This window comes from Anopheles coustani, chromosome 2 (genome assembly GCF_943734705.1).
Source record: "Anopheles coustani chromosome 2, idAnoCousDA_361_x.2, whole genome shotgun sequence".
NCBI classification, from domain to species: Eukaryota; Metazoa; Arthropoda; class Insecta; order Diptera; family Culicidae; genus Anopheles; species Anopheles coustani.
Genome location: NC_071289.1, coordinates 70,300,251 through 70,369,657, shown reverse-complemented (window position 1 = coordinate 70,369,657; position 69,407 = coordinate 70,300,251). Strand labels below are relative to the sequence as shown.

The window sequence follows — 69,407 nt, the reverse complement described above, 5'->3', positions numbered from 1 at the left end:
CGCGCACTGTCGCGTTGATTATTATTATTATTACTATCGGTATCATTTTCGCCGTTTATCAGCTCGCAGGGCACAGCGAAGGGGACGACATCGACGGAAGAGTGCCGGCAGTGTGTGCTTTCACTGCTTTTTCCGGTGGCGATTGTTCGGTTTGCGTTTCGGAATAATTGTGCCCAATATTATCGTACGCCTTGGGGGACTCGATCAGATTCTCCATCGTAAACCATCGGGATGCGGATGCTTCCTGGTCCGTAGCATGTCTGTCAGTTCGAACGGTGATCTGATGATTCGCAAAACGTGCTAACAGTTGGAGTCAATTCTTTACAACGGCATGGTAATGTAAAATGCATCCCCCTGGGGGTGAACATGATCAGTTCGACATGATCACGTGTCGCGCACGCACAGAAAATTCCGTCAAGAAAAGGTCCATAAAAGGTGTTTATGTGTGTGATCAAGCTGCTAAGCGTTCGTGCGCCGAACTCATCGGCCCCGAATTTAGCTGCCGGTTAAAAGCTGGCCAAAAAGCATTCGATGAAATTTACCAACTCATCGCTTCGTGAGACACACACACACACAGGGAACTATTTATCGGGGAAGAAATTAAATCGCTCCTCTAAATTGAATAATTCTTTCAGCGCTACTTTAAAATAAACCACCAAAACCTACTTCATGTGCCACGGGGGAGAACGGTTACATTTCCCAACTGACTCTTTTAGTTTCCCCCACCTGAGGTCAAACCACACGCTCGCTTTATTTGTTCTTTGTGTCTGTTTTGAATTTGAATTTCCTCAATTACTTTACACCCTAGCGCTGAGTCCTCGGGACCACCCTTCGACAACCTTCTTGTGGTTGGATGATTGGTACTTTTTGTAAAATTTTCCCTAGTTTTTTTTTCAAAATTGTATTTTTCCCACATGGTAGCAAAACCCTAATTGGGGGCGAGCGAACATTAAATTCGCCGTAGGTATACGCAATATAACAACTACGTACTTGGGGGCATGTCCGAAAATGCTACCGTCGTGCAAATTGTAGCATTTGGTGTCTCCTTATGTTTATTAGCTATGTTTTTTGTTATCTGTTTAGTTCGAAAAGGTTACCCTGTTAAAAATAAAATATTAAAAAGAATAAATTGATTTTAAGTTATTGCGTCAAAGGCACATTTCAAAGACAAATCTAGCAGGAAATATTTTGGTGCACAATGTTTACAAAGTTAAAAGGTATAAAAATCCATGTTTTGTTGTTTTTATGTAGTTCAGGACTTTGCCAAATCTACCGCCGGGAAATCAAATGAGAATGCCTGCCTATGAAAGTCCTTGACAGTCGCGACGAGCTTCTCCTACACCTTTCACCTCGTTGCAAACAATTTATCCACAAAGTACTTTCGTTATTCACGATTAATAAATTACTTCCAACCTGATAAGACACCCGCCTTTATACAACGATCCTAATTGAATGTTCCATACGAAGCTCCAAATGGCACCTTCGAGCGGTTTCGTTTCATCCCTCTTTCAACGGCAAGTTTGTCGTACGTTTGTCGTCCTCCATCGCAATATCAGCACCTTCGGTATATCAAGATATCGTTCAAGAATCGGGCACGAAAGTGTTCGCCTTAAAAAGAAATACTTACCGCACGCCCCATGCCGTTTATTAGCTGGCGGCACGGTAAGCGCACTATCGGCTACCATCGGAGTGCCGAACGAAATGGAGAGGACGACTCTGACGCATCACTTAACCTCAACACTCGATCTGCCATCTTGCGTGATCATTACCGGTTGGCGTTCCGTGCTCTTCGCTGCCAATCATCGATTCTGGAGCAATTTTTGTCCACCGCTCAGATGTTATCTCGGTCCGGCTGCGGGCAGCTGAAATACCTGGCTTACGAAATCCATGTTGTGCAAAGTCGGCTTCGCCACAGTCTTTCCCCTTTTTTTTCCGCGTGTCGCTCGGTGACGAACGAAACTTCCTGGTGGGTGTTAGTGGAAGTTTTCGGTAACCCCGAGTGGTGTCTTGAGGTTTGCCCAATGCCAGTGCAACGGATGGTCAAAAGCTGCACTTTCAGCGCTGTCGTACCCGTCCGAAAAAGGAAAAGTAAGAAAAGTGGAAATTAATGAGCATTGAGAGTTGCGTTCGGGCGTTTCGGTTTTTCCCGACACCAAACTGGCAGCCTCCTTCCTTCGCGGCTCAAGAACACGGTGGACCAAGATGCTGACTGACGTGGTGATCAAGAAAAAATACGAAATACAACACACAGACAACCACATGCACTTTTTGGCGCGCTTTGGACCCCTCTCCCGGGCATCGCATTTGGTCTGTCGATTTGATCCTCGAACGGAGGACCTTCAGCAGACTTCAAACCAACCGAGGGAGGGCATCGAACCGAGGGAGGGTTTGGAAGCCCGGAGATCGGGCTGAATTCGCTGGCACTGTACCTTTGAACTCACGACAACCGTTCGGCCAGCCGTCGCCGGTCCCGGGCGATCGACGCAATCGGAACCACGAACGGACCTGACCGCACCGACGCGCGGTTCGACAAAAAAGTGAAGTTCAGAAATGAAAATTATAAACAAAATTGGTATAAATTATAGAAAATTGCCCAGGCTACCCTTCCCGATCCTGCCTAGTTCGCCGTCCGTCGAAATCCGTCGGACGATGGGTGTTGGCGACGTTAGTGGTTTCGAGTTGTTGCGGTTTTTTTAGGAGTTCGTGAGTCAGTTGCACCTCGGGACGCATGATGCGGATAGAGTTGAAGTTCGTTGCCGACGGGTGATCGCGGCACGGTGTTGTTTCTCGGGCACCAGATCATGGAGCCGAAACCGAAAAGGATCTCACTGCCGTCGGCAGAAACTGGCACGGTAGTATTCACAAATTCAAGAGAAAACTAATAGAGCGCTTCAAGTCCTATAAGATATAAATATCACATAAAGTCACCAACGCACGTAAAAAAGTTATGTTATTATTGCAAAATTATGTATTTAATTGACATGTGAACTTGACAATAGTGTTATAATCAATTACTCAATTCAAGAAATATTAAATTCACAAAACAAATAGTTCAAAAAAATGTGCTTCCCACCTTTTCAGAAAGCTTTAATTATGAAGTTGGAAAAGTGCTAACTAGATACATTCATTAATATTCGCAAGGTGTAACAAGCATGCTGTAATTGGTTAAAAGCTTTGTTTGCTAAATGAATTGATGGGTTTGACACGCTTGTTATTTATTGTCCTATTCGTGCTTGGTGTACGGTGTAAAATGCCCCATGTTCATGCTTTCATGTTAATCGCTTTCATCGTGCTGTTACGTAATGAAACTCATTACTTACAAAAATTGGCGAATGATATTACAAGGCGGATTGTTCTTCATGCGTCGGCATTTCACCCAAAAATTAAAAATGAAATTTCTTCTAACGTTTGGAATTTATTTAAATCGATAATCAAATTCATAAAACAAATGTATTCGAAAAACTAAAGAATTTCGAGTCAAACAATGTTTTTTTAATGTAGCAAAAAATAAAACTAAGCTATCACGAGTTTAATTCGTAACGGAAACAAGTGAAAACTTTATCGTACGGATCGATACAAATTTATAAAAGTTTACTTTATTGTTCAACTGATTCACGGGGAAATAAGCATAGCAGTACCATCTTTCCATTTTAAGAAAAAAAAAGTGAAATTATTAGAACGGTGCCGTTGCTGAAAGGATGCTAAAAGTTTTGGCAAATAATTTGAATCCGCTGCAAAGAAAGATAGCCACCCGCCTGCTGATGCTAGACGATCTTCTTCCGCGTGCATCCTCGATTCAACAACATCCTGCAGCGCTGCACTCGCCCATGCGCCGTTCTAATGCGAGTGATGAAAATCATAAAACGGCACTACACCTAATTGCCGAACCGTTTATCGTAATCATTTCCTTTCCGCGGGCCGGCCGGTGGTCGGTGCAATTTTCGGCCCGGGCTTATTTTCGGGAAAACATCTTGGATTTCTTTTCCGTTCCCACGGTGTTCCGCGTGATAACGGCGCATCGCCCCGGTAGAGTTCGATGCGGCTTAAACATCGCAGCCCGTACGAAATTTCATTTCGATTTTTCCGTTTACCACACACCGGGGAGGCTGAGGGTGGGCAAGGGGAGGCAGGCAAACCGATTTTGGGCCTCAACAAAAATGGGTGGAAAATGTCGATTGGAAAAATATATAACATAAACCGGAAAGCAGACGCGAGGTCCGTGATTCACTATTTGTGTGTTTGAGGGTGTCTGTGTGTGTGTGTGTTTGCAACAGGTAAGCCACCGTCAGGCAGAAGCAAACAACGCGTCAACGATAATTTTCCGCTTCCTTCCAAAAACCCAATCGATCAAACCCGGATTCGATCGCGCACACGGTTCCCCCTTTGCTGCGTCAGCGTTGATCGGAAAAGCCAGCTTTAGGTTGCTTTGTTTTTTTTCCCAACCATCGAAATTGGTGTGTTTAGTACGATAAACCGTCCAATTATGCGCGCTGCAATCTGAATGATTAAATGATCAGGGAGGCTCGTACAAGAAACCAGTGTAACGCGAACGTAGGAAGAAAATCACCTGCTTCTTTCGGTGTTCGTCCCTTCTTGCCAATCATCTTTCTCTCGCTCACGACGCGCAGGGAGGTTCGTCTCATCATCATTAGCATCATGAAGAGCAGCAGCCATACCATAAGGTCCCAGAAGTGCCAGAAAACACGGCCAGCTCCAAGAACTTGGGGAATCGAAAAGCTCCTGCTGCAAGGAAAAGTGAAAACGGAACTAGACGATTATTTGTCTTGCTTCGATCGTGGTCGTAACGCTACCCACCCAACCCTGCGGTTTCCTTCCCTAGCGCCCTCATAACCGAGGAATGAATCGATTTGAAAGCTCCACCAAAACCATGTCCTTTTCGATTACTCGTGATCGTCATGCACCTTCCATCGAAACTCGTCAAAGCCGCATCGTGTCCTTGCTGATGTTCTGAGAACCTCTCCCCCGAAGAACGGTTGGCTAATCAAATTTTCACCCTTTCCCAAAACCATCTCCGATCACCGCCATGCCAATGGTCGGAATAATAATCGCTACAGTACGACTGGTGCCAGCCGGGCTCCGAGCTGGCCAAGAGTCTAATTTGATAAACGGACCCATGCGGGCCGAAACTTCCTCAAGAATCTCCTTCGAAGGCTCCGTGAATGGGCATTAATCGATTGGTGAAATCAAAACATATGTTTACGTTATGATTGGACTCATTATATGCTAATTTCTCGCAGCGAATCTCCGCCAGAAGTCTAGCGCCAAACCTCTGAGCAAAGCGAGCAGGGGGGAAGCGAGCAGGGGGGAAGCGAGCGTTTGATCAACGGCTCACGTTCGATGCCCTTGTCCGCCCGTCTGGTCCATTTTTAGTCCGGAAAACAATTTTCATTATTGAAAATGAAGGAAATCAAAATCTGCACAGGTTTTGTTTGGTTCTCGATTTGTTGGTTTCGGATCGGGGGGGTTTGGATTAGAATAACCGTTTGGTGCCAATGTCTGCCCGTTACACAAGGATAATGAGTTTGCTAAATATTCACCTGTTTCCTCGAAACCGTTTTTAGAGTATTTTTAGAAGAAATAAGAACGCAACAATACCATGCATTTTAATTGTAGATTAACACATGCATCAATTGCAATTTCATGAAGCGTCTCTAAAAACTCGTCTATTAAAAATTTAATTCACAACAATTTCATCCTCAATGGGCATCATTTTAACTTCTGCCAAAAGTCAGCCTGTGCTAAAGGATTTTCATTCGTAAAATTGAAATCTATGATTTCATTAATTAAAGAAATTGAAAGTGCAGAACAGAAATTGGACGCTCATTTAAAATAAAAGTATTATAGGAATTACTTGTTACTCGCAACCCTAGACTATTTGTCTTAGAAGGTTTATTTTCAATAGAATCATTCCTATTGACTCCAGGAACAATTAATAATGTCTCTGCTTGCACTTAAATTAAGGACCACACTTTTCTCTATTGAAAAACATATTTGAAATTTTAAGGTAGTTTGTTGTGCTACAAAACATCTGCACTAGAAAGAGTTGAAACAACTTTAAAGAAATATGTAAAAATCACTATTGATAAGTGAAAGCTGTATGCCGCCTCGTTGCATCTTAAAGGAGGCCAACTACTAAGATATAAAAGGGTTCAACATTCGCAGCAGCAAGAGATCTAAACGATCTAGGAAAACGATGGTCAGTAAGAATATACATATTAGAGCATCTTTTCATTGAGCGTATCCCCACCCTATTTTTTGTATGATCATGGGTGATTTTTTTTTCGAAAAATAAAATTTCCGGTTTGTTTCGATGACACACTTTAAAACTTTTGCCCCAAATATCGAACGCATGTGCCGGCATGTGTTGCTTAAACGATCACAATCGAGAACACACATTGCGGGCATGCTCTACAATGTAGGGCTCTTTAAAACGGCTGAATTGATCCCGTTAGGAGCCCTTCGAAACAGAACCGCGTATTCCTTTTCGCCCCAATCTTTGTTTTTTTTTTTTTTAGTGGCAGCATTATTAAACTATCAGGCACCGGTAGAAGGATCATGTCGATGATGACTAGCCAGTCATTAATCTTCATTAATAATATCCTTGCGATAGTCGGTCCGGCGGTTCGGGTTTTCGGTAGGACTTTGACATTGCCATTCTGGCATCCTTTTCCGAAATCCGCCGAAATCCGTCAGCACGCCCAGCTCGGATCGCTTCGAGCGTTTGTGTCCTTCTCGAAAGTCGGGGGCCACTGGAAACAGCGGGACCGAAAAATCCCTCCCCGGGAGACCTTGAGCGGGAATCGAAATAAGGAAAATAAGGTCTCTAAAGGCCGCTGGCGCAACATGGCGAAAAAGTCGCGCTCAAGTAGTCGCCGTGAAGTACAAAGGCGTTGGGGAAGGAAAAGGCTCCCCAAAAAAAAAAAAAGGTAGCTACATGCAACCGAAACAAATCCCCAGAAAGCTATCCGGGAACGCCTCATGTTTCAAGAATCTTCTTCCATGCAGCAGTCCGAGATCGAGATCTTCTGCCCTCAGGGGGAGGAGTGTGATCGCGATTGTGCACAACTGCGTGTGTGTGTGTGTCTTTGCTCCTTCGAACGGCGTTGTGAAGGAAGCACGGACTGAAGCAGGCACAAATTAGCATTTCAAATCAAACCTGGTCCGCGTTGTCCATTTCTTGCGCTCAAGTGTGTTTTATTTATGCCGTTGCCGGACGGTGTTGAGGCGCGAAGGTTATCTGTTTTTCGGAAGGTCCCTTCGAACCCTTGTCTGCCCTACCGTTGACTTCTGTAACCTTGTTTTTTTTTCGACATATATTTTATTCTCCGGTTGAATAGGCACACAAATTCGGTGCAAACCGCAATCGCCCGGTGGCAACGGACCAAGGACTTGACGGGGATGAGATGATATCTTGTCAGGGGATGTTCGGTAGTTTGAATTTGCAAACATTAGGTCGGCGAGCGGGGGTACGAGTTGTGGGAAGCACAACCAGAAGCAGATTATATCGGCCCGTTTGCCTACGAGGCAAAGGTATTTGTTGGCCCGGCGTGCCGTGTAAACCGTCGAAAGGGAAAAGAACCAAAACCCACCCGTCCGGAAGGATGTACTTGCGACGTGCGATCGGGAGATTATACTCCGCGTGTCTTAGCGCGCAGAAGTTTCGTGATAGCGACTCGGGCCGCCGAGTCGTGTCAAATACAGTAGCTTGGTTTGTAAATGGCAGAACTAATTACAGCTTTACGCATGATCGTTTGAATGCTGGACGCGCTGTGTACGTTTGCTATCAAATCCTGATACCGGTAGCAACCGAAGGATATCCTCGGGGCGCTGTACATATTATTGTTCGGAAATTTGCACACAATTTACGCTGCATTAGATGCCGGCGAAAGAAAGGGACAAGAAAGATACAGGAAGAATATTACAAACTGTTGGTGAAGATGGAACCTGTGGTTTTGTTTGTCTAGAAGCGCCCCCAGAAAACCGTAACAAGTCGAAGCTACCCATGCAATGTGTCATTTACCTTATGGAACCCTCGAACACAATACGTCCGTTCAGAGTATGTTGCACTAGGAGCAAACTTGGCATGACGTCTATTGCGACTATAACTATTAGTAGTTTATACTAACCCAGACCCGAAAAAGTATAATAAACCCTTAAAGTAGGTAGTGGTAAGTATATAGTTGTGCTATCATTTTTGTATAGCTTTTCAGCATACAACAATATTTAAGTTCGTTATTTTCTGTTAATACAAATATGCTTATCTAAAGAGTTACTGTTGTAAACACAAGAAGTCACTTGGAAGAACAATGTTTCGTGAGTCGAAAAACTAGCTTGGAAGCCCAAAAAAACTACCATGCTATGCCATACGGACACACAGTAGCGGGTCTACACTCATGGGGGCCCTAAGCGCTAAAATGATCGGGGCCCCTATGCAATACCGTAAAATATGATGAATTTTCTTCTAATTTGTATACTTTTCATCAAACCATCGTTACCAATTACTTTTTTGCTTTTCTTCGAAGTCCTCGACGGTTGGTTTTATTAATTTTGTTCAACAATTCTTATTCAATTAATAGTATGTTGAAAAGTTTTGCTATTATACTTTCTCATTCAAGAATCGCTTAAAGTACTCCTTTAAACACGCACCTCTTTTTGTAGAAGGTTTTTCACTTGGAATGGTGAGCAGTGTTTTGATATGAATGCACCATCCAAAAGGATATGTAAAAAACTCATTTGCGCGTAAATCCAACATCCAAAAGGATATGTAAAAAACTCATTTGCGCGTAATCAAATAAATGAAACCATTTAAGTTTTTCAACGCATTATTTTAGTCCTATACTTGATATATTCGAAAACCATGTTGTTTTGATACAAACACATGCCTTTTTTCAATTGATTTGCTATACAAAATTTTTCCTTCGTTATACTTCAACTTTGATTATTTACTGGACTATCGTTACATCATTTCCTTATGATTCTAAGCATTAATTTCTATAGAATACAATAAAATTTCCCTTTATTGTAAGATTGATCACATTTCAACCTGTGGATCATAAACTAATGTTGATGAGCTCTATAGAATGTTTTTCTAAGCATAATTCTTGCGAACTTGACCCTTGGAGGTTCGGGGCGCCTTGCTAGCTCGGGGCCCTCCGCGGCCGCTCAGTCCGCACACCGTTAAATCCTCCACTGCGGACACATGTCTTGCGAAGCATGTTGGTGATTAAATGCCTATGCTAGTCTTGGAGGAAGTGTGAAGAAGATCGACCAACAATCATCAGATTAGGCCGGTGTGCTGTAATGTCCCAGACCAGACTAGATGAATAAATAATCAAAAGTGTTAAAAAAATGACTCATTCCATGGAACTTGAGCTGTCATTCAATTGACCTTGCCAAAACGAACGATAATGATGCCGTAAACCTCAGCAGGTTCTTGATACGGTTATTCTAGTTTTTGCGTCCGTTCGCGAAGCCTGGGTGTAATGGTCACATTGAACGGTTCAGACGTATTAGTTCCGATCTGGCAGCGAGTAGAAGCAGATCGTTTTGTGTGAAAATGGGCTTTGCAAGAGCAAGGTAGTTTTGCGGATTGAATAAGCTATGCTTAGAAGTGAATTTTGAATTAAATAGTGAACATGTTTTCTGTTTTCCTTCCCTTTTCTTTAGCACACTGATAGCTGTTCTACTGTTCTTTTACGTTACGATAAGTTTTGCAAAACCTTTGTACGAGTGTTCTGGTAATGACTGCCGCTTTGAGCTAAAACGAGAAGAAGTCATCACGCATGGAAAATCTACAACATTTTTACTGACTGCGGAAGATGGGCCAATCAGTGTGGAGTTTTATGAATCGAGTTTGCCTACAATTCCGACGTCACTTTTCGATGGTGAAAATGGGAACAGAATAAACGAATTGAGCGCATCTGGAGCGGGTGTGTTAGCCATACATCCAGATACATTTGCCCAGGCGCATGCGTTGCAAACGCTCATCTTGGATGACAACCTCATCAAGGAACTGGACCGTAATTCGTTTGTCAATGCAAAAAACTTGACAACTATCCAAATTCGGAGCAATCAGATCGCCACTATCGGCGAGTTCACCTTCCAAGGATTGTCGAGGTTGGAAGATATTGATTTGGATAAAAACAACATACGAAAACTTCCCCCCAAGCTTTTTGCTGGCCTAAGAAATCTGCAACGGATATCTTTAATTGAAAACCGCATCAGGGAACTGGAGGATCATCTGTTCGACGATCTGCTTTCGTTGGAGGTGCTGTACCTGGATAAAAACGATATCGAAAATCTCAACAGCAATGTCTTCGTTGGTACGCCGCAGCTTAGAACGCTCGATTTGCAAGGCAATCGGATCGCCTCGATCGACCCAGACGTTTTCAAGCCATTGGTAAAGTTGGATTATATGAATTTGAACTCGAACAATCTGAAGACTCTCTCACCGGCAACATTCTCATCGCTCAGTCTGCTCGCTTATCTAGACTTGGGAAATAATTTGTTGCAAGAACTGCCTAACGAATTGTTTCGTGATACCGTTAACCTATACAGAAGGTTGATCCTGAGCAATAACTCAATTAGACATCTTGATCCTGACACTTTCAACACATTGAGAAGCTTACAAACATTGGAGTTGCAGTACAACCGGTTACAAACTCTAGATGAAGCATTGTTTAACAGCCTGACCGAGTTGGATAGCCTGCAGTTAGAAAACAACGATCTACGTCACATCAAACCCGGCACATTTGATCATTTAACGAAGTTGAAAACACTGAGCCTAGCAAATAACGGCATATCGTCCATAGATGATGGCACGTTCCGGAAACTTGAATCCGTTGCCGTACTTGAGCTGAACAACAATCATATCAAAGCTTTAACAAACCGTTCTCTGGAAGGATTGAAACAACTGTGGTTACTCGATTTGGATGGTAATGACATCAGGACGATCGATGAGGGTGTTTTGTGCGCGCATGAACAATTAGAGACTGTATCACTCGTGGGAAACAAGCTTAGTCGTGTGCCTCCCGAAGCATTGAACTGTTTAAAAAAATTGGGAAACCTCAACCTCAGCGGGAATCGTCTGCAAAACATTTCGTTGTCGCTCGAAAGCCTAACCAAGCTCGACCTGTCCAACAATCGGTTCCACAACCTATCGGATGATTTTTTTCTGGGAGTGACGAATCTTGGAGAGCTGAATATGGATAGTAATCATCTGGAGGCCATCCCGAAAGGAATAACGAAACTGTCGTCACTGGAAACATTGTCGCTGAAAAACAACAACATCAATTCAACCTCTGTTGATAACGAATGGCGAGCTTTGTCTCGACTTTACCTGTCAAATAACGTGATTGAACACATTTCCGTAGCACAACATCCACTCTTGATAGAATTAGACCTCGACAAGAACCGGATTGCGAACATTCCGGAGGGTACATTTGCTGGAACCATGTACCTTCGCGAATTGAATTTAGCGGAAAACCGACTAACTGGATCATTAGAAAAACGCTTCGTACATGGAATGAGGAGCCTCCGATTGGACGGAAATCCTCTAAATCGTATTACAAATGGCTCTTTTGCAACATTAAATTATCAATCTGAACTGTTGTCGCTGAAAAACACAGGCCTGAGCAGTCTCGGTAACGATTCTATTGCATTCCTATCCACGCTGGAAACTCTGGATCTGTCTGGAAACGCAATTTCCCAAGTGGGACGCAATAATTTGAATGGCATTAGTGAGCTGAGAAAATTCTATATAAATGACAATTTGGGAGTGAGCATTGAAGATTTGAGCGGTTTAAATAAGTTCAATCAACTGGAAGAAATTTCCATTTCGGCGGATAGCTGGGTTGTTCCCAATCATTTTCTGAGCAATAAAACAACGCTCAAGAAGCTGTACATGCGAGGTTCCCGATTTTCCAGCTTGCCTGTAGATTTCTTCCAAGCCTGTTATGCCTCATTAGAAGTTTTAACGATTTCAAGCAACAACGACCTGTCGACGCTTCCCACATATTTCTTCAAAGATGTCCCATGGCTCCAGGAGCTGACGCTATCAAACAACAACTTGACCACGTTGGAGCCGAGAGTATTTGATCCTGTGTTTAACCTTAACTACTTAGATCTTTCCAGCAATCCGTTGAAAACGTTGGACAAAGATTTGTTCCAGGAAACCAGCAGACTCGCAACTCTGAAGCTACAAAATATAAAGGTTACTAACCTTTCTATTGGCATTTTTGATAGTCTTGACCAACTGATCACCCTGGATCTGAGCAATAATCAACTATCCACATTGCCAAATGGAATCTTCCATAATCTGTTCTCTCTAGAAAGCCTTTCCTTGGAGAACAATGCTATCGAACAGTTGGACCCTGCCGTTTTCGAGGGAGCTTTGCGGCTGAAGAGTATCTTCCTCGCCCACAACAAGTTAAGCACTCTACACCCTCGCCTCTTCAGCAACTTGTTGCGAATTGACACACTTAATCTGGGTTACAACAAGTTCGTGAGCTTCGATCTGACGACCACAGACTTCCAGGACACACTGAAAAACCTCAACATAGATGGGAATGGCCTTACATCGCTGAAAATCTCACCAACCCTTGAGATTTTATCAGCAGCTGACAACCAACTGTCCAGGATCGAAGTTAATCAAACGAGCGGCTCATCCAGCGCTCTCACCCAGCTTTCCGCCCAACGCAATCGGTTCAACAGCTTTAACAATTTTGTGCAGTTTAAATCTCTGGTCGATCTGGATGTCTCCTTCAACGACTTTAGCGAGCTGGACATTGGAACTATCTCTACGAAGCTGCAGGATCTTCGCAAGCTGAACGTATCGAACAGTCACGTACAACAGATAAAATCGGATGGAATCAACACTCAAGAGAATCTTACCCATCTGGACATTTCGAACAACAATCTTATGAGTCTGGAATTGGAAGCATTCGAAAAGTTCTCCTCGCTGGAGCGCTTTATCTTCACTGGAAACTAATTCGATCCATTCTCCATTCTTAGTCTGCCCACGAGGGACTATGAAACAATTTGTTGCAGTTTATTTTCAACAACAAGAAGCAAAAAAAAAACAAGCAATTTAGAGGGGCATTTGAAAGGGATACTGATGAATAAATTTGAATTTGTAAGTTCGATTAGTTTGTGTTCTTACCTTTAGTCTAATAGCCCAAAGCTATGGAGAGTGGGTTGCCGGTAGGAGTTTCGATGATTAATATCGAGAAGTTCGATTGCTCAACACGATCGAAGAAGTATCATACATAAAACGATACCGAAGTTGTTGTTCCGTGACCCGTGGCTACTGTTGTTTCCTTCACTGCGTATGAAACGTATACACTGCGTCCCAAAATGATAGCCTAGTTTTTTCTGTGCAGGGCGAATACCGAGCATATATATATATATTTTTTTTTTAAATACACAAATATTTTTAAGTATACAATGACTACTTTGCATAAATATTGTTGAAGAAAACGAATGAACAATCCCTTTGGTACCAAGAAACTAAAATCAGTGGTGTCCCAAAATGATAGCCTCACTTAGGATTTTGATTAAATTATCAACAAAAATAGCATAAATGGATTCAAAACGCATGATTTAGTATTCCGTGAGTCGCCCATTACGATTTATTACTTGGAAAATTCTTGATGTCATGCTCTCCGATAATTTTTCTAACGAATTTACTGACAAGGAACGCCAAGCATTTCGAATAGCAAGTTTAAGCTCTAATATGGTCTCGTAATGTCTCCCATCTTCATAAATCTCTTGAACTAGCCTTCCACAAACATTTTCTCTTGGATTAAGGTCTGGAGAAACGGCTGGTTAAGACATTGTTTCGATACTCGATCGTGCATGGTGAGTTCTTGTTGTCTTGCTTGCGTGCACGGCAGCATTTTCTTGCTTAAAAATAAGCTGTTGGGTGTTGTGATTTTCCAGATAAGGCTTTTTTAAATGATTGTCCAGGATGTCAATAAACATATCGCTGTTCATACATGTTGGTATAATGGCCAATTCACTTCTACTAAGATCGCTGAACGCAGCCCAAATCATGACCGATTCACCTTCAAAATTGCGACTAGGGAAAAAAACGTGGGTAACGATGTTTCCATCCGGTCCATCAAGATTGAACATTTTTTCATCATTATAATCCACCTAACATGAATTATTAATTTAAAATTAGAACAAGACTACAAAGTGACAACTTACGTTTCTCCACTCATTCTTCCATGTCATATGTTCTGTAGCAAACTCCAATCTATCGACTTTTTGGTGAAGTTTGAGGGCAGAAACTTTCTTCATGGACTCTCTTACAGCATCAGAACATGAATTCAAAGCTCGCAACACAGCATTTTTGTGCACATTCAACCAGAAATCGTTTTTTGTCCTACGCAACCTTTAGTTGAATTGAAAGCAACTTAAAAAATCCTCCGATTATCACGCGAGGAAAGATTTTGAAGACGACCAGGAGACTTCTGAAGCCCATATTAACTGGAATCTTTTACATAATCGTTAACGACGTTTGTGGATCTATTTATTAGCACACCAATCTCATGATTCGACTTGCCAATGAAGCGATAAGCATCAATTTGACTTTTTTCTCGTTCCTAGAGTTGTTTTCCGCTTCCAATGTTCAAATTAAATTACAAATGAAAGGGCCCACGGGCCCCCCTTATTTCACAAATTTAGAACAAACTCCCTTTTTTGGTAGACCTAGCGCAGTCCGCTCGCTGCGCTCGCTGCGTTGTAGTATGCGTTTCATACTCATTTTTTCACTCCAAATTATTGGTTTATGCTGTCCATCTTGCCCAGTTCAACCGATTAGTCAGTTTTTAACGGAACTGACAGCTTCTAACGGAAATTCAACGGTTCAAATATTCAAACTGAACTGATGTGCCACCTATTGCATAACTTCCTGGCGCAAACATCGAAAAAATGATGACGATGCGGCGACTAGGAGGCCTCATTTGGGATTTTACCGAAATGTAATTTAGTTTCATCACAAGGAAATAAATCGCAAATAAGTACATCTATAGTGAACTTATAATTGAGGTAAAAGAGTAAATGAGGCCCCGGCCGCCATGTTTTCGATCGTGGCTACACCTCTTGTGGACGTTTAAACTGAATGTATGCAATTGGTGATACATTAATTCGTTAAATTCAACCAACGAGTATTTGAACCGTAGTGTGTACCGTTAATTTCGGCTACGCAATCAATCTAGGGGGTGCGGTATGAGGGGGGCCCACGGGCCCCCCTTATTTCTCAAAACTATAACAAACTCTCTTTTTCGGTAGACCTAGCGCAGTCCGCTCGCTTCGCTCGCTGCGGGCGCGCCGCCGTTTCCAAATCATTTCTTCGGCTAAACTCATTGTTTCATGCTGTTCATCATGTGTGGTATAGTTTACTTACTAGTAACTTAACATGTAAAAGTATATTAACCCGTATTCAACCTCCACTGCGTGATTGGCTTAAAACCGTTATGGTCTTTTAAGCAAACCGTTAGCGTTCAAACATTCGAAACGAATGCATGTGTCGCGCTTTGCATAGCTTCAGGCGCTTAATGTGAACCAGTAGGAAGAGGAGAATCTAGCCCGGGGCCTCATTTAGGCAGCGCTCTGTGAGCTATCGAACAAGACAAACACGACAAACACGACAAAAAAAAAAACGATCAAATCCATGCAATCATATGGAGGTGCTCTGTCAACCTGCATCGAACATGTCAGACAAACACGACACAGAACAAAACAGTTTGATTTTGTCGTGCAGGGCTGTATCCCACTGAGCGCCTAAGGCAGCGCTCTGTGAACAGCCCAACAAACCAGACAAACACGACACTTTCGGAAAGGTGCTCTGCGAATTGTCGTGAAGAACTGTCACTCATCCAAGCAGCAAGGTAGCAGAATACACAAGGTATAACAGTTTCACAGTGGGATACAGCCCTGCACGACAAAATCAAACTGTTTTGTTCTGTGTCGTGTTTGGCAGCGCTCTGTGAACAGTCCAACAAACACGACAAACACGACACTGTCGGAAAGGTGCTCTGCGAATTGTCGTGAAGAACTGTCACTCATCCAAGCAGCAAGGTAGCAGAATACACTAGGTATAACAGTTTCACAGTGGGATACAGCCCTGCACGACAAAATCAAACTGTTTTGTTCTGTGTCGTGTTTGTCTGACATGTTCGATGCAGGTTGACAGAGCACCTCCATATGATTGCATGGGTTTGATCGTTTTTTTTTTGTCGTGTTTGTCGTGTTTGTCTTGTTCGATAGCTCACAGAGCGCTGCCTTTGTCTGAGATGTTCGATGCAGGTTGACAGAGCACCTCCATATGATTGCATGGGTTTGATCGTTTTTTTTTGTCGTGTTTGTCGTGTTTGTCTTGTTCGATAGCTGACAGAGCGCTGCCTTACTCTTTTACCATAATTGATATTCTAGCTATAAAATGACAAAATATTACCGTAGCTGCAAAATAAACACGTAAATTTATCACCGTATGTCCGTTTATTTTGTTTTTGAGATTTGTTATGTTTACATTTATGGTAAAATCCCAAATGAGGCCCCCTAGTCGCCGCATCGTCATCATTGTTTCGATGTTTGCGCCTGGAAGTTATGCAATAGGTGGCACATCAATTCAGTTTGAATATTTGAACCGTTGAATTTCCATTAGAAGCTGTAATGATTTGAACTAATCGGTTGAACTGGGCAAGATGGACAGCATAAACCAATGATTTGGAGTGAAAAAATGAGTATGAAACGGCGGCGCGCCCGCAGCGAACGCAGCGAGCGGACTGCGCTAGGTCTACCGAAAAAGGGAGTTTGTTATAAACTTGTGAAATAAGGGAGGCCCGTGGGCCCCCCTCATACCGCACCCCTAGGTTGATGGCGTAGCCGAATTTTCATACACTCATGCAAGTAATGCATGAGGGAGTTTATGTTGTAGATCCTTTTCAGTATAATCATCTTTAATTTAACGAGAATTCAATTCAAACGGTTCACACAACGGCATTTGTTTCACCAATTGCATACCTTTAAGGTACATCCGCTCACAAATGGTGTAGCCACGACAGCGATTTTGGCTGGGGGGGGCTTCATTTGGGATTTTACCACATTTATTTCTTCTTCATCTTCTTTTTTTTGGGGTTTTTGAGTTTGCGGTTAGCTGCCAAAAACTTTGCGGTAAAATCCCAAATGGAGCCCCCCCCCGGCGACGCTTTGTCATAATTTTTTCCACGTTTGCGCCTGAAAGTTATGCAATAGGTGGCACATCAATTCAGTTTGAATATTTGAACCGTTGATTTTCCGTTAGAAGCTGTAATGATTTGAACTAATCGGTTAAACTGAGCAAGATGGACATCATAAACCAATAAGTTGGACTGTTACGGACGGACGATATGTTTCGTTCGTGATACCAACGGATAGGAAATTTCACCCCCAACCGCGAGTAAAGAAAAAACAATGTATAAGAAAGTAGAGAAAATGGGAAAAGACATAGGTCAACATTCTCCCGTCACAAGCCAAGAAAGGTTAGGACAAGAAGATCGTAACAAAGAAAAAAGCGAGGATAAGTTTCGAAAGAAAAACCAAAATAAATTTATGTTTTCCAGATGGAAATTTCGAGTGCAAGTAATAAAATATCGTGTGCATCGAAGCCACGTTTTTAGGAATAGGCGACAATGCATGATGCCGCAAGAAACGAGCATGCATGCGCTCGAAAGACCAACGGGTCGGTTATTAATAACTACGTTTCCATCGAAGGAAAAATTTTATAGCCAGAATCGTCACGTCGATGTGACGATAACCAGACGCCCCACGCGATGAAGGGTTAATCTTAGCGCGATCGACGTGATCGAGCGATGAAGCGTCAAGTGGGTCGATATCGATCGACGCTGCAACCCTCGCTTTCTCATTAGGGGAAAGTGAAACGTTTAGGAATAGAACGTGTGACGAGAACGAAACCATGTAACGTTCTCCAGCAGCAGGGGGCGATCTGGAATTAGAGCGAGATCTTCTATCTCGCTCGCGCTCATTAATTAAATATAATCAATTCGATATATAAGCGATCAAAAAATTGAATAAAGCAGTTATCTTCACCAGGACGCCTACGAGTAAAGTACCTGAAATTCCTTACTCAAGTTCATCCGAAATTAGTTCACGAAGTACCCAAACCCTTCCGAACTTACGCTAGATTCTGCTCTGTTCAGCGGCACGTCACGCTGCAGACCGGCTTCTCGTAAACCCTTCCAAATACTTAGAGAAAATTCTGAAGGCTTCTCTCCGACGTCGGCAAGTCACGGCTCGGACGGAACTTTAGAAGATTCAATAAGTTTCCCGCTTCTGCGTGGTCCTCTCCGCTGCCGGCAAGTCACGGCTCGGACCGGTCACGCTGCCAAGCATTCCCAACTCCTCGTCCGAAAAGAGTTAAGGACAACTCGCGGAACACCTCTCCGTTCAGCGGCACGTCACGCTGCGGACCGGGTTCTCGGTTTCCCTTAATTTTAGATCAAGGTATCACACGCTGTTTGCACCGTCGTTGGCACGTCACAACACGGGCCGAACACGTTGATACCGAAATCGACGGACCTCCAAATCCGGTGAAGATTCTCGCGTCAGAACGAGGACGCACTCAGTCGAGTTTACCTTCGCGCTCGGCTGGACAATCCGCTTCGTTACATGGTGGCTCCAGAGAGGAGTACAACATCGCGCGCAGTTGTACTCGGAGAACGAATTCTCCTTTAGGTGTGCTGTCGCCTTAAGAACAGCTTAAAGAGGTGTGCTGTCGCCTTAAGAACAGCTTAAGAGGGTGTGCTATCGCCTAAAGAATAGCTTAAAGTGTAAGGCGTTGCGTCGCCTAACAAAGTGAGCCGTTTCAAAAGGAAACGGTTAAAAAACCTAAAGGACGTAAAGCCAAGGTGATAAGCACCAAAAAGGTAGCCTTAGGTTAAAAAACATTCAGTGAAAAGTTAGTGAAGTGTTCGCGACCTTTACGAACTATTGCGATAACATCGCTAAGAGGATAAACGAAAGATTATCCTCAAGTGTTAACCTGTGAAGTGTTAACAAGTTAAAACGCGAAGTGCATTAAAAGGTAAGATTCTCAAAGGAGAATTCTTGCTGGTGTTGGGCCAAGACCAAGAAAGGAGAACAGATCTCCGGTCAAGGGAACCACACCACCGCCATAACGGCAATATAGGCGGCTGAAGTGTCCGTGCTTGAAGTACGCGTACATAAGAGTGAAGGTTCGACTGCTCTGAATTAGATCATAATTCATTAATAGAGAGAGTTCGAATTAGTAATTCCTTCAGCGTGATAATTATCACCAATGCCAAATTATTATAATTTGGCTAACGACGCCGTTTAACGCACAGTAGCATCAACAAAGAGGGAATTGCGATTATCGCACCCCTAAAAAAGATCTGAACATTGATCGTATAATCTTTCATACGAAAGAATAAACATTAGCGGGAAAAGTCCTGCAAGACTAGTTAACCGAGTGCAAGTGAGCCAAGTGTTAAAAAAGGTTAAGGATCGGTGACGAAAGTGCGAAAGGCGCCGTTCCAGCTAACCAGTATCCGGCGAAGATTCCATACCGATTGCGGCGCAGACCTCGGAAGTAAAACCCACACTACCAGCCACGAAGGACGGCCCAAAAGGAGGAAAGGTAACAGAAGTTATTTCAAATTCACCGGAATTTGAGTGACAGGTAAGTGGGTTATTTTTTATTATTGTTCCTGTCATCTCATTCAGACCCTTGAAGAAGGATCTATAGTCCGAAAGGACAAAAGGAAGGGAACCAAGGCGGCTCCCGGAAAATTTACGTAACACCAAGAAGGGTACGTAAAAGAAAAGAAGGGAAAATAAAGGCATCATTATGCCTTTCCCGGATTTCGTTGTCAACCCGCACGGCAATTGCCGCCTGTGTCAACATGCAGATGGCGAGGATTCGGTAATGTTAAGTTGTGACCATTGTGAACGTTTGTTCCACTTAACTTGCGTAAGGAAGACTCGTAAGCCATCGGAAACCGAAACGTGGCTATGTCCAAGATGCCAAACTGAAAAGTATAATGCCAATAGACTTGAGGCTCGTGTTGAAGAGCTCCTGGGTATCATTAAAAGATATCAAGCAGAAGCGGTCAATGCCGAGCAAGGGGAACCTTCAAAGGGGGAATCTTCGAAGGCAACTTCGAACGCGAATGCCGTGGAAGAGGAAACTGCTTCCGTAAGGAGTTCGTTGGAGGCTCATGAAAAGCAGCCGGTGAAAACGAGCTCTCGCGCATCATCATTGGACGAGGAAGAAGTTGAAGATTCACTATTTGTACGAGGCTTGGTCAGTGCTCAAGAAAGAGCAGCAATGGGAACAATGCTAAAGAGACAAACTTTAGCGCAGTTACCCAAATTTAGTAACTTTAAAGAATTGCCAATTTTTAAAGGGACATACAATAAAAAAGCAAATGAGATTTTAAAGAAAACATTAGAATTCGTTGATGGGCATTATCAAGTTGGCCAATCGTGGAAACGAGATAATCATAAATTTCCCGACAGCCTCCTTAACAATATAAGTAGGTTTGAAAACCATGAACACAAGATCCGCAAGGATCCTGAATTAATTAAATGCGCCATTTATACAGTAAAGGATAATGTTGAGATGGGATGTTCAAGAAAATTATCCCCGGTAGAAGTAATAAAAGATTATAAAACATTGTTTTACCTTCGCACGTTCATCGTGATTAACAAATACAAAACAGATGGTAAGAAAAAGAAAAACGAAAAAAGCCCCAAAATCAAAATGAAACAAACAGGGGTAAACAATAACACAAAAAATTCTGAGGTAAACGCGAAGGCGAAAAATACGACAAGGGTAATTGTCGATAGTAAAAGTGAAAAATTTGTCGCTCTTCACGCGGAAACTCATAAAAAGACCACCCTTGAAACAACGGGCAGAAAGAGGTCTAAATTAAATTCAAGCATCAATCCATGTTCATGGAGAAATGGAGAAATTCAAAATGCCACGAAACATGCCAAGGCATCCAAATGCAAGGCGGACCCTTTAGAAATCGATTATGAACGCCACGGCAATAATCGAGGATCAAAGGTATTTTCATTGAATTAAAATCACTCGTAATTTGACATTGCCTTTCATGATTACGAAGGTATTAAGAATATCTTGCAAGGATTAATTGCTTACCATTGCAATGATATCAATATTAACAGCTACTCGTTGAAAGGAGTAGCGGTTCGCATACAAAATAAAATTTGTGACTCGGGTTTCGGCACGAGAACATACAATAAGATTCTGAAAATTACGCATGATCCAAAGTAAATAAACTAATAAAATCTGCTTTCAAGAGATTTAATTCCAGGAACACACCTCTAGTGCAACTACAAGTAACTACATCGACCATGAAGTACAATTCCGAGCCGGTAAAGGTAAAGGTAAGAGCAGAGACGCAGAGTGGTCAAGGCAACCGGCATAAAGGAAAAGAAAGGTTGAAATGCAAGTATAAACAAGTTCAATCAGTCAGGATTGAGAAAACAGCACCGGCTTAACCGGTAAAATACCTGCCCGTGCTTAAAATTCTTGCCAAGAAGTTTAGAAAGGAATTTCAAACAAACTAAAAAAGATAAATAATTAAAAAGGTAGTTCACTTATAGTAAAAATGCAGTAAAAAATTATTCTAAATACTGCGTACAATTAATCTTCGAAAATGATTGAATAGATAAAACATCAAAGAAAAATGTCAGAAGATCATACGATAGGAAGGTCATACGATAGGAATATGCCAAATATAAAGGGCATTAGAAACAATTCTTGAAAGTAGTTTAAAGGGATTGATTGCTCACGATTGTACGAATAAGGAGTTCATCATATCGAGTTACTCACTGGACGACGAGGGCCGCATCAACAGCATGTGCTACCATCAGACATCCTGGACACGACGACGCTGAAGTCAACTGGCGACTTGCAGCAACATTCAACGGTCGGTCAACCTTCGCGTCAGGTCTTAAACAACAAGTGATTCAGAAGGAGCAAAAACTTGTATGCTGAGAAACATCATCTCAGCAAAAATTCGGTACCACAAGGCTGCTCAATAGATGACGCAGCACGCTATCATCGGAGAAACGTTCCATCGCAGTTATCGGTTAAGGACGTGGTGGCCACACGATACTTCAGCCGTAGGCTTCGAAGAACCTACACCCGTAGATGCGTTAAAATCACATCGACTTTCGCGATTGCCGGAAACAATAGACTGGGAAGAAGTTTTCATCGAGACATCTTCGAGAATCGTATACAGCAGACGTGTCAAATTATGCAACGGCAATGCCATGACGACATTGGCATTGCACATGATCAACAGGAGGTGGACCACCCGCTATTAATATCCATCTCGTTGATCCCGACGACTATCCACATACTTCATTATGGATGCAACTTACCTACGAACCGACAAAACGATGTAATCGTATCAAGTATGATGACTTAGATACGCTACCCACCAATCATCCGGTGAGCCGTACAACACATCCGGTTTCGTCGAAAGCATCCCAGCTTCAGCTAACAAAGAGAAAGATTTACGTCGACGACAGCAAAACAACAAGACGAATTGACTATCGGAGTCCAAAGTCGATAGAAGCAATAAAGTACAGTCATCTTCGATCGTAGAACAACCAATCGACGCTAACATAGTCAACAGCGTCCGACTATGAAACGCATCAAGCATTTGTATCGACACGCGGAGGAAACAAAGTCACGTCTCCGTCCAGCATCTTCGAACGCAAACAGTAAAGTAGACGATTAGACCTGCCAGCAGCAATATGGAATTGCAAATATTCAGCTGCAACCAAAGTACGCTTCGGCAGCTTCATCTCGGCAACAAATGGCAGGTAGCAGAGAATCACGATCAACCAGCTCCATACAATTAATTCATCAAAAACCAAGATTAAAATGACCTGACGCAGCAGCTCAAAGGTTTCCAACGTAGTGACGTCTGTAGCAGAACGAAGACATCCGACTACGCAGCATGGAAGCAGAGAACGTACATATCGGAGCGAGGATCAATCCCAAATTGAGTAGCGAATAATACTAACATTGCGCAATCAAAATATTAAAATATCATAATAACAGATAGGCAATTAGAACATCGCGATTGAAGTTACCTAACAAGGAATAACACCTTTATAAAGAAACATCGTCCTATAGTGTCGTAAAACTTAACATACGCGTTTTACGAGGGGCGGTGTTACGGACGGACGATATGTTTCGTTCGTGATACCAACGGATAGGAAATTTCACCCCCAACCGCGAGTAAAGAAAAAACAATGTATAAGAAAGTAGAGAAAATGGGAAAAGACATAGGTCAACATTCTCCCGTCACAAGCCAAGAAAGGTTAGGACAAGAAGATCGTAACAAAGAAAAAAGCGAGGATAAGTTTCGAAAGAAAAACCAAAATAAATTTATGTTTTCCAGATGGAAATTTCGAGTGCAAGTAATAAAATATCGTGTGCATCGAAGCCACGTTTTTAGGAATAGGCGACAATGCATGATGCCGCAAGAAACGAGCATGCATGCGCTCGAAAGACCAACGGGTCGGTTATTAATAACTACGTTTCCATCGAAGGAAAAATTTTATAGCCAGAATCGTCACGTCGATGTGACGATAACCAGACGCCCCACGCGATGAAGGGTTAATCTTAGCGCGATCGACGTGATCGAGCGATGAAGCGTCAAGTGGGTCGATATCGATCGACGCTGCAACCCTCGCTTTCTCATTAGGGGAAAGTGAAACGTTTAGGAATAGAACGTGTGACGAGAACGAAACCATGTAACGTTCTCCAGCAGCAGGGGGCGATCTGGAATTAGAGCGAGATCTTCTATCTCGCTCGCGCTCATTAATTAAATATAATCAATTCGATATATAAGCGATCAAAAAATTGAATAAAGCAGTTATCTTCACCAGGACGCCTACGAGTAAAGTACCTGAAATTCCTTACTCAAGTTCATCCGAAATTAGTTCACGAAGTACCCAAACCCTTCCGAACTTACGCTAGATTCTGCTCTGTTCAGCGGCACGTCACGCTGCAGACCGGCTTCTCGTAAACCCTTCCAAATACTTAGAGAAAATTCTGAAGGCTTCTCTCCGACGTCGGCAAGTCACGGCTCGGACGGAACTTTAGAAGATTCAATAAGTTTCCCGCTTCTGCGTGGTCCTCTCCGCTGCCGGCAAGTCACGGCTCGGACCGGTCACGCTGCCAAGCATTCCCAACTCCTCGTCCGAAAAGAGTTAAGGACAACTCGCGGAACACCTCTCCGTTCAGCGGCACGTCACGCTGCGGACCGGGTTCTCGGTTTCCCTTAATTTTAGATCAAGGTATCACACGCTGTTTGCACCGTCGTTGGCACGTCACAACACGGGCCGAACACGTTGATACCGAAATCGACGGACCTCCAAATCCGGTGAAGATTCTCGCGTCAGAACGAGGACGCACTCAGTCGAGTTTACCTTCGCGCTCGGCTGGACAATCCGCTTCGTTACATGGACTGAAGAAATGAGTTTGAAACGGCGGCGCGCCCGCAGCGAGCGCAGCGAGCGGACGGCGCTAGGTCTACCGAAAAAGGGAGTTTGTTATAAATTTGTGAAATACAGCCTTTTGCGATGGATAGCGTAAGCTGAAACGCGTTGATCGCCTTTGTGAACTCCGTTATCGCATCTTGAAATCGGAATATGACATCTTGCAATCCTTCATCGCGTTTCTGCCTTCATTAATGAATCTATAAACTCGAATATGATATCCTTAAACTTCATTATCGCCTTGTCAGATTGGAGGCCGGTTTATTTTGGGTTTCATAGATGCAAATTGTGTACACATACATATATAGTCAACCATTCGAAAAAGACGTTACTGGTTATGTATTCCGGTTACAGGATCCGATACCGGAGTTCACAGAGGCGATCAGCTTGTTCTATACATAGAAAAGGCTGTACTGTAGGGGATTAGTATAGCTGATTATTTAATAATAATTTATTCATCCATGAATTAACACCGTGTGTGTTATTTGTGAACAGTAACGTCTTTTTCGAATGGTTGACTATATATGTATGTGTACACAATTTGCATCTATGAAACCCAAAACAAACCGGCCTGCAATCTGACAGGGCGGTAATGAAGTTTAAGGATATCATATTCAAGTTTATAGCATCATTAATGAAGGTCACAAACGCGATGAAGGATTGCAAGATGTCATATTCCTGTTTCAAGGTGCGATATCGAAGTTCACAAAGGCGATCAACGCGTTTCAGCTTACGGTATCCATCGTGAAAGGCTGTATGCCACTCGTTTCTTCACCTTGACTGCCACTAAACTGTCATAAGACAGTTGACATTCATTCTTATGTTTTAACCTGAAACATCCTTCTTCCGGTCTCGGAAACGGTGAACACACGCGTTGCATTTGTTCTGCAAAAGGCCCATCCGAAACACAAAATTTATCAGAGCAAGGTAGTTTTGTGGATTGAATTAACTAATAGAATAAGTGAACTTTGAATTACATGATGAACATGTTATCTTATTTCCTTCCCATGTTTCTAGCATGCTGATAGCTATTTTTCTGTTCGGTTGCGTCACAAAAAGTTTGGCTGAACCGTTGTACGAGTGTTCTGCTAATGAGTGCCGCTTTGAGGTAAAACGGGATGAAGTCGTCACGGATGGAAAATCAACAACATTTGTTCTGACTGCTAAAGATGGTCTAATAAGTGTGAAGTTTTATGGTTCGACTTTGCCTATAGTTCCGACGTCGCTTTTCGATGGTGAAAATGGTAACAGAATAAACGAATTGACCGCATCTGGAGCGGGTGTGTTAGCCATACATCCAGATACATTTGCCCAGGCGCATGCGTTGCAAACGCTCATCTTGGATGAAAATCTCATCAAGGAACTGGACCGTAATCCGTTTGCCAATGCGAAAAATTTGACAGCTATCCGAATTCAGGGCAATCAGATCGCTACTATCGGTGAGTCCACCTTCCAAGGATTATCGAGGTTGGAAGATATTGATTTGAGTAAAAACAATATACGAAAACTTCCGCCTAAGCTTTTCGATGGCCTAAGAAATCTGGGACGATTAATTTTAGCTGGAAATCGGCTCAGGGAGCTGGAGGATCATCTGTTTGACGATCTGCTATCGTTAAAGATACTTTCCGTGGCTAGAAATGATATCGAAAATCTCAGCAACAATGCCTTCGTTGGTACGCCGCAGCTTAGAATGCTCTATTTGCGGGGCAATCGGATCGCTTCGATCGACCCGGAAGTGTTCAAACCATTGGTAAAGTTGAAGTCTATGTTTTTGGACTCTAACAATCTGAAGACTCTCTCACCGGAAACATTCTTATCGCTCAGTATACTGGTTTTATTAAATTTGTCGAATAATTTGATGCAGGAGTTGCCCAAAGAATTGTTCCGGGACACCATTAGCCTTAAATGGTTAAAATTGAACAATAACTGCATTACTCATCTTGATCCTGGCACTTTCAAGACATTGAGAAGCTTAGAAACATTGAATTTGCAGTACAACCGGTTACAAACATTACATGAAGCATTATTTAACAGCTTGCGCAAGTTGGATTACTTGCAATTGGAGAACAATGGTCTACGTCACATCAAACCCGGCACATTTGATCATTTAACGAAGCTGAGTACACTGAACCTAGGAAATAACGGCATATCTTCAATAGATGACGGCACGTTCCGGAAACTCGAATCCGTTGTCATACTTAAGCTGAGCAACAATCATATCAAAGATTTAACAAACCGTACTCTGGAAGGATTGAAACATCTGTGGGTACTTGAATTGGATGGTAACGAAATCAGGACGATCGATGAGGGTGCCTTGGGCGCGCAAAAACAATTGGGAACTATAACACTCAAGGGAAACAAGCTGAGTCATGTCCCTTCCGAAGCATTCAACTGTTTGAACAAGTTGGAAGACCTCAACCTCAGCGGGAATCGTCTGCAAAACATTTCGTTGTCGATCGTCAGGCTATTAGAACTTGACCTGTCCAACAATCGGTTCCGCAACCTATCGGAAAATCTTTTTCTGGGAGTGAGGAGTCTTAGAGAACTGAATATGGATAATAATCATCTGGAGGCCATCCCGAAAGGAATAACGAAATTGTCGTCACTGAGAACATTGTCGCTGAGAAACAACAAAATCAACTCAACCTCTGTTGATAACGAATGGGGGGCTGTGTCTCGACTCTACCTGTCAAATAACGAGATTGAACATATTTCCCTAGCACAATATCCACTCTTGATAGAATTGGACCTCGAAAAGAACCGGATTGCGAACATCCAAGAGGATACATTTGCTGGAACCAAATTCCTGCGCGAATTGAATTTAGCGGAGAATCGACTAACTGGATCATTAGAAAGCCGCTTCGTACATGGAATGAGGAGCCTCCGATTGGACGGAAATCCTCTAAATCGTATTACAAATGGCTCGTTTGAAATGTTAAATCATGAAACAAAGTTGTTGTCGCTGAAAAACACAGGCCTGAGCAGTCTCGGTAACGATTCTATTGCATTCCTATCCATACTGGAAACTCTGGATCTGTCTGGAAACGCAATTTCCCAAGTGGGACGAAATAATTTGGATGGCATTGAGGAGTTGACAAGATTCTATTTAAACGACAATAAGGGAGTGAGCATTGAAGATTTGAGCGGTTTAAATAAGTTCAATCAACTGGAGGAACTTTCGATTTCTGCGGATAGTTGGATTGTTCCCAATCATTTTCTGAGCAATAAAACATCACTCAAGAAGCTGTACATGCAGGGCTCCCGATTTTCCAGCTTACCAGCAGATTTCTTCCAGGCGTGTTCTATCTCGTTAGAAGTTTTAACGATATCAAACAACAGCGACCTGTCAACGCTTCCCACACATTTCTTCAAAGATGTCCCATGGCTCCAGAAGCTGACGCTATCAAACAACAACCTGACCACGTTGGAGCCGAAAGTATTTGATCCTGTGTTTAACCTGAAATATTTGGATCTTTCCAACAATCCGTTGAAAACGTTAGACAAAGATTTGTTCCAGGAAACCAGCAGACTCGCGACTCTGAAGCTACAAAATATAAAGGTTACTAAGCTTTCGATCGGCATTTTTGATAGTCTTGACCAACTGGTCACCCTGGATCTGAGCAGTAATCAACTATCCACATTGCCAAATGGAATCTTCCATAATCTGTTCTCTCTAGAAAGCCTTTCCTTGGAGAACAATGCCATCGAACAGTTGGACCCTGCCGTTTTCGAGGGAGCTTTGCGGTTGAAGAGTATCTTCCTCGCCCACAACAAGTTAAGCACTCTACACCCTCGCCTCTTCAGCAACTTGTTGCAGTTTGACACACTTAATCTGGGTTACAACAAGTTCGTGAGCTTCGACCTGACGACCACAGACTTCCAGGACACACTGAAAACCCTCAACATAGATGGGAATGGCCTTACATCGCTGAAAATCTCACCAACCCTTGAGATTTTATCAGCAGCTGACAACCAACTGTCCGCGATCGAAGTTAATCGAACAAGCGGCTCATCCAGCGCTCTCACCCAGCTTTCCGCCCAACGCAATCGGTTCAACAGCTTTAACAATTTTGTGCAGTTTAAATCTCTGGTCGATCTGGATGTCTCCTTCAACGACTTTAGCGAGCTGGACATTGGCACTATCTCTACGAAGCTGCAGGATCTTCGCAAGCTGAACGTATCGAACAGTCGCGTACAACAGATAAAATCGGATGGAATCAACACTCAAGAGAATCTTACCCATCTGGACATTTCGAACAACAATCTTACGAGCCTGGAATTGAAAGCATTCGAAAAGTTCTCTTCGCTGGAGCACTTTATCTTCACTGGAAACTAATTCCATCCATTCTCCATGCCGAGTTTGCTCACAAGGGATTATGAAACAATTTGTTGCAGTTTATTTCCAACCACAAGTTTCCAAAAAAATCAAGCAAGTGAGAGGGATACTTGAAAGGTACTGACTAATAGATTTGAATATGAAAGCTTGATTAGTGTGTGTTCCTACCTATTGTCTAATAGACCGTTGCTATGGAGTGTGGGTCGCCGGTGGGATTTTCGATGATCGATATCGAGAAGTTCTATTGCTCAAAACGATCCAGGAAGTATCGTGCATACAACGCAACCAAAGTTGTTGTTCCACGATCCGTGGTTACTGTTGTTTCCTTTACTTTTTCTTCTGTACCCAAGTTACTTTGTTCTCCAGTTTGCCCTTGGAAAGATGAAATGTAAACAATTCCACATAAAACGACTGTGATCGCTATACGCTGGAGTTTTCTATGCTTTCTTTGAAGAATTGGTCAAAAATATCCCTATCAAGAAGAAAAACACATCCGAATTAAATTCACCATGGCAGGATACCAGCAGCGTAATGAATTCCTAATACCGACAGTGTGAGACGGCTCATTAAATGCAGCAATTATCAGTCAGCCTATTCGACGCTTGACAACAATTGAAAAAACACACATTGGCACATCATCCCCATTGGCAAAACGGCGTAGCACCATAAGGTGTATGCTGGAGCTATAAGCGCGGATAACTTGCCAGCGTAACTTCGTTAATGAGTTTGTACACACTGGAGATTCACTGATGATCCAACTCCGTAGCATGTCCCAGGCCGCTATACAGTAATTTAATAAATTTCAAAAGAAATCTATGCATCAGCAAACATTATTATTCTAGAACAAAATTCATTGTACATAATCAATCAATCGAAGTAAAGTATGTCAAATTGGCATTATTTGTGCATAGGATTGGATCACAACGTTAAGCACAGCTATCGTATCACTTGGCAAGAAGAATGAGAATGTCAGGCCATAAAGGAACATAATCAACTACCAGTTGGACTAAACAAACTAATTATTTCGTTGGATAATTACTATTAGTAAATAGTAAATATTATAGTTAGTAAATTAAATACATAGGCACCAGTTAACGCAGACTTTTTAAATATTTTTTTTTTCAAGTAGCGATTATTTTTATCAGTGAAAGATTATAGTTACCTTTTTTTATGTTTACTCATAGAAAGCGAGTCTAACAGGTTTTCGTTGTGTAGTTTTTCTGAATCAATTATTTCATTGTTCAAAACACTTGCTTGTAAGCCAAACACAGTGATCGTGCTGTACCACGCCATACGAAATCATGTCTTGGGAAGCATATTAGTGATTAAAAGGTTTATGCTAACCTGGGAAGAAGTGGGAAGAAGATAGACCAACAATCATCGGATTAGACCGGCGTGCTATAACGGATGGGCCCATCAAGCTTAAGATGTCTTTCCCTTGACCTTAGCTAAATTAGCGGTTATCATGCTGTTAACCTCAGCAGGTTTCTGATACGAGTATTAAATTTTTTGCGTTCGTTTGCGCAGACTGAAAGCGATGCTCAAGCTTAACGGGTAACCGACAAAAATAGCCACCACGCGTACCAGTTCCGATCTGGCAGTGAGTAGAAGCAGATCGTTCTTTGTGAAAATGGGCTTTGCAAGAGCAAGGTAGTTTTGTGGATTGATTAAGCTATGGTTAGAAGAAAATTTATAGTTAAATAGTGAACATGTTTTCTGTTTTCCTTCCCTTTTCTCTAGCATACTGATAGTTATTTGTCTGTTCGTTTACGTCACAATCAGTTCGGCAAACCCTTTGTATGAGTGTTCTGGTAATGACTGCCGCTTTGAGGTTCAACGGCAGGGAGTCAATGAAGATGAAAATTTCACATTTGTTCTGACTGCGGAAGATGGGCCAATCATTGTGGAGTTTACTAAGTCGAGTTTGCCTACAATCCCGACGTCACTTTTCGATGGTGATAATGGAAACAGAATAACCCAACTGTACGTACCTGTAGCCGGAGTGATAGCCATACATCCAGATACATTTGCCCAAGCGCGTGCATTGGAAATACTTAATTTGGTTAAAAACCCCATCAAGGAACTGGACCGTAATCCGTTTGCCAATGCGAAAAATTTAACAATTTTCCGAATTCGTGGCAATCAGATCGCTACTATCAGCGAGACTACCTTTCAAGGATTGTCGAGGTTGTTAGAAATTGATCTGCGTAATAACAACATACGAAAACTTCCACCCAAGCTGTTCGCTGGCCTAAGAAATCTGGAGCGACTATTTTTAGCTGATAATCGTCTGAAGGATCTGGAGGATCATCTGTTTGACGATCTGCTATCATTGGAGATACTTTCCCTGGAAAGAAACGACATCGAAAAACTCACCAGCAATGTCTTCGTTGGTACGCCTCAGCTTAAAATGCTCGATTTGCAAGGCAATCGGATCGCTTCGATCGACCCGGAAGTGTTCAAGCCATTGTTAGAGCTGGCTTATATGATTTTAAACTCGAACAATCTGAAGACTCTCTCACCGGAAACATTCTCACCGCTCAGTATGTTGGCTTATCTGGATTTGTCGAATAACTTGATGCAGGCATTGCCGAAGGATTTGTTCCGGGACACCGTTAACCTAGAATCATTACTCCTAAACAATAATTCAATTACTCATCTTGATCCTGACACTTTCAACACATTGGAAGGGTTGGAAAGATTGGAGTTGCAGTACAACCGGTTACAAACTCTAGATGTAGCATTGTTTAACAGCTTGGGCAAGTTGGATTACTTGCAATTGGAGAACAACAATCTACGTCACATCAAACCCGGCACATTTGATCATTTAACGAAGCTGAAAACACTGATCCTGGATGATAATGGCATATCTTCCATAGATGATGGCACGTTCCGGAAACTTGAATCCGTTGCCGTACTTGAGCTGAGCAACAATCACATCAAAGCTTTAACAAATCGTTCTCTGGAAGGATTAAACCAATTGGAGGTACTCGAATTGGATGGTAACGAAATCAGGACGATCGACGAGGGTTTTTTTTGCGCGCATGAACAATTGGAGACTGTAATGCTCAAGGGAAACAAGCTTAGTCGTGTGCATCCCGAAGCATTCAACTGTTTGAAAAAGTTGGAAGACCTCAACCTCAGCGGGAATCGTCTGCAAAACATTTCGTTGTAGCTCGAAAGCCTAACCAAGCTCGACCTGTCCAACAATCGGTTCCACAACCTATCGGAAAATCTTTTTCTAGGTGTGACCAATCTTGGAGAGCTGAATATGGATAATAATCATCTGGAGGCCATCCCGAAAGGAATAACGAAACTGTCGTTATTAAGAATTTTGTCGCTGAGAAACAACAACATCAATTCAACCTCTGTCGATAAGCGATGGCGAGCTTTGTTTCAATTGTACCTATCAAATAATGAGATTGAACACATTTCCGTAGCACATTATCCGAGGTTGCATAAATTAGACCTCGACAAGAACCGGATTACGGACATCAAAGAGGATACATTTGCTGGAACCATGTACCTTCGCGAATTGAATTTAGCGGAAAATCGAATAACTGGACCTTTAGAAAACCGCTTCGTAGATGGGATGAGGAGCCTCCGATTGGACGGAAATCCTCTAAATCGTATTACAAATGGCTCGTTTGAAATTTTAAATCATGAAACAAAGTTGTTGTCGCTGAAAAACACAGGCCTGAGCAGTCTCGGTAACGATTCTATTGCATTCCTATCCGTACTGGAAACTCTGGATCTGTCTGGAAACGCAATTTCCCAAGTGGGACACAATAATTTGGATGGCATTGATGAGTTGACAAGATTCTATTTAAACGACAATAAGGGAGTGAGCATTGAAGATTTGAGTGGTTTAAATAAGTTCAATCGACTGGAGGAACTTTCGATTTCTGCGGATAGTTGGATTGTTCCCAATAATTTTCTGAGCAATAAAACATCGCTCAAGAAGCTGTACATGCAGGGCTCCCGATTTTCCAGCATACCAGCAGATTTCTTCCAGGCCTGTTCTATCTCATTAGATGTTTTAACGATATCAAACAACAACGACTTGTCGACGCTTCCCACACATTTCTTCAAAGATGTCCCATGGCTCCAGGAGCTGACGCTATCAACCAACAACTTGACCACGTTGGAGCCGAAAGTATTTGATCCTGTGTTTAACCTGAAATATTTGGATCTTTCCAGCAATCCGTTGAAAACGTTGGACAAAGATTTGTTCCAGGAAACCAGCAGACTCGCAACTCTGAAGCTACAAAATATAAAGGTTACTAACCTTTCGATCGGCATTTTTGATAGTCTTGACCAACTGATCACCCTGGATCTGAGCAGTAATCAACTATCCACATTGCCAAATGGAATCTTCCATAATCTGTTCTCTCTAGAAAGCCTTTCTTTGGAGAACAATGCTATCGAACAGTTGGACCCTGCCGTTTTCGAGGGAGCTTTGCGGTTGAAGAGTATCTTCCTCGCCCACAACAAGTTAAGCACTCTGCACCCTCACCTCTTCAGCAACTTGTTGCGAATTGACACACTTAATCTGGGTTACAACAAGTTCGTGAGCTTCGACCTGACGACCACAGACTTCCAGGACACACTGAAAAACCTCAACATAGATGGGAATGGCCTTACATCGCTGAAAATCTCACCAACCCTTGAGATTTTATCAGCAGCTGACAACCAACTGTCCAGGATCGAAGTTAATCAAACGAGCGGCTCATCCAGCGCACTCACCCAGCTTTCCGTCCAACGCAATCGGTTCAACAACTTTAACAATTTTGTGCAGTTTAAATCTCTGGTCGATCTGGATGTCTCCTTCAACGACTTTAGCGAGCTGGATATTGGCACTATCTCTACGAAGCTGCAGGATCTTCGCAAGCTGAACGTATCGAACAGTCACGTACAACAGATAAAATCGGATGGAATCAACACTCAAGAGAGTCTTACACATGTGGACATTTCGAACAACAATCTTACGAGCCTGGAATTGAAAGCATTCGAAAAGTTCTCTTCGCTGGAGCACTTTATCTTCACTGGAAACTAATTCCATCCATTCTCCATGCCGAGTCTGTTCACGGGGGCCTATGAAACAATTTGTTGCAGTTTATTTCCAAACACAAGAAGCGAAACTTCAAGCAAGTGAGAGGGATACTTGAAAGGGATACTGACGAATAAATTTGAATATGTAAGTTTGATATAATGGTGTTCTTGTCTGTAATCTAATAGACCGTTGCTATGGAGTGTGGAGTTTCTATGATAATTTCGAGAAGTTCGATTGCTCAACACGATCCAGGAAGTATCGTACATACAACGAAACCAAAGTTCCTCCTCTGCGACCCGTAACTACTGCTGTTTCCTTCACTGCTTCTTGTGTTCCCAAGTTCTTCCCTTTCTTCTCCAGTTTGCCCTTGTTAAGATGAAGCGTATACATTTCCACCGAAAATGACTGTGATCGCTATTCGCTGGAGTTTTCGATTTTTTCTTTGACGAATTGCTCAAAAATATCCCTATCAAGAAAAAAACACACATCCGAATTAAATTCACCTTGTAGGATACCAGCAGCGTAATTAATTCCTCTTACCGACAGTGCAACACGGCACATTGATTGCTACAAAACTCTCGATCCCAGTCGATACTGTCGATAGTTTGGTTGGTACAACCAGACCGCATGCACTGGATCTGCGTCATCTCTTCGTAATCCTCCATTCCGGCGGGCTGATTCATCTGGAAAAATATGTACTCAAATGGTCAGAGCACGCAAAGCGCAACGAAACAAATTATTTTGAAATATTTCATACAACGGTTTGGCACAAACCAAAACTGCGTCTCTGTCGATCGATTTGTGGAAACTAGTGATGAGAAAAGGATAAAAAGAACCACCTCATCGAGGAGTAATCGTGACGATTCTCCGAATCCTTCCCTTTGTCTCTATTGCAATGATAAACAAAACAGAACCAGATTGTACATTTACACATCTTACTTAAAGATGCAATATAATCACTCTGCAATGTTTACACGGATTTCTTCATGAAAGCAAATCTTAAATTTGAATTGCTCCGATGAGGGACTGAATCCTTTTCCTATTTTCCAACCCTAGTTTGCAGAATGTTTTTGTAGAGCTGTCAGAACGAGTCAAAACAAGCGGTTTCCGAAAAGCAAACACACGAAAAGTGATTAGAATTGGCGGAGTAGGCGTTTTCAAGTATGGAAACACAAAATACGTTTAATTTCAGCTATTGCACGGACCCCAAGTTTAAGCTGAACGTAGTGAAGAAGAAAACAGATGATCCATGCGATATATGTCTTCTGAGAGAATGGAAGCCGGCTCGCTACGGGGAATTTATCGTGAAGGAATGCAAATCGACCGAAAACTTGAGGTGCCACTACTTCTGTTTGGTATGTGCTAAGCTTGCAGTTGTTTCCCAGAAAATAAACTAAGTGACTGTTTTCCTCTATTCTAGCTCTCGGGCACCTTTATTCCACAAAGGGGTGTTAACTCGGCGGGTATCACAGGCTTCCTCATACGCGATATTATAAATAGCTTTTACGAGTATCGCGATAAAAAGTGCGCGTACTGTTGCCATCCCTCAGCCTCCATCAAGTGTTGCGTTGATGGATGCGATCGATGGTTCCATTATATCTGCGGTTACAAAAACTCGTGTCTTACACAGTTTTGTGGCCAATACAAGTCGTTCTGTGACCAGCATCTACCAGAGGAATACAGCAAACCACTCCAAACGAAATATAATGAGTGTGAAATTTGCTACGAGATTCTTCCCCGCCCAACTGATGCGGACTACAACCCGATCGCGATCATACGGACTTGCGGTGGGGACGACTGTGAACCCGGCCGGATGCACCGTGAATGTGTACAGCACTTCGCATTTTCTGCCGGCTACGATTTTAAATGTCCCATTTGCTTCTCAAAAGATTACAACAATTATGTGGCACCGCGTGGAATCTTTGTCCCCAGTCGGGATGCTTCGTGGGAGCGCGAACCGGGAGCATTTAAAGATCTGCACAAAAGAAAGTGTACGGCTGTTGATTGTGCTCTAGCTTCCACTAAGGACGCTAGAAATGTAATGAAGATGGTGGGTTGCAGTGTTTGCGGTGGCCAGCTAATGCACAAGATTTGCACCAAGCTTGCGGACCCAAGGAAATATTTGTGCCAGGCATGCATGGATGAAACATTCATAAAACTTTTATAATGCTATTGATAGGAATGGGCCCCAAGCATTGTGATGATGCGTGGATGAACAATACATTTTACTATTAGTACTAGTAACGAAAATAAAGTCAAAACATTGGGCTGCGGACAGCTTGAGTGAAATAAAAAATATATGAATTAATCACTTTTTATTGTTAGCAAGCATGTGAAACAAAGTGCGAAGAATTTCTAAGCCAAATGTTACATCTAACGAGCTATTCAAAACGAGCGTTTTCGTTTCCTCCCGTCAAAATGACAGATATGAATAAATGTCAAACTCTCCTCATTTTTGTTTTGATGCACTCACTCTTCTGCAAAGAAGATGTGGAGAAAGACGTAGAAGTTGCGTTGAAAGTGGTCTCAGTCGATAATCTTCCGCATCCGATAACGTAGCAAAAGAGTTGTGTACAACCCCGAAACGAATGCTGACACACTGGTGAGCAAACGGACGCGGAAGCAAAACTACGTGCGCTTCATTGCGGAAGTAATACACTCTGAGCAACATCGTCATCCCGGTGATCCCGCGAATAGAAAATACGTAAACAAAAAGTCCATTCGCATCGGCTTCACAGTGGAGCCCATCAAGAAAGCTACGCCCAAACGACGAAAGATGAAAGTCGTCTGCACGCAAGTGTTCAAGTGTCTGCTATCTTTCCTGCTGTTGCTGCTGTTCATTTTGTTCAGCTTCGCCGCCCGAGTCCTGTTTGTCTAACGACGAAGGGGTCAAATCGCAGCAAACCAGCAATCAGTGAGACACCGTGACCGTTCTACTTTCTTGCGGATTTCTTTTCTACGGTGGATGGTTTGTGTGCCCTGAACGCGGGTTTGAACGGTAGAATTAATCACCCAGATAGCTACGTAGTCTCTACGCTGTATCTTATCGCTTTTGCCAACCACCCGACGCCGAAGGAGCAGCGTCATACAAAAAACAAATACTTCTAGCAGTTCGATTACCTCCGGGGGCATCAAATTGGCATCGAATGCTCCAGCGAATCTGTGAGACTGCGCGGATGAGCAGTGGCACCGATTAGCGGTAACGAATTTGGCGGCAAATTGACTGCGAATGGTAAATTGGAGCCCTCACGAACGCGCGCGGGCATTATTTGTACCAGCATGTTAATGCACTGTTCTAATGTTGAGTCACACAGTAGGCATTGGATTACCCGTGGTACTTGATTGTTATTATGCTTCATTTGGTGTATGGGTGCTGGCTGATCGCGTTGGTTTACTTGTAAATATGTCCATCGTTTTCTTATCGCACCAATCTAGTTAAACACCTTTGGTTTATTTGTTTGTAGCGTACCGCTGGAGCAAAAGGGCGGAAAGTTAAACGATGATAATGGAATTAACAACAAAGAGATTCCCTTGTGTTGCGGGTCGTGTTCGTTTGGTCCTTAAATTTTTTTTGTTGTGTTTGCTCCATGTTCTATATCTTAATGGTATCGTTACACTTCTGCAAACTTAGTTTAACCTTCTGGCTGCACGTGTTCAAACATTCTCACATCCGTTTGTTTATCACCAGCACGGTGTAACTAGAGTTTTTCGATAATGTAAATCACAGTTTTTTTTACAAATTCTCATTTCCTCTCCCATGTAATTATTCGCTTACTATTTGATTGTACGCTACATGCAAAAAGGAGGAACGAGTTAGGCACATCATCTACGAAATAAATAACATAATTTCTATTTGTCTTGTTTACAGCTTCCGGCAGGTTAATGTGGTAGCAGCGTTTGCCAGTCATTTTCTTATGGTATCCGAACTAAGATGGCAGACGAAAATGATATCAGAACAGCGGTACAATCGTTCTACACTACCCAACAGCAGCAGCAGCAGCAGCAACAGTTACTGCTGCGCCCAACACATACGACCATTCATCACCAATCATTAATGCATGCAGCACAGGGATACGGCAGCGGTCCGCCAATGGCCGCAATAGGCAGTGAGTCATTGCGATCGTGAAACGATACTTTACTTATGGTTAAACTTATTATTTTTCCCGCCCTTCTTTTCTAGTGACGCGTTCCCATTCGCACACGGTCAACCTGTTGAGCGAGGACTTCATCGCCGGATACATGGAGCAAGGCCGCATGTCGGTTGTCCGGAGGTTCTTTTGTCTATTCGTAACATTTGACGTCGTTTTCATCTCGCTACTATGGATCATATGTGTGGTGGTACGTTTCTATGCTCGCGAGTCGGTGGCTGCTTGGATAAAGTTTACAATCGTTTATCCCGGGTTGACACTTTTTCCAGATCACAGGTGACAATGTGATGCACGCACTGGAAACTCAGGTCGTTCACTATAAGATCGATACCTCACTATTCGATGTCGTTATTGCCGCCCTCGTAAGGTTTATTTTTCTCATACTATTCTACGGTCTGCTGAGCATAAGCCACTGGCTAGTGATAGCGGTAAGGTTACCGGCGATTGAAAGAATCATAGCCGAGTGGACAGGGTTTATCTAATATGCCTTTCGTTTTTCTCTCATATAATAGCTTTCTACAACTAGTTCCTGTGGTTTTCTTATAAGTAAAGTATTCTTGTACAACGTAAGTGTATTTTTCGTCTCATCGATATCAAACATGTTGAGCTTACGAAGGTCGCTTTTCCCCTCTTCCAGTGGCCGGCGACACAACAGCCGGTGTTCGAGGTGCTCCTGGTAGTGGTTTCGTTTGTCCTTGCATGGGGCGAAGCCTGGTTCCTAGACTGTCGAGTCATCCCGCAAGAACGCTACGCTAGAAATTATTTTGTCGGTACGTCACTCTGTCCCAGACTGTTTCAATTCGCTAACGTGCATTCTTTCTCCTCGATCCAGCTATAACAAATCCCGGCTCGATGGATGCCCGCACACCCCTGTTGGATCCATTTTTGCGTGCTTCCGTAGGTGGACGAACCGAAAGCATTGGGAACTTTTATTCCCCCTACGATTCGATCCACAATAGCGACGATGACGAGGAGGAAGATGCGCAGGTATGGGAACGGACACCAATTAGTAACGTAACGCAACAAACCGCAGCGATCTTTGTATCGGCAATTAACTGCATTGATTCAATTAGCAGCACCAATGTGACGATGAATTATAGTCTTTGCGGTAGCGAGCTCTCGATTGAATTCGTGGTTCAATTGTCCCAGTAGGGCGTATAGCGGATCTTATTCGTACCAGTTCGCGGTTCAGTATTGATCCGTAACCCCAACCGACAGGTCTGCTATGGCGGGGGATGAAGATTTTCTTTGCAAATTTATTCAGCTCCCGAAAACATCAAGTGACCGGGGATCGCACCGGGCATGATGTTGTGTGTCATTTTCTGGGCGATAGCTATACCCTGATAGAGGTAAAACGGCGAGTGATCAATAATCCCGTGGCCGGTTGTGTGGGGCGAGATGCAAAAGAGTTCGATAATCGTTCGCATTGACATTGAAAAAGAAACCGTCCCGTGTGTCACATCGGACCGCATTAACAATGCTGATCAACTCGTCCAGATCATCGGTTTTCGAAACGAGTACATATTTTATACACGCTTATACATTTGCCTTCCAAATACAAGCGCCCAACGGTATCGCCATCGTCGAAGGATCGAGTTCCAAGTGAAAGGATCAGTTGTGTTGTAGATTTTGGACCGATTGGATGTTACAAAACTATCCACGAAATTATTTCTTTGTTCCGAAGCAAAGCTTACATTCTGCCGTTTGTTTGTACTTGCACCATGCAGGACGATGAGTTCCGGAAGATGGGCACGGAATGCGTGCGGAAGGCGTACACTTTGCTCGAATCGGACGGCTGGAAGATAGAGAAGGTTACCACCAAGGGCGACACGATTCAGAGCTGCCAGCAGGATAAGATTGGTAAAGTTTACAAGCTGACCGCCAAGATTCACTATCCCGCCCGGAAGCTACTGCAGGAGCTGTTCTACAAAATCGAGGACGTCCCGAACTGGAATCCGACGCTGCTCGAATCGAAGATCATTCGGGTAACTATTTCGTAAACATTTATTGAAAAAAAAATGACAACTTCCATCACGGTTTTTTTTTCTCGATTTACGCAAACAGAAAATCGACAGCCACACGGACATTTCCTACCAAGCGACGGTCGGTGGCGGTGGTGGCGTGGTAAAGTGTCGCGATTTTGTTAACCTCCGCTGCTGGCATCTGTGCCGCGATGGGCGGGTGATCGAGGGCGTCGACCTGCTGCCGAATCCGCTGATCAACCTATCTCCGGTGACGGAAGAGCGCGAAGGGCTCGGATCGGTTGAGCAGAGCGACGATGACGACGATGACTGCGAGGAAGAGGAACGTTTAAGCGATGCGGACGGTAAGCCTTCCAAATCGGTTCCAAAAATGAGTCAATCCCACGGTGAGCTGAAGATAGTCGCGGAAGATACCGAACCTGCTGCTGGGGAGACTCGAAATAAGACTGCTTTTAAAACGCTCAGCAAAAGCTTGGGTGCTCAGGACTTTGCCCTTGGTGGTGGTGGTGGTGGCGCTTCGGACCCGGAAGATGTCTTCTCTGACGCACTGACGGATGATCAGGAAGTTAAGGGATCATCGCATGAATCGAACGGTGCCAAGGGCCCAAGGAGGAAGCGAGAAGGATTGCGTGAGGTGCGTGATTCTTCCAAGGGAAGCAATGTGTACGTTAGTGCTGCAATCAGTATAGACTATCCGGGGGCTCCAGCCACTAGTAAATATATTCGGTAAGTAATGACCACCTAAACCTTCAATGTACACCTTTTAACATTGATTTCACTTTGGTTTCTTGCAGTGGGGAAAATAAAGTATCGTGCTGGGCAATGCGAGAACTTGAAAATCAAAAGGATCACTGCATTTTCGAGTGGTTACTGTGCTTGGATCTGAAGGGCTATATCCCACGCTACGTTCTAGATACTGTAGGTATCAACCCCTCACCTTCGTTTAAGAAGCTATGCACTTATTCTTCACTCCCATTCCCCCTTCGTTTCAGGCCTATACTACCCTAATGCAAGACTACATGACCTACCTTCGAAAGTACGTTGCTGAGTTACGCAAGCAAGGAAAAGTGCCTGGTGGCCACGGTGCATCATCTAATGCCTGAAGCCACTCACTCACATACACACACACACACACAATCATATACTCCACCATCCTGCAGACGGCATCCGCTCGGAGAGAGCGAGATCAACTAATCACCACCGGCAAGTCATTCGAATTTAGGACGCATTTATTTTCCTCCGAGTTCGTTCCACATAAGTTGTGTTGCTACTAAAGTTTGTATTTTACACTGCTTTACAAATGTTTGCATTTTCATGCTCTTGGAACTGAATGGTCGTTCTTTGACCTCGGAATGTTTACACTGCACACCGAAAACGAGGTCTTTGTGCTAAAAACGTTCTATATATATTTAGTCAATTAATTTAGAATACATCGAAGATCAAAACAATGGTTCTTAACTTACGCAAAGGACCACCAAGCAACGGAAAGTTGTTAAAATATTTCCTTAACTCGTATGGAACATGAAATGTACTAACGTAAACGCAGATTGTAACGAATTCCTCCTCGTACCACGTATAATAACGACAATGCTTCAACCAATCGCCCACAGGTGTATGCAAAGGAATGTGAGAAAAGTCTGTCCTGTTTTTTCGTACAACTGCCGTGAGTGAGCCTTTGGCCACCTCAATCTGTGGATGTGATTTATTTTTCTCGTCTTCACACAAGTCCATTGTATTGCTATTATTTTACTATTGTGATATGAATAAAAGATAACCAATAACATTTAAGTAAAGTTCTCTTCCGCATGATATTCAAGTTCCGAAATTGAAAAAGAAAATGTATAAAAGAAGATAAGCAATTGAAATAGTGTAGATTTAACCCTTAAAGAGCCATGACGATAACATAGCACAATAAAAAAAATTCTCATTCATGATTTGGAAAGGTTTCCATAACTTATGTTTTCATTCTGGAAAGAAGATGTTTGACATAAAGAGTTGTTTTTCTTTTAATGTCGACCCACTCTAGGATGTTGTATTGCACGAACGACTAGAAGTAATAAAGTGTTTTTCCACCATTTACTGGAACAAAAAAAAATATTTTCATTATTGCACATCAAAAAGATTAAAACAAGACAAATTTGAAGATATTTGCGTTTCCGAATAGTTTGTCAAATTAAACAAGGGAATCTTTCAAATTAAATCTCTAAACGGTAGGTATAATTTTTCAAAACAGCGTGGTGCTTTTAAATGTTAATTTATTCAATTCCAACGATAGAATGATACACAGTCTAACACCTGGTTCACTGGTAGTTAACACAAAACATTTTATTCCGGAATAGAAAGCTTCATGACACTTTTCAGTTCACACTACGAGTTTGATGATTTGTTTTCTTTACATTTCTTCGTTCACATCGAGTCAATATGTGGATAGGTTGGGGCGTACAGAAAAGGTTCCTGAAGCACTTCGGCGACCGGTTGTGTGGGCAAAATGCGGAGGGTGGGCTGCGGAGTTTACTTCTGTTCCTGGGTGAACCAGCTTTGGCAGGCTTCCGCTGCTATTTCGCACATGGTGGAGAGGACCTTGGCGTTACCTTCGTAGTCTTGAAAGCGAAAGGTGAGATTAATCTTCTAGAATTCCTGCGGATTAATTGGTACGCTTTTCAAATTTTGCTCTACTCACCAACAGAATTGCCGTTACGCTTGCCAAAGATGCTGCCGTTGAACGGGGGTTTCCTGTAGCCAGCCTCAGCGTGTCCAGTCAGGGCCAGGACGACCAGCAGGACAACAAGCACGCTGGTAAGCACCTTGTAAGAAGCCATTGTATGTGATGTGTTTGTTTTGGGGGTTGCGTTACCGTTAAGGTTAGAAACTCGTAGTTGGAAACCGTTACTTAGACTGCTTTTGAAGCCTGTTGTGATGGCTTTGTGAGCTAACAGATGACTGATACCAGCATTCGGCGCCGGGATATCTTTTATACCAATCCCGGTTCGTCCCCGGCCCTAAGGCCGAAGATCCTACCGAAAGCAACAGCATCCCTGGCCTGTTAGTTGGAAATCCCCAAACAATTCTGCCATCCTTTGGTTCGCCTTCGGTGCAGGCGCGAATGCGATTAGGCGCGCCGGGTTAGAATTTATTTAATTAATTACACGTTTCGAACATGTCCCAGCGAAGGGATTGCAACGCACGCCTGAGCCGGGGCTCTTTCAAGTATCCGCGCAATATGCGGGTTTGCGTTCCACGTCTTCCTCGAACCTCGTGACGTACTCTTTTTCTTGCTGTGTCAAAATTAAAATGTTCAAACGATGTCACAGCAAATTTCATTATCAAACGCCTACACATTAAAGAAGGAGATGTTTACTTTAATCCTTGAAACATGCGCACAGTCTAAGGTCAAAGTTGTTCGATTTTTCAACCGTTAATGCAACCCTCCCAGCTACATTCACTTCCCTTTCAGTTGGAAGAAAAAACCCCAAACCCCACAACCGTGAATCGGCCACGAAATCGATCGGTAAACGACATTCGTAATTATTTTCGTGCCACCAGGATGGCAAGTTAATAATTTAGGACATCCAATGTCACGCAACCCCGTGTTGGTTGGCTGGGTTCGGTTTCAATGAAAACGGATTTATTGAGGATAGACCTTACAAAAAAACAGTGACACGCAAGGGAAGTGAAGGTCCTGTTTTTTTTTACTGCACTAATTTTATTGTTAACGAGAAGGTAGTTTATATTTCGTCCTGCTGGATCACCTGACAATGAATCAATCAATATTTACGAAGGTGACAACGAGAAGGACGATGCAGTAGGAAAAGCAGCAATATACTTCATTTCACCAAACCAAATTTGTGTTTATGACGTTCCCCCCCACCCCCTCTTTTTTCGATGCTTCTCGACTGATAACGGTCCATCGTTTGTGATGAGCCCTAGGAAAAAGGTGTAGGGGACTTTTCCGACCGTACAAGTTGCGCCATTGAAACCAGAGAATGATGATGGTGGGGTGTCTCCTATCAATCAGCACACTGGACCGTGCCGCTTTACCGACACACACTACCATCATTCATCTTTCGAATGGCCACATAAAGAACCGCCGATGGCCACGGTGCTAGAAGGGCACGGTGCAGCCCTTGGCGAGGCGTTCAACATGTCGAATGTATGGAATTATCATCAACGCGGCATGCAACAGCGTTCCCGATGGCCGCCAGGAATCGATACGGCAGGCAAGGCGAGGAAGGAACGTGCAGAAGGGACGTTGCTGGCCGTTCGTTCGTTCGAACCGGCCATCAGTGGGTCAGTTTTTCCACGGCACTCGAGTGTATTGGTTCGTATTGAAATTGGAAAAGTGCCGTTTCAACGCGAGAAGGAGTTTGACACAATTATTATAAAGCTTCACATTAATTGCCATTAGTTGGGCTTTGTTCCATTAAAAAATATTGGACAGCGTCTATAGTCGGTTTTAAGTAAGTCGAGTTAACCAGTTTAGTAAGTAAGCGTGCTGCACTTCTTTAGTTACTAAAATATGTTAATTATACTTTGAATTTAGTCGGTTCATAACTTTTATACCATAAACTTTTACGAATGTCTGGGGATTTGTTTCTTTCACGTTATTAAAGAAGTCTTGCCTTGATCATTTTATTAAATATAACAAAACAACATGGTTCTAATATGCCTTTTACAATTTCGCAATTTTCATTTCCGGTTATCCCGTTTTTCGTGGAAAAAGTTTATGGGATAATTTGTCAATAGTTGCGTTGAATTGATATGGTCTCATCAAGTGCTCCATACTAGGGGTCGGCATATGTTTCCTGAATAAGGTCATATGATGAAAAAGGACCCGAAACAGTGCGCCAGAATTTTTTGAGATAAAATATTTGAAATTTATTTATTAACAATTTTTACCATGCCGTATTTTCGTTGAACTTTATACTTCTTCAAAATTTAAATTTTGGTTCGTTGTACTATAAATTGATTTCTTTATGTATACCTGAGATTAATCAGTTACTCAACTAATGGTGTCTATTCTAGTCAAGTATCACGTTGTTCGAAAATCAAATGTTCGTAAATCTTCTTTCGATAGATCGATACTATATCGAGGCTTTACTGGCTTATTTTCAGTAAGTAAAGCAACTCAGCGTAGGGAAGTTTTGAATATTGTGGCATATTTTACTTCATAATGGCGTTAAAAATTGCATTCTGTGCAATTCATTTGGTGTACCTTAATATTGTCCCGGTTTGGTTTAGTTTTAGACTTTAGTTTTTAATACCTTACCGTTTTCGCTTCACATGCTGCTATATATGAGCACATTTACTTCTTTCATTTGTCTTGAATAATTTTGTCTTGGAGTGAAGAGAAGCCAGCAACTGCATCAAATTATTTCGTCACGAAATGCCGCCCGGCGCTTAGCTCATCCATTGCACAAAGAATTATAATTCTTTCGTCATAACGATGTCATGCATGGGATTTAAAAACCACGCGCGCGCGACCCGCTTGCGCACGCAACACGTGGTGTGTTGCGCGACAAAGTTTCAACGGAATTCTGCGCTGCGTTTAACGCACTGCGCAAGCTGCTGGATTTAATCTTTTTTTTTTGTGGTACTGTTTGTCCCCAGCAGTAACACCAGTAAAGTGCTAAATGGAAGGCTGGACCTCGCCGTCCGATAGCGGACGATATCTTCGATTGATAAAATCGTCCCGCGACTTTCCGCGCAAGATCTCTGGCGTAGCGCATGAACGCACGCGTGGTCGTAGATGTTGGTGATGGTGGTCGCGCACACGCCAACATGTGTTCACGCTGAGCCGCTTCAACAACCAAAGCACCGTCCATTGAGCGGCAACTCGAGCGGCCGGCAGGCAGAGACCGCACTTCAGTCCGGTTCGGTTGACTGCAGCGGACGGTTGCGAGCGCACGAGAGGTCCCGGAAGTCGGTGCTCCGGTGCATACGTCGAGCGTCATCAGTGTGTGTGTGTGTGTGCGTGTGGCCGCACGGTGGTGTTGGCAGGCAAGAAGACGGAAAGAAAAGTGCTTCAGTTGCAGTTGCAATTGCACCTTGAAAAAAGGGGCGAACACAAACGGAAGGCACCAAGAGAGGAGGGAGGAAAAAAAAGGTACGGCGCAGTCGAAACAGGGTCCCGACAGTGTGTTATTATGCGGCTATATGGGGTGGTTTAGGGTCGACTGAAGAATACGTCTGCTTATCGCAAACCCACCACCGCTCGGGCTTCGGCACCCGGGGACGGAAGTTGGGTTATTCCTTGGCCGCGTGTGTGTTGTCTCAAGTGCTGCTGCTCGGTTGTGCCAGTTCAAAACCTTTTTAGAAAAACGGAAAATACAACCACATTGTGATGGTTGAGAAAATCGGAATCGGTAATAGTTTTTCTAAAGCTGGAGGCGTGTGGTTCGAGTGGGCGTCCGAAGTCCCGACGACTTCGTCACGCGGAGGTGCTTTTCTAGAGTACGTGTGTTTAGAAGTTAGCAAAAGACACGCAGCGGCGGGCGCGCGCGTCTGGGAGAGAGCGTCGAGAGTATCATCCCTGTATAAATAACTTCACCGATGGGGGCTAGTTAAAAATATCTCCATTCCCTTGGTGATCTTGATCGTGGATGCTGCGAGGCAGCGACGCATTCTCGAGAACGTTTGGAAGGAAGGGAGGAGGTGGAAATGAAAGCGAATGGTTGTTCAAACAAAAACCTCTCTATGCTGCAGCGGTGCGCGGAAGAAAGGGCCTTCAAAGCGAAACATGGAGAATGAAGAATGTTTGGGAAGAATGACGCTAACGGGAAGAGGTTTGGGAGATTTAAACTTTCCACAGCTGTGAGTATGTTTTTGTCGGTGGTATTGACACACAAGTGTGTTACGCATATGCCCATCACTGTAATTATAATAGCTGTGGAAGTGGACCAGTACAACTCGAGCGATTCGTCCGTCAGCGTTGGCCACGAGGATAGTGGAAGGCACCAGGAGTCTATACGGTTGGCCTCAGTCGGTCGTACTCCATGGCGCGTAATTAACGTCCATTAACGCTGCTGTTAACGATATTCTGAGTTGCATCCGAGGGCACACAGCCACGAGCCATCGGTTGTTCCATGTCGTGTATTTCAATGTTGTTTCAAAGGGACGATCAAAACATGGTTCTTGTTTGCTCCCGATCCCTCCATCACACGATCGAGCGTTATCAGGCCGAACGCAATGGGCGTGAATTTGATAGCTCCCCGGGTCGATCCCTGACCCATGTCCGTGGGTCATCAAAGTCCGGCTTTTGCCGTGCTGTGTGATCGTTGCCAACGTCAGCGTACCAGACGGTTGGAAAAAAAGTGTGCCTTTTTTTTCATGCTGCACTACTTAGGCTACTTGATCATGGTGCTCGTGATGGTCTTGCGTTACATAACGTTACAGTAAACCGCTCCTGCACTAAATACGTCATCGTGGTCGTGGTCTGCGGGAAAACGCATGCCATGTACGGTCGCCCCCGCGAACGAGATGACCCAGTCACGTCGTGGAAAATTATTGCCGATCGATTTATCGCTTATGTGACGCACGCGATGCTTCTCTCGTTCGCCAATCGGTCACATTTTATCAGCAGCGTCAGATAGCAGGCCATAACCGAAAAGAGGCACGTTTTCTTGAGCCCGTTCGGTATCGTTCGGTTTGGTTTGGGGCACGATTTTCAGGTTCACGGCGTGGCAATTGTTTTCTCGCCGGATACGATAAGACGATGGATCCATGTTTGATTTTCCACTTGACGTGTCGGGTCTAAGTGATTCGGTGCACTGCCGCGCGTCCTTTGTGGCGTTACATCTCAATCTGTGTCGTATTGAGAGTGTGAATCGAAAGTCGAAATTTTAACCTCGAATATTTGTTCTAAAACGTTGGGCAATCATTTTAGGTTTGGTTTTGGAATTTGGGTTGCGATATGATCTTTGTTACCTAGAACCTCCGAACGTTGGGTATGCGAGGAAACCCTCTCCCAACCATACAGTTAGACAAACAACATAAAATATTGCGTGTGTTCCTCCAAGGTTCACCGTTATCTCGTTTTTCGTTTCGGGATATCACCGCATGGCGTTTATGTAGAAAATAACGCATGTGGATATGTGTATCTGCCTGTACATCCAGCACCAAGTGCATTGCTCTGGAACCAGTTTTCTTTGGATGTGTCCGTTTTTTCCGAGCATGTTCTTTTTTCCATTTTCTCGAGCAAGCCACGCGGTCACCAAAAGTCCCTCACCCAAGCGTAGCGTGCAGCTGATCACGTACTACCTTCACGATCGACCGCGAGCCAGTTCGATCAAACGGGGCCACACACAGGGACGATGGATATTTGCAAACATACTGCATTGAAGCGTTTGTTTGTGTATGCGTTATGTTTTTGTTTTTAGGCAGGCCTTCTTCCGCAAGCGGCGCCATCGGTGGGCTCCTGATTTACTCATCAACTTTGGATGAGCTAAGTCCTACTGCGGCGGCGTCTGTCTGGAGCTGGAACGTCACGTAGTGCGGGCTCGTCTTGTGTCAATATTGAAGATAACACCCGGCCGGAAGACAGGCGAGTGTTGAAGACATCGCCAAAAACAAAAAAAAAATCCAGCCTGGGGGTTGTTACAGACATCAACCATTCGCTGCAGCATGACGCAAGACGGTAGATCAAGTTCAGCTGCGAAACTACACGTGATTATTGACGCGCGCGAGTCACCCGCTCTCTGGCCTGCGTGCCCCTCCATTTCTGCCACCGTTTGTTTTTTTTTTTGCGGGCGGGATAAGTTTCAAGACGCTCACGACCGCCGACCAGGGATCGGATTGCGTCCTCGGCGCTGCGCTGGCGTTATCCTAAAATTAGACTATTGGTCGCTAGCATCGTTCAAGATCAGTCCGGTTGTGCGCCGGATGGGAAAATGATTTGGCAAAGGAAAAACAACAAACACGCAAGGTAAAACACGCCGAAACGAAGGGACGGGCCACTGTCAGCCCACTGTCGGGCGGGCGTCAGCAGTGACCCATTTGTGTCGGGAAGTCCTTCGGCGCACGGATTCCCACTTCAATCCCGGTATACCGGTTTGGCCCGGGGGAAAGAATTTTTTGACTTATGTTATCGGCAGACTCGATTCGTTTTGGCTATTTTAAAGCACCGAAAAAACGGAACCCCACTTTGGTTGCGTAACCACTCGTTGGTTCTGCGAAACGACCTTTGCACACAACGCACCTTGCGCCCGGAACCGGCTCGAACCCTCTCGGGTGGGTGGTTGGGTTGGTTGAGAATCGATATCGACGTATGTTTTTTATGTTTCGTTTTGTTTTGTTCCTCACAAAACTGGTGATGATGGAGTAAAATTGACGTCAATTAGCAAATTTTTTTTCTTCTACATAATGCTAGAACGTCCTTTTCGGACAGAGGGATGCTGATGTTGGGGTATTTTTTTTTTCTCATTCAACTGCTTCTCCTACTGATGGATATGAGAATAATGAATATTTTTAGAGTTCCCCGGGTGCTAAACACAGCAATACCGTTGAGGAGTCGTCGACAGGGTTAAAGGAAAAGCAGTCCGAAACATGTATCGGGCGTTGACTGATTTTCATGGTCAATATTTACCAGTCAATCATGGACCAGCTGAGAAATGCACCCAAGGGCCAATGTCCAACTCTCTAGAGCATTCAAGAAGGTTCAATGTTCCTCAACAAGAGCAAGTTCGGGAGGATTTCGATGCAAACCATATTTTTAGCCATCGATCATTGATAAGATAAAGGTTTTTCCCCTTGCGGTCTTTGGCTATCGCGATCAGGAAAACATCGAGGTTTGCTAAATCCAAATTAATCACTGTTTAATGTACCTCGTTAACACCACTGACCGGGGTTTACCTTTATCAAATCTAAGTCCCAACGAAGCCCGATGTTTAATCGCACGTAAAGTCACCGCGCGTGATAAGCGCGTAGTGAAAGTGACTATGGTGAATGGAATGATGCTTAGTTGCCTGCTAATATGTTTTCTCATTAAATATTTTAAAATCCCCACTGTCCACAGACCCGTTATGTCACCATTCGAACCGGCGGACAATGTTTCGAACTAGCTTCATCTCGCGTTCCACAGTCGTGCGAGTAAACAGGGTACGGCAACTTCCTCCTTTTCCTGCCGGGGGGGTCCGCCATGTTTGGATCTGGTTGATAAGCGCTATCGCGACCAACGAGTCGGCCCACTCGGGGCGAAGAGTGAATCTTTAAATGCTACATCGTTTGCTTTGCAGCGATGTGTTAAGTGGACATTTTAATTCATTATTCACTGGCAAACAATGTGTTGGAGGGTATCAAGTACCTGCCAACTGGTCTGCGGTTCCAGAGCGTCAGGTCCGGAGTCCAGATAGGTTGGTTCGCTTGGTGCGTCTCGGTTTAATCTCTACGAGAAAGACCTTTGAAACGCGCATTGTCACGCATTCCTCCCAGAAGTAAACGCTACAGCACGGCGCCATTGATAAGCGAGAAGATTGCGTTTCAACACTTTCGGTTTCTACACACCTGGAACCTGGAGTTCCGGAACTCGAAGTTTGCGAATTCATCGATCTCCTATCTGGGATGAATGGAAGAATGGGTCCGGTAGTATGCCGTTCGCTGCCGTGAATTTCATTACCATGCAAATAAGACCACGCAAAGATTGCTTCTGCGTCCAGGTGACACAAGAGCTAACAGCCGGTTGCTGGGGATACCTTCGCTGAGGAACTGGTTTTTGAATAAAAACTGAAACCAACAGTCGCTCCCAGGGCGCCCCCTGCCCCCGGCAAGCAGTGCCTTGGTCAAGTTCAGTGTCACTGTTGGTAGGCGCAGCTTCCAAGCCGATTCAACGATGCAGGCGAAACAGGTTTGCCAGAGCCATAAATCGGTAGTCCTCTATGCAGAGCAATGTTATTGCCATCCACGATAGAAGGAGTTTTGCACATGCTGACATGTAACGCCACAAACAGCGGTCTGATAGTGGGCTCCAGCTTATCGATAAAAATGAAAAACTTCCGTGTTGGTAAAATTCCACATGGCGGACATAAAATCCCACTTGCGCCGAGAGTAAAGGAACGCAATAGCATTTGTTGTGATATCTGCTGACATAGAAGACGACGATGGCGACTGCGACGCTTGTTTAGACTTTGTATGTCGCATCAACATAGCCCGTAAGGGTTCCCATTACTAGCCACAAGGCAATTCTAGGAACTGCATTCCAAAGAACGCCTTTCAGAGAGGGAAAGAGAAAAGGGGGAAGATAGGAGGGCACGGTGGCTGTACAAGAGTTGATGAGTTGGCTTGTAAATCATGATTTCTTTTCCATTTGCTATGGACAGTAATGGACGATCGTAATTACATCTGCTGCATTTTGTTTCAACCTGGAAAGCAGATTGTGAGTATCAGTTATGTACATTTAAAGACGTAACCTTCGAAGCTCACATTTGTTGTTGGGTTTTGCAAATGACATATTTATCGAAAAGTATAGAAAACACGTTTTTCATAACGTGCTGTGAACAACTATAAATAGTATTCACTATAAATAAATAACAAATCAAACTATAAATAGTATTCAACTATAAATAGTATTACAGTCAGGATCAACGTCAAGATCGAACAAGACTTGATATCGGAATTCATAAACTGTCTATTTCGGAAGTCGCTATCTTGGGTTTGGCTTTAAATATTTTGAATATATAGATAGCACAGGGATCGGCAAAGTCCGGTCCGGCAACTCCGGCCTGTAAGACAATTTTTGGTGTTTCGTACAAAAAATCCCATTTCAATTTTTCGGATTTGTTCACGATGTCAGGTTTTGTTTCTCTCCAAAAATGGAGGATTAAAAATGCTGAACGAGGTGTTCCTGGTATATGTTGAAAAACAAAATCACAATTCAACGAAAATAAGTATGGAAATGTTTTAAAAGTTTAACGACAAAATTTCAAATATTTTTTATCTTTTACCACTTTTTATGTAGCTTTACTATTTAAAAAGGTTATACTCTATTCAGACTTCGAGAATAGCAAATACGGTTCTATGGAATATCCTTGCGCGAAATGTTGTTGTGATTTTAATCAGGTTACATTAGTATAATTGTCGTCAAGGGTGAATATACTAATTGTCAAGGGTGATTATACTAATGTCGTGGTCTGTTTCAACACCAGAATTACTGCACTATGAAAGCTATATTGATGTTCTAACTTTATTCTCTACGCTACAAAGTTTTATAAAAATTATACTTGTTACAATAACCGAAATTTCTTAGTTAAGACGAGGGCAATAAGAAACCAAAGCGATTAAGGAAGTCCTCGATTGACTCAAATCCGGATCAGTTAGAGAATTGATTCAAATCCGGATCACACCGTGGAAGAGATATTTTATTTGCAACATTTGTATCTAGTAGCCACAAATTTTCCCCGTATGTGATAGACCCGTTGATTTTGTTTTTCTATTTGTGGTCCATCATCGTTCCTGGTTCCATTCAATGTAAAGAAATAAATCAAAACACTTCGCCAGCCCATTGATTCGAGTTGACGTAAGGCTTATCTTCGCGATTAGATTAAAAAAACTAAAGCCAGGTCGTTGTGAAACAATCAACAATTGAAGTTCGTCAATAATTGTGTTACCTAATCGCTTCGCTAGCAACAACACCCAACTCCGGCGAATCACAGAAATTGTTCGATTTGCGTCCACCGTGCTTCGCTGAAACTGTTTGGAATTTAAATTTGGTTTGATAACCTTTCAACCCTGTACACATACGCAATAACTTTGCCCAGAAAGTATCGCGAACGCACGCTGTGTTAAGGGCAATGTCCTGCGGGCTTCATCGAAACCAATTTTGATCAGAGCCGGTGCCGGTCATTGTTGTGATTGTACGATAATTGGAAAACAGTTCGTGGTCGACTGAATTGACGTTAAAAAAGTATACCAGGTCTGACAGAACTTTCCAACGTCATTTGTAAAAGATACTTGAAATTTTCTGTCCAGTATAGCGTCGTCGTCCCTTATTACTCGTCATTACTTGTACCAATTATTTTGCTTCTTTTCCGTTGCAGGACCAGTTTGCGGTCGCGGTTGAACCATATATGATCAGCTAAGGGTCCGGTTTTTGGAAATACAATGGCCGATCAGAAAGCCCTCGAAGATGCGGTAGCAGTGTAAGTAGCCCTTTCTCTCCTTTGGCGTTGGTTCGAAATTCGATTTCGAGGCCCGCAAGGAGATTGATTGAGTAATTGACTTTCTCGTTCTTGGCCCTTCGTTAATGGATGTTTTTTCTTTCCCTTTTCGGTATCCGCTTCCCGCAGCGAAGCGATGGCTGCTCCGCGCGTCGGATGCGGCCGGAGAACGACGAAGTTCATTGGCGCCTACTGGCGATCGCTGGTGGTCGTCCTCGCGCCGCTGATTGCCGCCCTCGTGTTCCTCATCGACAATTCGCCCGCCTACCGGTGCATGTTTGTCGTGCTGATCATGTCGATGTACTGGGTCACCGAGGCTCTCCCGCTGCCCGTGACGTCCATGCTGCCGATCGTGTTGTTCCCGTTGCTGGGCATTCTCGAAACCGACCGAACGTGCATGATGTACATGCGGGAAACGATGCTGATGTTCATCGGTGGCATCATTATCGCGCTGGCCGTCGAATTCTGCAACCTGCACAAGCGTGTCGCCCTGAAAGTGATCTCGGTGATCGGATGCAGCCAGCGGAGGCTCAACTTTGGCCTCACCGTGGTGACGATGTTCGTGTCGATGTGGATCTCCAACACGGCGGCCGTCGCCATGATGTGTCCGATTATGCAAGCTGTGCTAGAGGAGCTGGAGTCGGTAAGTGCCGAACGGCAAATTGCGGTGACGCCCGCTTCCGAGAATCGATCGTAAGGTAATTTAATTTGATCGTTTGTTTTTTTGCAGCAAGGGCTTTGCCAGATGTACGAACGTAAGAAGAAAACGAGCGAGGAGGAAGGCATGCTGGGCAAGCAGAAGGAGGATGATGAGTGAGTTGTCAATGGAAATGCAGTTTTTAATCTCCACGACGTGATCTCACCAATTTTTTTTTCCTTCGATTTTCGTTCTAATTCTAACCAGGCCTCCTCGACCGACCAAGACAACACTCTGCTACTTCCTCGGGGCGGCATATGCGTCAACCCTCGGTGGATGCGGAACTATTGTCGGTTCAGGTGTTAACCTAACGTTCAAGGGTATCTACGAGGGCCGCTTCCCGCAAGCACCCGGCATCGATTTCCCGAAGTTTATGTTCTACAACGTCCCCGGTATGCTGCTGTACACGTTCCTCACCTGGGTGTACCTGCAGTGGCTCTACATGGGAATGTTTAGGTAACCTTTCTACACACGTGCCGATCTCCTTTCGGAAGGGCTATTAACCATGTTTTCCGTTGTCGCTACTAACAGACCGAACAGTCCCGAGGCTAAGGCAGCAGATATCGGTGAGGAAGGTGAGCGGGTGGCAAAACGTGTAATTGAGACACGCTACAAGGAGCTGGGACCGATGACTTCGCACGAAAAAAGTGTCGCCTTTCTGTTCGTCGTGGCCGTCGTCCTGTTCTTTACCCGCGAGCCAGGATTTATCAAGGGATGGGCCGATGTTTTAGACACTGTGTAAGTTGCGCAAAAAAGCATGAGTTTATGAAAGTTAGTATTACCTCGAATGTATCCCCATTTATTTATTTGTAGTAAAATCAAGGATGCAACACCGGCCATGTTTATTGTCATCGCGCTTTTTATGATCCCGGCCAACTGGCGCTGTTTCAAATTTTGCACCTCAAACCCAGGTGAGCCCACGATTGAAAGGCAATCGACCGGACCGTCACTCATATCATTTCCTTACCATTTTTTAAGGTCGTCTCCCATCGGAAGCTACCCCCGGACTGATCACGTGGAAGTTCATCAACCAGAAGGTTCCATGGAGTCTTATCTTCCTGCTCGGTGGTGGCTTTGCGCTGGCCGAGGGCGGAAACAAGTCCGGTATGTCGACCCTGCTGGGACAATCGCTAGCCGGTCTGAAAACCCTTCCCCCACTGTTGCTGCTGTTTGTCGTCTGCCTCACTGCGCAGATCTTGACCGAGTTCACGTCGAATGTGGCCATTTGCAACGTGATGCTGCCCGTGCTGGCCGAGATGGTATGTTCGTTTAGAGGAGGAAGCCTTTGTAAAGTTTCGTCTTCTAATATGTCTGTTTTGTTTTACCCGTAGGCCATCGCAATCGAGATCCATCCACTGTATCTGATGTTCCCGGCGGCCATGTCATGCAGTTTCGCCTTCCACATGCCAGTAGGAACGCCCCCGAACGCGATCGTGGCCGGGGTGGGTAACATCGCCATCAAAGATATGGCGGTGGCCGGCATTGGCCCGTCGATATTTACGCTGCTCGTCATTTGGGGCAGTTTTCCGACGTGGGGAACCGTGGTGTACCCGGAGCTGCTATCGTTCCCCGACTGGGCCCGACCGGTCGTGGCGAACGTGACGGCGAGCCTGTGAAGCCTGTGAACCTTTAAATAGTGCTAGAAGTACTTCAGATTAGGATACAAGGAGGCATATCGAAAGTAGCCATAGGATTTTTTGTTGTCAGGATATTCGTATCAAGCCGTGTGCCAAAAGTGATCCGGAGACCGTAGCAGGCTATTAGTTCAGGACGGATGAAATTTGTGGTGCATTTAGTAGAACGACCGAACAGCCAAACCGAAGGAAATAGATATTTGGTTCTAGTTCAAACCGGACTACCGCATTTCTGCTGCAGCTTGCCAGTCCGTGCGAGCTTCAGCGAGGCTTAGGAACCAAACAAAGCTTGCTTTATTTTTCTCGTTTTGGTTAAAAGAACTGGAGCTGTTGGAGTATATTTTCCCTATATTAATGTTATCATCCATCCGCTGCTACTTTCCGCAGCGTAACAGACAATTACCGTCGGTCGAATATATGATTGGGACTGCTGCGTACTTTAGCGACAAATGGTGCAGCTTGCCTCCAAGTGCAATTTCGTGTTAGTCTTCCATAGTGCACCTGTCCTCGGGGGCAGAGGCGAGTAGCATAATTCGTAGCAAAAAACGACAAACAACAAACAAAATCGAGCGAACAATGAACTACTTAGCGTAATATGGCGAACCGCGGTGGGGCTTTTGGGGATCGTTTACCCGGTTCCGTTTCCGTTTCTTTCGAACGAGATGCCTTTAAAGGGTGGATATTTGTTGAGGACAAAATAGGAAACGATAACAAAATGTGTAAGCCGTGGCAAAACGAAGCTAGATCTTAGTGACATAAATTAAATATACAAATACCGTTTACGAACCTACCAGCCTGGGGTTGTTGTGTGTCGTTAGGGTGACGTCCCAAGGACCAGCCTTCGGTTGAGATGAGACGTAAGTATGCTTCATTGATCTTCAACACCGGATGGACATGGCATTGATTAAATTCCCGATGACTTAATGTGCGCTGAATGTTGCAGCAGAACTGTGCAAAGTCTTATCGCTCGCTTCCCTACCGTCCCTCGAAACCCCCGGCCATCGATTAGTGCATTATCTCCTTGGGCGAAAGAAAAGTTATTTCTTTCCTCTGTTCGGTTCCCTTGATGATCTTTTAATGATTGAACGTTTCCCCGTGCGGTGTAACTGCGTTGTAGCCTTCGTGTCTAAACAATTACTTGATCGATTTGTGCCGCACGACTGTACTAAAACGGTTGTACTAAACTTCGCAAATGGCCGCCAGTGGCGACTCGGCGTTATCTGTGGTGCAAATTGAATTTCCTTGGTTTACAAACAGTGCAGATTTTACACGCCATGTTTGCAAAACAAGGGACCACTCGGTTGCAATGCCGCCGGAAAGACCTGTAGGTCGTGACGTACAACATGTGTTTTGCAAAATATTTACTCCATTTGAACATAAGCGAGAGGCGGTAGGTTTTTTAGAATGCACCCATCTATGGAATCTATGTCGCCACGTGTTCTGGTATTGGAATGGCGCTCTAATGCTATTCGGATGCGTTGATCAGCGAACTGCGAGTTGGACACGCTTCGTTTGATGTCATCGGTGCGGGGACTTTTACAAATCGCATATTACATCCCGCACTGATCCTTTCACTAATTAAGTTCTAAACCGACGTCAAAAGTGCACTATCGAGTTTCCGCGAGTAGTAGGCAGTGGAATAGGCTCCAATTAATGACCCACAATCGTAAACGAGCCGAATTATTGAAGGTAAAATCGCCCCTTGGACGGTGACCACACGATTCACACAACGAAGGCGACGTGCCTGAAATTAAACTCACATCACGGCAAGGCCGATTGCCTGCGCTGTAGCCGTGAATGCCATCGTAACGGGCCCCCTTAAACGTGCTTCCTGTTTTGATTGGTCGCCCTTTGGGCGCCTGCAACGTGCGCAATGCGCGTTTAGTGATCCTCACCCCGACGCCCAGCGCGGTTCGTACACCCTTTGGACGTTGTACCAGAGCCCAGCATTGCAGTTTGTGGATGACGTAGATTAACTTATTTGTAGCTGCCAATCTCATGGGGTGTTATCTGTTATGTCTTCCGAAGAAGATGACATTTTTTGTTTCGGGAAATTTCAAATACGTTAACGAACTTTGAAAAATCATTGAACAACGCAATTCCACTAAGTGCCCTTCAACTGGAGCACCCGAGGGGTCTTGACAAGCCATTGAACCTGTTCTTTTTTTTTTCTCCTCTGTGCCATGCCTGGAAGAGATTATGTCGCAGCGTTTGCATTCAAATCGCCCATTGGCGATTTGTCCCGTCAATAATCGACAGGAAGTGCGCGTGCTCGATAGGGGATATAGAGGGTGGACGTACAAGTTTCCAGCCCGGTTTCGGTTTCAGTTTGGACGAGTTTTAAACGGAAAATATTGAATAATCCGCGTACGCAATGGATGGCTTTGTTAGGCGTAAAGTAATCGTATCTAATCGTAATCTTATTTAAAAATGAAGTGCGGTTAAATATCAGCCAGTTATCGCTGACGGATAGGGCGGCACTTAACCTTATAATAGTTTTACAAATTTAGGTCATTAAGGCCGTCGGCGATAAGAGGTGTAAAGAGCGTTGGACGAAGCTGGAAAATCCAATCGGCAGTTGGTTTCCGATCCGTTAACGTTGCTTTTGATCTAATCTCATATTAAACGGAGCTATTTATCCCTCCAAAATGTAACAAAAACGGGCATCCAGAACTGTTCGTTCCGCCTCTGGGCCTAAGATTTAAACAGCTGTGCGCAAGTACATCGACGAAACCTCCGTCGGAATCTACCGCCGCCGACGACGATGACGATGACGACGTCGACGACGCCGCTGATGATGATCGTGTGTTGCCCCGCGGTCGTGTTCGCGGCCACTATCAGTCACAAAGGATGCTTTTTAGCGGTGGCCTCAGCACCGAAGCGTCTCATTCTGCTTCCGTCGATCGGAGCAAGCCGTCGTTCGTTCGATTCCGAAGGTTGCCCAGGTTTGCCGGGCAACAGCGCCGCCAACTGTGATCAAAGTGAGTCCAGTCCGTTTCGGTGGCAGACATCGGAGAGAGAGAGGTCTAGTACACCGCCTTTTCGGACGATAAAACTATCAGTCGTAACGCACCGGTGGAGAGTTGAGGATCAGAACGCGCCGCGTGCACACGACGAGAGTTTCGCAAGTGTTTCGGGGTTTCCGTGGATGTTCCCCGGTGTCGAGATCTGTTGCGGGAGTTCCGTTAATTGAACAATTGTGTGCGGTGGTGCCGGGATAGGCTGGTGGATTAGTGTAAGGTGTCGAGAATGGGGGAAACGACGGTGGTGCTAAGCAAAGAACAGCTCGGTCTGCAGCTGGATCAAAGCCAGTGAGTGATATTTTTAGGCCACGGAAGTTCTCGGGAAGATTTGCTTCAAGTGGTTTGCATGCGTTCGCTCCGGTTGTCGATTTACCGTGACTTAATTTCATCGCCTACAGGACACAAACACCGACAGGATGTGGCCACCGGATGACGCTGTTCATGGGCGTCTACTGGAAGACGTTGCTGGTGCTGCTGGTTCCGTGCCTGGCGGCGTTAGTTTTCCTCGTCGACACGACGCCCGCGTTCCGGTGCATGTACATCGTGATGGTGATGGCGGTGTTCTGGATCACCGAGGCACTCCCGCTGCCGATCACGTCCATGCTGCCGATCGTACTGTTTCCGATGATGGGCATCCTGGACACGAACAGGACCTGCATGATGTACATGAAGGACACGATGCTGATGTTCATCGGTGGCATTGTGATGGCGCTCGCGGTGGAGTACTGTAACCTCCACAAGCGAGTCGCCCTCAAGGTGATCTCGCTGGTCGGGTGCAGCCAGAGGCGCTTGACTTTCGGGCTGACCGTGGTGACAATGTTCGTTTCGATGTGGATCTCCAACACGGCCACCGTGGCGATGATGTGTCCGATCGTGCAGGCCGTCCTAGAAGAGCTGGAATCGGTGCGTAATGTCGCCTGGGTGCGTTGCTCCTTTTTAACCACGGTTCTCTTTCCCTCTCGCTCTCCCTCTCTCTCCAATTCCAGCAAGGACTGTGTCAAATCAACGAGAAACCAAAGTCTCTCGAAGGACACTCGGACCACGAGGAAGAGTAAGTGTTCGCCGTGGCGAAGGTAATGTTCCGGCTTTCGGCCAAGGTAACCCGGCTTGTGTTGTTTTCGTCCGCAGGCTTCCGCGACCGACCAAAATAACGCTCTGCTACTACATCGGCACGGCGTACGCGGCCACCTGCGGTGGAGTGGGAACGATCGTCGGTTCCGGCGTTAACCTTACGCTGAAGGGAATCTACGAGAGTCGGTTTCCGGATGCGCCCGGTATCGACTTCCCTTCGTTCATGTTCTACAACGTCCCGGGCATGCTGATGTACACGTTCCTTACCTGGGTGTACCTCCAGTGGCTATTCATGGGAATGTTCAGGTAACGATCGATGGTGATGTTGGAAAGACAACACGTTCCTTTTAATTCCCTTCCCCCCCGTTTTCGAGCAGACCGAACAGCCCCGAGGCACGGGCGGCCAACATTGGGCCGGAGGGTGAGGCTGTGGCAAAACGGGTCATCGAGACGCGCTACAAGGAGCTTGGACCGATGACGTCGCACGAAATCGGTGTGGCCTTTTTCTTCGTACTTTCGGTCGTCCTGTACTTCACCCGCGAACCAGGCTTCATGATGGGCTGGGCTGATCTCATACCGAATGTGTAAGTAAGAGCCCTATACCGTTGTGACATGAATATTTCCACGACACGTGTTCACTCTCCGCGCAGGAAAATCAAAGATGCAACGCCCGCCATTTTCGTGGTGATCATGCTGTTCATTGTGCCGGCCGACTGGAACTGCTTCTCGTTCTTCCGAAAATCTGGCGGTAAGTACGCGAGCTTTTAAAGTTTAATTTTAAATCATTTTAGTTTGATTTCATTAGAAAAACCTACCATTTATACTCTAATAAGATTGATTCTTTGAAATTTTCATAAATTTATTGCCGTATTTATTGTTAGCGTATTTTTAACTCCCCTTGCTCTTCTCTTTAACCTCCTCTTTCTCTCCTCTTGCTGCGCTCTTTAAAATACCTCTTGGGTATTTTTAACTCCAAAATTCGACATTATTTCAGTTCAGTTTCATTTCTTTTAATCATTTCAATCATGCTTAACTATTTTAAGTGTCATTTCATTCTTTAACTTCGCAGAACTTTATTTCTATTGTTAGGCATTCTTAGTATAAGCTATATTTATTGTTTTATTTCAGGAATGCTCTTATATTTAGCATTGAAATCTTTTATATTTAAAAATTGTTTGGCCAAATTTGAATTTTCAGTTGGAAATAGCTGGAAAAAGAAAAAATGAAACAACAATATGCTAAAACAGTAAGCATAAATCGAACTGTAAAAACACATTTTTTAAAGGTGAACATTTGAAACTTAATTCAATGAGTGAGTTACCGGTTCGGAAGTCCTAATTTCACAGACGTTGGAAGTTAATTTATGCTTAATGTATCTTGTTACTGTTTAGGGCATATTTTAAATTTCAACCACAAACAGATACAAAAGTTACTTATTTCATGTTTCTGGGAGTGGAATCATAATAGCTCACCGCACACGTTGAGGAGCGGTAAGCGCGAGCATAGATCATCGTGTTGCCCACCTCTACTCAAAGGAGCTTTCGCGGAGCTTTTTAATTGTTTCCAATGAGCTTACATTCGTTATCCGCTGAACAACTTTCAAATGTATTTTCATCTTATTTTATGATCAACCCCTGAAAATTCACGCTTCGTATAGATAAACATTGATGCAACCTTATAAGCTAAATTGTAGAAGCTGAGGATTTGACTTTAATCATAAAATTGAATCATGTCTGTTGGATAACATTCGGGGCAAACATGACCGCCATCGAATGATGCAAAGCTCACCGGTTCGGGAACGATCGTTGACCATCTCTTCCCTCCCTCTCGTAGGTCGTCTTCCGCGCAGAGCTTCCCCAGGGCTTATCACATGGCGTTTCATCAACCAGAAGACACCGTGGAGTCTGCTCTTCCTGTTGGGCGGTGGATTTGCGCTGGCCGAGGGTGGTCGCACTTCCGGCATGTCCGCTCTGCTCGGTCAATCGCTGGCCGGGTTGAAGGTGCTTCCCCCACTGCTTCTCCTGTTCGTCCTCTGCCTTGTGGGCGAGTTCCTCACCGAGTTTACCTCGAACGTGGCCATCTGCAACGTGGTACTACCGGTACTGGCGGAAGTGGTAAGCATATTTTCTCCGCAACGTCCAAAAATCAACCGTGTCCGAGGGACACACTACAGCCGACAAGAGACTCATAACGTTTGCATTTTCCTGCGCAGGCCATCGCGATTGAAATTCATCCACTGTACCTCATGTTTCCGGTGGCGATGGTGTGCAGCTTCTCCTTCCACCTACCGGTCGGTACACCCCCGAACGCGATCGTGGCCGGGGTGGGCAACATTCGCATCAAGGATATGGCCGTGGCTGGCATTGGACCAACCGTGGCGACCCTTCTTATCAGCTGGGCCATGTTTCCGACCTGGGGCAGCATCATCTATCCGGAGCTCGCTACCTTCCCCGACTGGGCAAGGCCACTCAACAACTCGGCGTATTAACCGCACGGGGAGGGAGCGTTGTATTTTTAGCTGTTGTGTACGTGCCATTCTAAGTAAGCGCTAGTTAAGTTTTATGATTACCAAGAGTTGATTAAAATGTTGAACGATAGAATGCCGCCGGTCGTTTGTCTTTCCTTTCCTTGCATTGTTGTAAACAACTATTCAAATACGCTGACTTTAAGATGCTAATGGGGAAGCACACAATTGTGATAACACAACCGGACGTGAGCAATAACACATCCTTTGTACGATCTTCGTACGATCGCACATCAAAAGCTACCCGGTTGCATCAAACTGATGTTTATTGATTAATTTTGCGCCCACCCTGGAGACCTTCGGATGTTTGACACGTGTCAAAATATGACTTCACCGGAAGGTTCTTTTGAAATTCAAGCAAACAACGGGACGAATTCGCGACGTTCGTAACTTTTACTACCCGGCACTTGTTGAGTCTCATCCGAGTGGACAATAATCTCCCCCGTTGTAGCACGGAAGCTTCTGTTTGTCCTTTTCCGGCCGCTCGATCCCAACCTGACCTCCATCCTCGTCGACGCAGTAGCACTCTCCGCGACGGCACGCCAAACTTTTGTAGTTACCATTGGGGCAGCATTCGGGAACCTCCAGACTTTTGCTATCCAGCAGCAACTTCCTCGCCTTGGCACACTCTGTAGGGTTGGTGAAGAGGGGGAGAGTGTATTATGCTGATACCGAAGGACTGGGGTCAAAGGGAGTTTGAAGGTTTCACGGGTTCGTTAGTGAACTCACTGCAGTTCATGGTCGCGGCGAGGCGCGTGTTCCGCGGTGCCTGGAAGTTCTCGATCATGGCGCCGTCCTTGTCCGCGCAGTACTGGTAGCCGCCGGTCGGATGGAGCTGAATGCGATCGTAGAAACCGTCCGGTTGGCACACGTCACGGTCGAACTCGAGCACGTTGAAGTCGTGGTCGGTGAACTCGACGATGTCGTAGATTTGGGCGAGCTTCACGGTTTCGCAGTCCCGCAGGTAGGTGAAGTTCTCGTGGAGCCGCTTGTCAACTGGATGGAGGCAAGAGAAAAACCGATACATCAAGCTTTTTCGGTGCGCCTTTGGGGCCTTACATACAGCACGGCAGAATGGAAACCCCCTTGGTGACGTTCCGCAGATCGGACGTCGGCTGGCCGGTGTGCATGTCGACGCAGACGCACATATCGCCGACGCACTGCAGCTGATCGTAGGATCCTTTCGAGTCGCACCGGGCACTCAGCACCGGATACTGAGAGTTAAGCAGTTTGCGAGCCTTCGCTGCCAGTCGGGAACATTCTGTAAATTACGCAAAAAATGCCAGTGTTCTGAAGGATTAATTTGAGGCTGATTATAATCCAAAGGTAATATATTACCACATCTCATCGATATCTGTATGTTGGCGGTATGGACGGCCTCCCCAAAGATCCTGTTCCCTTCATCGTCGACACAGAAGCATCTGAAAAGACGAATCAATAAAAGCATATTTTGTGGATTATAGGTCCCATAATTTTCACTTTTAATATTTTAGGATTATTACACTCATGAATTTAGTTATAATTCTACAACAATAGAGTAAATTGAAGATTATTTTTTATGCTAAATTTAACAAAGTGCAGGAATTTAGCAACAAAGAAAACCAAGTTGACCACCCCTAAAATGATTTTTAGCGGTCATTTTGACCACTATTTTTAAGACGCTATAACTTTTCTGTTTTTGAAGATTTTTCAAATCTGTACTCGGTTGTTTTTAATTATACTTGTTGACTATCTTTTGATATTTGATAGAGCTAATTTGAGTTCTTTTCATCTTTTATATTTACAAAATGTATAATATAAATTTCAAAACAAAGCATGCGCTACAAATCAAATGCATTAAAAAATAAAACCATATTTTTGCAGTTACAAATAAATTGACCTCAAAGTTAAAAAATAATGCCAATTTCCATAGTAATGCATTCCACTTAACGCTCGCGTACAGAATATTTAATGGAACAAAGCACAGAATGGAAACAATCTATGGAAAATTAAGAAACCCGTAACTTCAAGGTAAACTCGTGGCGTCATTTGTGATCTCAAAAATATGAAAGCCATTTTTCATAGATGGCCTAGTATATAGCTTTTTAGTGGTTTTCAATTTACATTTTTATTTTTGAAAACATAAAAGTTCAAATGGATTAAAACTTCGTTCAATTCTATTTGTTTTGTTTTACACCAAGCTAGCGGAATGATCTTAAAAAGTTGAGAAGTAGCTTCGAAAAAGCGGTCAAAATGAGGGCTAAAAGGCATTATTGCAAGATTCCATAGGAATGTATTCTAGTGCTAAACCATTCAAGCAAGCAAGTGTTTTCAAATTGCTGGAAAAATAATTTATAAGTATCACATTGTTTGTGTGTTGTTATCATCAAGAGTTTAAAGAAGGTTCAATTACGTCTGACCCGGTATACAGCGCACTGGTTGGAAGTTTCCATCACCGTCGCACTCCGGCCGCTGCATCAAATGGCCAATGAGGCCAGCCTCCCGTTGATCATCGTATTCCTTCTGAGCGGTGAAACATTTGCTTGATTCCAGCACTGGAAATACAAAAGGAAAGAAGCAACCATCGTCACCTCATAAAGAAACCCTGCGATTGGAGGTGAGATCAAAAAGCGACTCACTCGGCTGACAGGTCGGATGTTCGTCCCCTTCGCCCACCTTGCAGTACAGTCCCGGTCCGCAGATGCCCGCCGGCACCGGATAGCCCAGTCCACCCACGGAACAGTCGTCGCCGAGACGCAGATTCTCGACGCACGTCTGGCAGCAGGAGCAGGGCGTTGCGGACGGGAAAATGATGCCATTATGGGTGGAATTTTGCGCCCGACAAGCCGTCTTCAGCGTGTCGCATTGACTGTTTTCGCGATAGTTCTAGAGGAGAGGCATCAAACAGAGAAACAAACGCACGTACACATTTAATTTGTAGACTGCAACCAAGGCTTGTTGGCTCGGCCTCGCGTATGACTTACATCGCAAAAGTCATCGGTGCAGACGTAATTTTTTGCCAGCTCAATCTGAGCCCCGGCCAGCGAAAACACGCACAGCAGCAACAGGTTGGACAGCCGAGTCATCGTTTTATTGAACTGTTAAAATGTAATGCGATTTTACACAACTTTCTCCCAAACCGAAGATACTGGATCGCACATTCGGAGGCTTCACTTTCCACGGTTCGACTGTCACAATAAATTACCTTCTCATAAAGCGATTGCGGTGCAATCAGTGACAAGTCGTTCAAAGATAACGATAAGGGCGTTTGACGGCGTACTGATTCATTTTTCTTTTCATCTGGGCTTCGACTGCTAGTTTCACTTGGTGGTTAGTTATCTGACTTGGTTGTGAGTGTGCTTAAGTTTGTAAATGTGTTGATAATGTATTTTGCAATTACAATGTGTTAAATATTACTCATTTATTGAATGTTTTGCGACATACTATAATATTTAAATAATATTTTTTAATGAAAGTGATTTGGATAACTTCAATTTTTCTGAGGCAAGTAAAGCAAGAAGGAATGATCTTTGATACATTTTTATACTAGTGGTGCATCAAAACTTATTATCCATTTTCCCATAAACTCATTACATATAGTTTGTTCTGAAAAATACACTTGTTACTGTATTGCTCCGTTTCTTTTATCCGTCACTTGTACAGAATGCATTTTTATTTTCGATTGATTAGAATTATTTATCATTTTATAACTATTATCTCACAATAAGACTAAGTTTGGCAAAATCAGGACTAAAACAAATAATATAACATGTATTCGTATTTTGTATACCATTTGTATTTCTAAGTTGTTGTCATTTGTATTTCTAACAAAACAATTTTCTCATTTCATTATTTCGTACATTGTTACATAGGTTTACAACAGTAACATCTGTTTTCTAAACAAATAAATCATAATACTGTTCTCAGAGGCGAATCATAGGGTAAGCAGCTGTTCAGGGCCTCGAGCTAACGAGGGCCCCGTACTTTTAGATTTTTTATTATTTTCCAAAAAAGTTGCCTATCTTATGAAATGGGTGATGAATTAATTTGGTGCTTTTGAAGTTAAAATATAAAATGCTTATGCACTATATAAAAGAGGTTGTTTATATATTCAAACAATAAAAATAATTTTACGGGAAATTTCCAAAAATTGGTAATGCTTGGTTTTCAAAAGACCGAAAGTTGAAGTTGATTGAAAAGTAAAAAATTAAATATCCCGTCTATTTTGTTCATAGATTTTGCATGAAATATGTTTTTGAAAATAAGGCTTTTGGCAATAAACACCTAGAAAAACATTGAGGAGAATTGTAGTTTAATCTAAATTAGATTCCTGTTTAAAAATGTGCGTTTCAAATTGAAATTTTTTAAATTTAAAAAAATTAATTTGAATGTGGAGTGTAATGTACGTTTTTGGCGCCTTCAGTTTGTAGGTGCTTGGGCTAGAACCTTGGGCTTAATCCGCCTCTATCTGTTCTTATGACAAATGATCAAGTTAACTTATCATTTTATAACCGTGTTTTAGAACCTAGTAAATTAAATAAAACCTTCCCATACTGAATTTGATGTTTGTAAACGAATCTGAACCGTCACACTGGAATATATGTTGTGCACTACTTTGCTTCTACGGTCACTAAATTTGAATGAACCAAATTCCTTTCGCTTCTATCTAGAACGGAACTTTTTGGTTCGATTTGGAAACACATCACCCTACATTGTCCCCCCGAATATGTTCCGATGTCAACAATCCCGTGCACGCAACTGCTGCCAGCGAATCGGATTGCATGTCGAACGCCAGTCAGCCACCCAGCCACCATCATCAACAGGTCGCACTGTTTGGCGGCATAAACAGCTACTACCCCTTACTCGGTACGCCGCTCCATCGATACGCGAAAAATAATTTCCCCATGGCAACCGTCGCCGTACGGTTGGTTTCCATCGCTACGCAAACCAAGCCAAATTTGGTTACCGATGACGCCGGTTTGCAGTTTGAGCGACGACTCGAGAACGAACCTTTCGCCGGATCGCATCGGAAAAAACGGAGAAAATCCACTGCTCTGGAAAGGAGACGGTGTGAAATTAGTACACGCTCGGTTGGCCAAAGAGGCTTTGCAAAGGTCGATACACCCTTTTTGCTGTGTGATTTGTTTTCTTTGCTAACTATTTGAAGTGGTTTAATCTTGCACGGTGATTCGCTCGGGATAGATCCGGGAGCGATGGATCCGGTGCTGCTCGAGCGCGAGCGTGTCCTGTTCCGGATGAACGAGGAAATCAACGCCAAATCGCGGGGACTGTTCGAGCTGAACGAAAACGTCAGCTGGATGACGACGAAGCGTCGCATGCGGCACGGGCTGAAGAAGCTGAACAATATTGGCGCGGGCTCGTTACAACCTACGGCGGGGGATGATTCCTGCACATCCGATTTGGGCGGCTCGATCGAAACGACGGACAAGGAGAACGAGACGCAACTGCACGGCACCGGAACCGGTTCGGACGAGGAAGAACCGGAAAGTGAACCTGGCCGCTCGGCGTCTGTGATCTTCTCGGCCCTGGAGGTGAGCCGCGATGGGGAGGGCGAGAAGGGCCCATTTGGGGGGCAGCGGGAAGCACCGTCAACGACGACGACCCTCACCGAGATTCGATGCGATGCGATCAAGGAAGAACACAGCCGCTCGAACAACGTCACCTCCAACCAGCAGATGCAGCTCGTGAAGGTCACGACCGTCTCGGTGGAGCGGAAGGTAAGCAACGGGCAGCGGGCGGCGGGGAACGGTGGTCTGGTATCGCCGGGAATGCTGCTAAATGGCAACAGCAGCAAATCGGTGACATCTGCGACGGCGCGGAATCTCGCCAAGAACATGGCCGACGTCGTGCCGAAAGTGCTCGAGAAGAAAAACATCAGCTCGGATGGTTTGATCAAGTGAGTATCGAACGTCATCGGCAGCGTCTGGCCTTGGATTTTACGTTAGAATGACCTTTAAAATTTCCGCGTGCCGCGAACCGGTTGCTGCGTGCAGATTCCTCAAGTCGAAAGTCGCCATCCTTCAGACGGAACTGGAAACGAGCCAGCGGCAGAACGAGGCGAATGTCAAGGACTTGCATTTGGCGCTCGACCGCCTAAAGCAGCTCGAGGCCCTCAAGGAGCAATTGCTGACCAAGAACAGCGCGCTGGAGCGGACGGTGAAGAAGTTTGAAGAGCGAAACCTGGAGCTGGACAAACTTCTAAAGGTAAACGCAGAAACGGGATTCGGTAGAATTCAAGCGTAAAGCAAACGAACGGAAATCAAATTTGATTTATTGCAGGAAAAGGATGCCCAGCTGAACGCGGCTGCCAAGGAGCTGTTCGGGGCGCGATCGGAGATTCGCAACTTGGCGCAGATCAATCAGACGCAGGAGAAGCGCCTGTTCAAGGCGCAGGAAGAGGTCGAAACTCTACGCGTCAAGCTAAACATTGCGAACGACTCGGAAAAGGTACCGGTTTGTTATGTTTGTTGAAGCACTTCATTTAGTATATTTCGATATGGTTTTATTGATTTAACACAACGATAAAACACGTTGTCTAGAATCGGAGATTTTTGAACATCAATAAGTTACATTTTAATGAAACACAAATTTTGTACAAAAGCACAAACTTCTCGCAATCAAGATAGCAATCCAACTACAACAAATTAATTTATATTAAGGAGTAGGAAAAGTATACAAAATAATAAGATTAGGAAGAACTATTAAACTGAAAATTCATACAGTAACCTACATCGCAAATTTTTTGTTGATTTTTATGTCGAATTGAGACGATTTCTATTTCGTTCTTTATTTGTTGTTTTATGTTTGGTTTTAACCTATCTCTAATATGTAAAAATACAAAAATTAAAATTTATCTTTTGGCAAACAAACAAACATACTTTATGAAATGAACACCTTTCAAAATCTGGATCCATCGTTTTAACATAACATTTTTAACAAAAATATTACAATGCTTGGTAAAACATATTGTTTGATTATTAGAAGTTAGTGTTGTGTCTTATGAATCTTTAACCTAAGATTCATTTCACGAATCTCCATGATTTTTCCATTAGCGAGGATCATGAGACCAAAAAACAGTGGTCCTCTACCAAGTTTTTGCTCAACACTTTTCATCAGTTAACAAAGCTTTGGGATTCATGAATCGTTAATTAAAAGATTAACGAATCTCTAAAATGCAAATAATGAATCTGAATTACACAACTCTAT

The 69,407-nt window shown here is 44.0% G+C and overlaps 10 protein-coding genes across 10 annotated transcripts in view; 8 read left to right on the top strand and 2 right to left on the bottom strand.

Annotated features, from left to right (window-relative positions):
* Positions 1-9,577: 9,577 nt before the first annotated feature.
* LOC131264920 (toll-like receptor 6) lies at positions 9,578-15,394 on the top strand (the record flags this gene model as incomplete). Its single annotated transcript, XM_058267183.1, has 4 exons — positions 9,578-9,597; positions 9,688-11,456; positions 11,649-12,865; positions 15,341-15,394. Coding segments are annotated over exons 1-4 (3,060 nt in total), but the record flags the coding sequence as incomplete, so codon positions are not given.
* A 10,212-nt stretch (positions 15,395-25,606) lies between these two features.
* Positions 25,607-28,924, top strand: LOC131264919 (chaoptin-like). Its single transcript, XM_058267182.1, has one exon. It carries the CDS (start codon positions 25,607-25,609, stop codon positions 28,922-28,924), a length of 3,318 nt encoding a protein of 1,105 aa, XP_058123165.1.
* A 1,630-nt stretch (positions 28,925-30,554) lies between these two features.
* Positions 30,555-33,980, top strand: LOC131264918 (toll-like receptor 6). Its single transcript, XM_058267181.1, is given in 2 exon segments — positions 30,555-30,574; positions 30,665-33,980. Coding segments are annotated over 2 exon segments (3,336 nt in total).
* A 1,119-nt stretch (positions 33,981-35,099) lies between these two features.
* LOC131263807 (PHD finger protein 7-like) lies at positions 35,100-36,332 on the top strand. The gene is made up of 2 exons (XM_058266067.1): positions 35,100-35,332; positions 35,398-36,332. The coding sequence occupies exons 1-2, from the start codon at positions 35,141-35,143 to the stop codon at positions 36,142-36,144; spliced, it is 939 nt and encodes a 312-aa protein (XP_058122050.1). The 5' UTR covers positions 35,100-35,140; the 3' UTR covers positions 36,145-36,332.
* A 148-nt stretch (positions 36,333-36,480) lies between these two features.
* LOC131267489 (steroidogenic acute regulatory protein-like) lies at positions 36,481-41,838 on the top strand. Its single transcript, XM_058270377.1, has 11 exons — positions 36,481-37,209; positions 37,846-38,083; positions 38,158-38,315; positions 38,395-38,553; positions 38,638-38,691; positions 38,763-38,895; positions 38,958-39,112; positions 39,853-40,110; positions 40,190-40,833; positions 40,902-41,025; positions 41,100-41,838. Exons 2-11 carry the CDS (start codon positions 37,909-37,911, stop codon positions 41,208-41,210), a joined length of 1,971 nt encoding a protein of 656 aa, XP_058126360.1. The 5' UTR covers positions 36,481-37,209; positions 37,846-37,908; the 3' UTR covers positions 41,211-41,838.
* Positions 41,839-42,339: 501 nt separating this feature from the next.
* On the bottom strand, positions 42,340-42,926 carry LOC131267546 (neuropeptide SIFamide). The gene is made up of 2 exons (XM_058270452.1): positions 42,788-42,926; positions 42,340-42,707 (listed from the first exon to the last, which is right to left on the bottom strand). The coding sequence occupies exons 1-2, from the start codon at positions 42,924-42,926 to the stop codon at positions 42,619-42,621; spliced, it is 228 nt and encodes a 75-aa protein (XP_058126435.1). The 3' UTR covers positions 42,340-42,618.
* Positions 42,794-56,364, top strand: LOC131267545 (protein I'm not dead yet-like). Its single transcript, XM_058270451.1, has 9 exons — positions 42,794-42,903; positions 53,133-53,234; positions 53,382-53,895; positions 53,983-54,065; positions 54,157-54,405; positions 54,481-54,687; positions 54,763-54,860; positions 54,928-55,208; positions 55,281-56,364. Exons 2-9 carry the CDS (start codon positions 53,197-53,199, stop codon positions 55,563-55,565), a joined length of 1,755 nt encoding a protein of 584 aa, XP_058126434.1. The 5' UTR covers positions 42,794-42,903; positions 53,133-53,196; the 3' UTR covers positions 55,566-56,364.
* A 2,468-nt stretch (positions 56,365-58,832) lies between these two features.
* LOC131263444 (protein I'm not dead yet-like) lies at positions 58,833-62,234 on the top strand. Its single transcript, XM_058265645.1, has 8 exons — positions 58,833-58,894; positions 59,005-59,509; positions 59,593-59,657; positions 59,735-59,983; positions 60,055-60,261; positions 60,328-60,425; positions 61,511-61,791; positions 61,890-62,234. The coding sequence occupies exons 1-8, from the start codon at positions 58,833-58,835 to the stop codon at positions 62,163-62,165; spliced, it is 1,743 nt and encodes a 580-aa protein (XP_058121628.1). The 3' UTR covers positions 62,166-62,234.
* A 252-nt stretch (positions 62,235-62,486) lies between these two features.
* Positions 62,487-65,266, bottom strand: LOC131265641 (thyroglobulin-like). The gene is made up of 7 exons (XM_058267926.1): positions 65,165-65,266; positions 64,820-65,066; positions 64,594-64,735; positions 63,540-63,622; positions 63,265-63,462; positions 62,931-63,197; positions 62,487-62,830 (listed from the first exon to the last, which is right to left on the bottom strand). The coding sequence occupies exons 1-7, from the start codon at positions 65,264-65,266 to the stop codon at positions 62,619-62,621; spliced, it is 1,251 nt and encodes a 416-aa protein (XP_058123909.1). The 3' UTR covers positions 62,487-62,618.
* A 2,127-nt stretch (positions 65,267-67,393) lies between these two features.
* Positions 67,394-69,407, top strand: part of LOC131265959 (uncharacterized) — a 2,585-nt gene continuing 571 nt past the window's right edge. The window contains exons 1-3 of the mRNA XM_058268273.1: positions 67,394-68,097; positions 68,195-68,405; positions 68,481-68,648. Of these exons, the coding sequence (XP_058124256.1) occupies positions 67,394-68,097; positions 68,195-68,405; positions 68,481-68,648 (1,083 nt within the window). The remainder of the gene's footprint in view (positions 68,098-68,194; positions 68,406-68,480; positions 68,649-69,407) is intronic.

What these genes read in the sequence shown, in the direction of transcription:
- LOC131264919 (XM_058267182.1), top strand. Translation starts at nt 25,607, where the DNA reads ATGCTGATAGCTATTTTTCTGTTCGGTTGCGTCACAAAAAGTTTGGCT.
- LOC131263807 (XM_058266067.1), top strand. Translation starts at nt 35,141, where the DNA reads ATGGAAACACAAAATACGTTTAATTTCAGCTATTGCACGGACCCCAAG. An exon ending in GGTGCCACTACTTCTGTTTG is followed by an intron (nt 35,333 to 35,397) that starts GTATGTGCTAAG and finishes CCTCTATTCTAG; the next exon opens with CTCTCGGGCACCTTTATTCC.
- LOC131267489 (XM_058270377.1), top strand. Translation starts at nt 37,909, where the DNA reads ATGGCAGACGAAAATGATATCAGAACAGCGGTACAATCGTTCTACACT. An exon ending in GTAAAGTATTCTTGTACAAC is followed by an intron (nt 38,692 to 38,762) that starts GTAAGTGTATTT and finishes CCCCTCTTCCAG; the next exon opens with TGGCCGGCGACACAACAGCC. An exon ending in CACGCTACGTTCTAGATACT is followed by an intron (nt 41,026 to 41,099) that starts GTAGGTATCAAC and finishes CCTTCGTTTCAG; the next exon opens with GCCTATACTACCCTAATGCA.
- LOC131267546 (XM_058270452.1), bottom strand. Translation starts at nt 42,926, where the DNA reads ATGGCTTCTTACAAGGTGCTTACCAGCGTGCTTGTTGTCCTGCTGGTC. An exon ending in GCGTAACGGCAATTCTGTTG is followed by an intron (nt 42,708 to 42,787) that starts GTGAGTAGAGCA and finishes TTCGCTTTCAAG; the next exon opens with ACTACGAAGGTAACGCCAAG.
- LOC131267545 (XM_058270451.1), top strand. Translation starts at nt 53,197, where the DNA reads ATGGCCGATCAGAAAGCCCTCGAAGATGCGGTAGCAGT. An exon ending in AAGCAGAAGGAGGATGATGA is followed by an intron (nt 54,066 to 54,156) that starts GTGAGTTGTCAA and finishes AATTCTAACCAG; the next exon opens with GCCTCCTCGACCGACCAAGA. An exon ending in GCCGATGTTTTAGACACTGT is followed by an intron (nt 54,688 to 54,762) that starts GTAAGTTGCGCA and finishes ATTTATTTGTAG; the next exon opens with TAAAATCAAGGATGCAACAC.
- LOC131263444 (XM_058265645.1), top strand. Translation starts at nt 58,833, where the DNA reads ATGGGGGAAACGACGGTGGTGCTAAGCAAAGAACAGCTCGGTCTGCAG. An exon ending in TCCTAGAAGAGCTGGAATCG is followed by an intron (nt 59,510 to 59,592) that starts GTGCGTAATGTC and finishes CTCCAATTCCAG; the next exon opens with CAAGGACTGTGTCAAATCAA. An exon ending in CACTCGGACCACGAGGAAGA is followed by an intron (nt 59,658 to 59,734) that starts GTAAGTGTTCGC and finishes TTTCGTCCGCAG; the next exon opens with GCTTCCGCGACCGACCAAAA.
- LOC131265641 (XM_058267926.1), bottom strand. Translation starts at nt 65,266, where the DNA reads ATGACTCGGCTGTCCAACCTGTTGCTGCTGTGCGTGTTTTCGCTGGCC. An exon ending in GCACCGATGACTTTTGCGAT is followed by an intron (nt 65,067 to 65,164) that starts GTAAGTCATACG and finishes CCTCTCCTCTAG; the next exon opens with AACTATCGCGAAAACAGTCA. An exon ending in CGCCGCGACCATGAACTGCA is followed by an intron (nt 62,831 to 62,930) that starts GTGAGTTCACTA and finishes CCAACCCTACAG; the next exon opens with AGTGTGCCAAGGCGAGGAAG.